The sequence below is a fragment of the Achroia grisella genome, unplaced genomic scaffold (assembly GCF_030625045.1).
Source record: "Achroia grisella isolate CSIRO2021 unplaced genomic scaffold, CSIRO_AGI_Agris_v1 utg474, whole genome shotgun sequence".
In the NCBI taxonomy this organism is placed as follows: Eukaryota; Metazoa; Arthropoda; class Insecta; order Lepidoptera; family Pyralidae; genus Achroia; species Achroia grisella.
In genome coordinates this window covers 3,137,345-3,209,433 of record NW_026712878.1, presented here as the reverse complement: position 1 = coordinate 3,209,433, position 72,089 = coordinate 3,137,345, and the positions used below count along the sequence as shown (strand labels likewise).

Genomic DNA, 72,089 nt, shown 5'->3' with positions numbered 1-72,089 from the left:
CTATCTTTCTGCTCAATATGTGCAATGTATAAAGATATAATATAGGTAAATAAATATTTTTATTAAAAGTATAAAGGAGTGTAGATAAATGAAGACTAATTATTATAGAAATAAGAATTAAACAATATAAATTTGTTTTAACTGTTAAACACACTGCATAATACTATAAGAATGAATATGTATTAAAGTATTTAATAAATAATCAAGGTCAACTAATACAGAGTCTACTTCCAAATTAATCAGAGCTTGTGCAGTGAGAACTAGGCAACTGATAGAAGTACTTACAAAGATATTTTTTTGTAAATAAATGTGCAAATAAATCATGAATGCAAATATTTGTATATTATCATCTAAAGTAAGACGGTGTTAAATCACTAAAATTTATCCAATTTCCTTGTTACATTTATACAAAACATATGTAATTGTGTATCTACTTTTGTTTTATTATAGCTGTTCCCGCGACTTTGTCTGTCTGTGTGGAATTTAATTGTATTTTCTAAAATAAAAGTAACCTAAGTTACTCCTCATTACATCAGCTACCTGCCAACAAAAGTCCCGCCAAAAGCGGTCCAGCCATTTCAGAGATTAGCTGGAACAGACAAACACAAAAATTGTAAAAATATTATTTGGGTGTACTGTATTTATATTCATATGCATGTAGTAAAAAACGGTTATTTCAATATTACAAACAGACACTCCAATTTTATTTATATGTATAGATAACTGTGCCTTATTGTGCCCTTAATGCAAATATAATTTTTTTATCTATCTATCTAAATATATATATATATATATACTAGCTGTCCCGGCAAACATTGTTTTGCCTTAAAATAAAATAAAAAAATTTAGGGGTGGACTACCCCTAACATTTAGGGGGATGAAAAATAGATGTTGGCCGATTCTCAGACCTACTCAATACACTCACAAAATTTCATGAGAATGGGTCAACCTGTTATGGAGGAGTATGGGAATGAAAACTGTGACACAAGAATTTTATATATAAAATATATGGAGTCTGTATTAACACAATAAAATAATAGTAAAAATTTCTAGAACAAAGTAATTCCTCATGTTATTAATGTAATATTACTAATAATATATTTTATAATGACTAATAAGCCAACAGCCCACCAGATGGTAAGTGGTAAACAGTACCACATCCACCAAATTGTCGTGACACCCATCATACTCCTGCATTGCTATTCTGGAGGGCTAACATGATCCCTTTTTACCCTGTAATGTCACTGACTTTACTCATCCTACAAGTGGAACATTGAAGTAGATGAGACTGAGATATCCACATTAGATGTCTTTTAACAAAATCTACATAAGTATATTATTTAAATTACATTGATGTACAGTCATGTCTAGTATAACTCTCTTTGCCGCCTACTTTATTTTAATTCCTAAGGCTGTGTGGAAAATATTGCTTTAGCGGTAAGACCTAGACCTAGTACCTTCTTTCTTTAATTATATTTTTTCAACTGTCTTTGGCAGCAGTGGTAAGAGATCCACCAACAAGAGTGTAACTCTTAAATGATAAATTAATGAATGATCTTCTTTTAATGTTGGTGCAATATAGGAATATATAAAAAAAATATATGTATATATGACAAATTATTTCACACTAACCTTGACAAATCTAAACATTACTATGTTTACCTACTTTTATTTTTGTATCAATGTGTTTTTATTGGATATCATTGGCATGTTGCCCAGACTGTTATTATGAGATAGTAAACATTAGGAATGTTTGTACTTAAAAAAAGTATAAAAAAACTACAGATTAGCTTTTTGTGTCACCTATAACATGTTCAATATCATTCAAGTTTATATTCTAATCTTAAGGTGCATCCATATTGACATGATGTAACTAACATCAATGATTAAAAAAAGTTCAAAGCTAAAGTAAAACATATTTCATATTAGGACATTTATCTCACACTTATAGTTTATTTTTTTAATATTAAATTCCAGGCTTGTTACCTTTATTAACACATATGTGTGCAATTTTGTTAACAATTCAGTTGAGAAGAACTGGCAAGAAACACAGTTATTTTTTTATCAGTCTTTTAATGTACTCAAAAGGTTTAATTTAAAAAATGTATATTGAAATGTTATTATTTTATATATATATTAGTTAATTAATAGGATTTTTATATAAACTGCAAGAATACACATGTTTATTGGTCCTTATTAGCATAATGTAAACATTTTTAATATTTATCTTTATGGTGATAGAATATCACCACATTCAAAATGTACACACAACCCAGATGAATAGTATAAAGTATACACTTCAGAATAGTTATCTTTATCATTTTACCTTAACCACACTCAAAATACATATGTTAACTGAAATATTAAGAAAATATACAGTGTCTGATTACATATATTAGTTGGTTATAAATATGTTAATCTCCTTAATATTAAGTATGTGGAGATAATGACTGCATAAAATTTATTTATATTATCAGGTATATAACATATATATATATACTGGTAACCTAACACTCGTAACCAACTGATTCGTTTTAAATAATATTTTTTTACATTTTATCTGCCTATTCTCACTATAAAAACAAACAATAAATTGAACTTAAGTTCAATAGTTATTAAAAATGATTAAACGCGTCTGCGTCGTTCTGTTTTAGTGTGGTAGTACCTTTAGAGTTTGAACTTGGTGTAATATTCAATAATTTTTATGGGTGTAATTAAATAATGATTATTAGTGATAAAATAGAGTTATTATTAGATTCATTGATGAATGTAGTGTATGTATAATGGCATAATTATATTTATGTTATTCAGTAAAAAACGGGGTTAAAAAATAGTACCTACTATAATAAGGGGAAAAAATGTGTACTATTTCTATTATAATATTGTTAACGTTTTTATGGGAAAAGTGAAGTCTATAAAGATTGCTACGATTAGAAAAATTCTTTTACTGTTTTTTTTAATGTATGGATAAAGCGCACTCATCTGCGCTTACTGTGGACGCTGGCGGAGTACCAGTGGAGGATTATAATAGGATGAACATGAAGTCAGGTCGATTAGCGCATTACGTTGAATTCATCAGGAATAAGTATGATGGTTTCCAGGGCACCACTTGGAGGTCCAACTGGCCTGTGGAAACCTGGTTATTATTTACTTCTTATAGCATTCTGATAGTGGAAGACTTGTCAAAACCGGTCCAGTTGTTTCGATGATTAGCAAGAACAAATTGACAGACAATTTTTATTAAGTTACGCATACCATTGCCTTATGCAACGGTATGCGTAAAAAATTGTTTAGTACAAACAGGCACTTCATATTTATTTATTTGTATAGATTTACGCGTACATATTATAAATTATTTAGATAAGAGTATTTGTGTAAGCTTTTTTAATGAATGTTATAATAAATATGTCATATCAGCGGGTTTGTTTATTACGATATTGGTTAGAAAATATTATTTTTTTATACTGACGGTAATCTTAATATGACCTTTGCACTAAATAAACTCGCTAGTTGCTACACAAACAGTACACACAATATACAAGTTGTAGAGATCAGCATCTGCTTCTTCCTTATCCCATTTATTTGCGGTCGACGTAATATATTAGAGTAGCAAAGAAAATGATTAAAAAGTTAAAAGGATTTGCTTAATTTTTTTTGCAATTAGGCGTTGGACGTCTGTGTATTCGTTTGTTTGTGGCATCGTTTCCTAAACGAATTGATCGATTATTATGCGTTTGATGGCTGACATGATCGGGATAGTTCTTAATGGCAATTTATTAGTTTTTTTTTATTCTGAATCTATTTCAGGTGTTACTTAATAATTGAAATAACACAAGTTTCTTGCTTCCGTGCTGAAATGATGATAATGATTAATAAAGATTATTTCTTGAGGGCTTCGGTGGTCTAGCACTTTAGCACACCACTTTACTTCTGGTGGTTGCGAGTTCCATTCCTCGCATGATGCAAACATTTGTATTCATGAGTATGATTGTTTGTATCGGTCTGGGTGTTTTCTATGTATTTACAAAAAAATATAAGTATTTATATCAGTTGTCTAGTACCCATAACACAAGTTCTGCTTACCATGAGACTAGATGGCGCTGTGTTAATTGTCCAGGGTTATTATTTATGACTATTTATATTTATACTTGTTTACTTTGTTTTAGAGTATTTTGCGATGTACCTACAATCTAAATCTACAGTTAAATCGCATGAAAATTTACAAGGAAAACGTATTGAAATACACAATGTATACAAATTACATCATTATGTAAATATGTCACAAATGCAACCAGGTCGAGTACGACCAGTTATATTTTAGAAGCTTATCTTTACATTTTTAAATACAACCATAGTTTTATTTAATACCCGTTGATATCCGCGACTTTGTCTATGCATGCCTGATCTAAATGTATATATATACATTTAGATCAGGCATAGACAAAGTCATAGATATATATATGTGCCTACACTTGTATGAAAAAGAGCGAGCACAATAGATCTATGAGGTTACAATGTTACAGGTAAGCACCTGACAACAGGCCAAACAACCTAATAAAAAAAAATACACTTTTAATATTTGTATTAACACTTAAGACTTTTCCATTATTACGTCTCCAGATAACAGATTTAAGTTCAGTGTAAAGTCAGTCCATGTTACGACTCCGCGTCGAATGTACGCGTTACTAATATGCCATGTACACATTATCCAATAAACTTACTGATGTACAATTATTACACTTCATCACAACATACACAACTTTACAGCGGTGTATATATAAATATAATTGTACTGTATTTAAATAATAATTTGAATAAAAAGTTAATTTGCATTTCACATTTAATTTGGCCGTTCCCGCCATTTTACAATACAGACTCTATCAACTGCACAGAGTACGTTACAATCATCATAGTTTATATTTATACTATGTATATGATTATATCTTATACAAAGATTATACCAAAGACTATATATATTACTATAATATATATATATTCTGTATATGTATTCATTTATATATGTATAGGTATATAGATAATGGATTGTTTTTATATTTTTCATTAATAGTTCAAATTCTTTATTTTTTCTACACATAGTCACCACACATTTTGACGACTATTTATAACAATATTATCAGTTTACAATGCAAATGTTCATTATTAAAGTCCATATTACATAAACATTAGATAGCCTTCAGTGATTGTAAGGTCGGGGTTAATATTCTTTACTCACATCGTTGCCAATGTTAGATAGAGAACCGTACATGAATCAAGATTGCTTTCTTTCAACCAACTTTAATAATATAATATCAGAAATAACGCCAAGTAGTCTCAAGCTAAAGCGTTTATAATATTAATAAGATAAAACCTGATATTTATAAGCGGCTAAAATGTCCTACATAAATGACTTTTCATTTATTTTGTAATTACATAGAATACATAGAAAACACCCAGACAGATACAAACTCATGAATAAAAATGTCTGTATAGTCCGAGCATCGAACCCTCGGTCATTGAAAGTAAAGTTGTCTGTATGTTTTCTATATATATTATGTATTTATAAAAAACATGTATTTAAGTATTTAATGTATGTATTTATATCAGTTGTCTAGTACCGATAACAAAATGTGAATTGTCTAGGTGTATTATTAATCAAATCAATGAAAAATCATTCCTTCATGTCACGTCAAGGTTTACCTTATTGTAATATTATAAACGCAAAAGTTTATGAGTATGGATGGATGTTTGTTACTCTTTCTCGCAAAAACTACTGAACGGATTTTTATGAAACTTTATAGCTTATTTTAATTATAAATTTCATGGAGGTAAAACCGCGGGCACAGCTAGTGTATTAATATTTTTCCCTACCGACCAATTCAATATACAAATTCAATTAAGAACTGGCAAGAAACTGACTCAATGTCTTTTTTATATGACAGTATGTATATTCACAGTGTATACATATATAGGTATTTATGTCTAATATTAAATGAAAATCATTGTGTACTATTATTTCTACGATTCCTCGTTGGTCTAGCGGTATAGCACACCGCTTTACTTCCACTGGTCGCGGGTTCGATCCCTGGCACGGTGCAAACATGTGTATTCAAGAGTATGCATGTTTGTATCGGTCCAGGTGTTTTTATGTATATTACGGATACATTTACAAAAAAAAATCTTAGTATTTGTATCAATTGTCTAGTACCCATAACACAAGCTATGCTTACCGTGGGACTTAATGACGCTATGTTAATTGCCAGCAGGGTTATTTATTATTATTTGTTTACAGCTCAGACGGTGTTCGTCCAAGGTGCTGCAGCGACTCCAAGCTCGCTCCTCACAGCGATGACGGAAGTGGGCAAAAGCAGCAGTCTCCAAGGCATCAAAGTGGTCCACATGCACACCGAGAACGAGGCGCCCTACGTTGCGCCGGAATGCAAAGATATATTTAGGTTAGTAGCAAATCGTTAATAAGTGGTTTAAAAGCAACAGAAATATGCAAATCTTAAAAGCACTGGTTATAAGGCCTCCATATTACATGTTTCTAGCTCATTATTAGATCCTGAATTAATAACAACGGGAGCAATTGAATCAAAGTCCACAGTGGAGAAGATACCTATGAATACATAATGCTACACTTCCCTGCCCACTCGGGTTGAGTGTAGTGCCACGTTTACACTCGGCCCGAGTGGGTAGGGAAGTTAGCAGGAAGTGAGCAGCGCGACAGTGTAAAGACGATACTTCCCATGCCATTGGCGCTGTCACACGCGCAGCTCGGCGCTGCCTCGATTGTCGGTTTCTCGTGCGCGGAAAGGACTGGCAGCGTGTGTTTACATTCAGCCCTCTCGCTCGTCGCCCGGCAATATTTCCGGCAGCGGGAGTGGCAGAGGAAGCGGCTGATTGTAAACGTAGCATAAAACTACATAGGTATTTTTTTAACATTAATAATTAATATTACAAATGCTAAAGTAACTCTGTTTGTCTCACCGATCTAAATTAAATTTGGTACACTGGAAATCTATTAGTCTAGTCACCTGAGAATGGACATAGGCTTTCTTTTCTTTTTAATGCAAAAAAGCGTTATAAGGGGTTGAAAGGGTAGATGAGAGTTTGTATTGAAGTATCGTCATTTTTAAAGGTAGAAGTTAAATTATTTTTTAGGCTGTTGATTTAATACAAATAAATAAATATGACATTCAAAGTTTGTAATACATTTACCCTTAAAATAAAATAGGAGTGGAAGTTTGTATGGAAATTCGTCATTCGTTGACTACTCAACGCGGACGAAGTCGCGGATACAGCTAGTGTTTATATAAATGGATTATTTCCTATTTTTCGTCGTCGATCTCATATTGTATTATTTTACTGATAAAGGCTATAACAGAATAGCAGAGAGGGTGGACTCACTGCCCTCACTGAGTTATAGACCGTTTTGTCTCATTCATTAGTTTTAAATTACATTATTGTATGGGCAATGTTGTATTGTGTGAAAAGTTTTTGTTTGCGACAAATAAAGATTATTATTATTGTTTTTATTTCGTCACTACAAACAATACGTAAATATATTATAATAAACAATGATTGTTTGCAGGCAATCATCAGGGTCATATATTTAGCTGACTTTTTGTATGTTATGTTATAAAAAAGAAGATGTTTGTAGCTATTAGCAACCGGACTATATGTATTGCTATTAATAAGAATGTAAACGAGATAGCAGAGTTTGAACTTTGAATCAATAGACTTTGGTAGACGAAATCAGCATAGTATGTAGGTATAGTACGAGTATGTATGTATATACTTAAACTAAAGTCCGTATCGTAACTAATAATACTATAAAATAATATAACAATTTTTTTACTATATTTAATGCTAGACATATGTTTTCTGTTTATTATTGCGTTTCCACAAAAAAACGAGTAGACTTTTTTTATGATATATAGGTGTATTTTATTTATAGATTATTTTAATTTCTTGTAGAATCTTAGACAGTATGTACAAAAAAAATTTCGCTGCTGCTATTTGATAGCTTATATCTTTTAAATTACGTAACGATTTTAATGTAATTTTCAGCAATAGATAGAGTGCTTCTAAAGGTAAGTTTATTTGTATATTACATGTGTGTTATAGTATAGACAAGTCGTGAAATTCAAAGTTTTGTAATGCATCCGTCCGAAGCCGGGACGGGTCGTTAGTAAACTATAAAGTCTGTATCGTAACTAGTAATCAGGCATGTTATGGATATGAAATTTCGGATACGGATAGGTTTCGGATATAGGAATTGATTATTATACCGGACACGGATACGGATGTGGATATTATGTCGAAATTATTTCGGATTATCCGTTAGTTTCGGATAATTTCGGTTACGGATATGAATTTTTTAAGGAATTTCAAAAGTAAAATACAAAAACTAATAAAATGGTTACATAAGGCGTCTCAATTAGATATTAACCGAAACTTTTATTTCGGATTCAGTTACGGTTACGAATATTTTTTTATATCGGATATCCGATAGTTTCGGTTTCGGTTACGGAGCTCCCTGGTTTTCAGCAATAAATAGAGTGCTTCTATTTATTGTGTTAGGTATAGGTTTATTTGTATGTTACATGCGTGTATAGAACAAGTCGAGAAATTCAAAGGTTTCTAATCCATCCGTGCGAAAACGGGACGGATCGTTAGTAAACTATAAAGTCTGTATCATTACTAGTAATATATAAAATAATACGCCCAGAGAGCAACAGCGACTTTGTAAACTAGCTATCCGCCCTGGCTTCGCACGGGTGTACATGTATTATACATATCTATTACTGAAAATACAGGCAGTCCTCGTACTTACGGCATGTTAGGTTCTCGAAATACGCGACGTAAATCGAAACGACGTAAGTCGAGACATATTTTTTCATATGTTTACATGTAAAACTCAAGGGTTAGGTTCCACACGGACTCGAAATAATAAAAAAAACTGCATTTATAACAAAGGACGTACTTTATTATTAAAAGTAAGTTCTTAAAATAATTATATATTATGCACTTATGAAATTGCTAGTTATTTTTGGTATTTGTGTGTTATTAATTTTAATAATAAGTAAAGCTTTATAAGCCAAATTATTGTTTGAACAGTACTGTTTCACTTCAGGTATAAAATGCTTAGTAAACCATTCTTCAAAAAGTATTGATGTAACCCATGCCTTTGGATTAGCCTTCCATATAACTGGAAGAGTGACGTAATTTTTGAGAGCTCGAGGATTTTCAGACCTATAAACTAAAAGGGGTTTCAATTTAAGATCACCTTCAACATTCGAACCCAATAACAACGTCAAACGATCTTTAGCCGCTTTAAATCCAGGCATGACTTTTTTTGTACGAGAGGGCATTTTTTTCCAAAACAAACCAGTTTCGTCCACGTTAAAAATTTGTTTAGGCATAGTCTCCACTTTCGAAATTTCCTTTAATATTCCAGGAAAACTCTGAGCAGCCACATGATCGGCACTATATATTCTCCTTGCACTCGAATGTTAAACGAATATCTCGTTTTAAAGCGCATGAACCATCCGCGACTGGAGAAAAACATTTTGTTTCGTCACTATTATTCTCGCCACGTTTATTTTGCAGTGTGTTGATGATACTTATTTTGTATAATAGCCAAACTTAGAGGAACCCGTCGCTGAGATCGAATCCAATTGTACAACAGTTTTTCCATTTCATAAATTAAAGCATTCCTTTTGCGTATAATAGTGCTGTTTGAAGAGACGGAAGGAAGAGCTGTTAAGAGTTTTTCTTTATCTTTCAATATTGTTTGTACCGTCGTGCGTGATAAATTAAGTTCTCGTCCAATAGATGAAGTCGAATAACCGCGATCTTTGAGTTTTAAAATCTTGATTTATCCATTGTAATTGACTTTCTTACTCTCTTCTTCACTTTATTATTACTGTCTTGTTTAGGTGGCATTGTTTAAAATTCACTTAAATATGTATGTAAACACAAAAACTGTCAAAGATGCAAAAAAACTAATTTATTACGTCTTGATTGTCCGTTGTCCCTGAATGTACTAAACAAAATCAGCGACATCAAGACGACACCGCGCCCCTAACATTGACCTTGCGACAAGTGTATATGCCGGAAATCGAAACAAATGACGTATGCTTGAGGAATAGTGTCAAAATATTGTTTGACGTAACTTGAAACGACGTAAATCGAAACGACGTAAGTCGAGGACCGCCTGTACATTAAAATCCATTACTTAGTTTAAAAAATTAGCGAGCAGACAGCAGAAGTTACTTCATTTTATACTATTTAAAGATAAAGATTCAAGACTTTGACTTAACAATGACGGTAATTTAAAAGATATAAGGGAACAGACAGAAGCGGTGACTTTGTTTTGTACAATGTAAAGATACAATACAATACAATGTAAAAATAAATCATATTATTATTATTATTACTGTAACATGTCCTACGAAGCAAGGTGGTTGGCGGATAAATGCAGACAGACTACTTTGTACAAGCGGTAAGCGAATATGTGCAAATACTAGGCATGTCGGAATATCAACTGTTATTTAACATTCAGTTAGTCGCTTGTTATCTGACGTACTTCTGAACGTATCAATGTAAACACCACGTCAATAATATCGCCCCTGTATTTCATTAGAAACTCAAAATGCGACGACGTATCGTTATTGGAAAGGTAAATTTGCATTTACTGACTTTCTCCCCTCCGATCGATCCCCCATGCAATTCAAGCGGGGATCGAAATTACGACGGACTGAGCCGAGGTTGGAACCCCTAGCGATCCTCAGGCTAAAGTCGTATCCGTCAGGCGGGAGTTGACCTTCAGTCTCTCCATAAGTCCTTCCGCAGATTTGGAGTGCCATCTGCATCCTATCACCATCCCCTCCACCACCACGGAATTAAGGTTGAATTTTAGTGTCCCAAATTTAGACACGGGGCATAGAAACCTTATTATTCATTAATTTGTTGTCGTGCACTGGCCGTGACGTCACACGGGCGTGGCGCCTGCGCAAAGGTTCAAAGATATTCCCACTCAGTTATAAATAGAAAGCGAATGTGTAATCAAACGCATCCTTGCACTGTATATTTCTGTCACTTAAACAATCGCATATATTGTACTAAATATTTGCTGTGACATAATAATAATTACCTCTTTCTTCAGAAACCTTAATATATCCTTCTTAAAAAATCGAGTGCATAGCGCACTCCAAACCTCATACAGTAGTCAAACATAGACCCATCTGAGAAATGGTTACCTCGGCAGGTATTCATTCCGGCATATATCCTTCTTAAAAAACCTCATACAGTAGTCTAGTGAGAAAACCTCGGCAGGTATTCATTCCGGCATAAAAGTGTACGCGGGAGGAAGCTCCTCTGAAACCGCACCGTCCGAGATATCATGTTACGTTTACATTCAGCCGCTTCCCCTGCCACTCGCGCTGCCGGAAATAATACCGGGTGACAACTGAGCGAGAGGGCTGAATGTAAACACACGCTGCCACTCGCGCTGCCAATCCTTTGACTCGCGCACGAAAAACCGTGCAGCGCGAGTGGCAGCGCCAATGGTATGGAAAGTATCGTGTTTATACTCTAGCGCTGCTCACTTCCCTGCCCACTCGGACTGAGTGTAAATGGGGCGTTAGGTTGTAGTTGAGGGGATGAATTCCTGTCGATCTGAGTCCAAAATAGCAGAGGGCAAACCTACCATCTCTCGGATTAGTTTTTAGTATGATAACGGTGTTTGTTTGATTATTCAACTTTTGTATTGTATAATACAGTTGAGTGTGATAAATGATAAGAATATATGCGTACGTATGTGATACGAGTCGGTACTGTATCTTGACGACTATGAAGTTATCATTTTTACTGTCTTAGATAATATTACTTTGTACTTATTATTTTCCGGTGATATTGCTTATCAGTGATCAAAGATTTTTACTGACCTCAGTTCGATTTTGATTTCCATATGAAGAAATTTATTAGTATACTAGCTGTCACGGCAAACGTTGTTTTGCCATATAAATTAGTAACGCTATAAAAAAATAAGGGGTTGGTGGTAGAAGGGTGAATATTTAGGGTTGTATGTATTTTTTAATGACACATACTAAAAATATATATATAAGTGTATAATATGAATGTGGATGGATGTAAAGGGAGGGGACAAAAAAATGGATTGTGTGAAAGTTGATATGAAAAAAAAATGTTCAGATATGGACTGATAGAGAGATAAAGAGAATGACATACTACGCCGACCCCAAATAATGGAATAAAGGCAAGGCAATGATAATGATGATACTAAAAAAATATAACTAAAAAAAATTTGCCCAAAACATAAAAAAAATAATGTTAGGGTTGGATAACCCTTATCACTTAGGGGTATGAAAAATAGATTGTAGCCGATTCTCAGACCTATTGAATATGCATATAAAATTTCATAAAAATCGATCAAGACGTTTGGGAGAAGTATAGTAACTAACATTGTGACACGAGAATTTTGTATATAAGATTTACACGTCTAGACTGTTTGTGTACCAAATTTAATTTAAATCGGTTCAGTAGTTTAGGCGTGAAAGCGCGACAGACAGAGTTACTTTTTCATTTATACATTTTAGTAAGGCTAACACTCATTCAGTTTTAATGATATTTGTTTAATTTAACAATTTTGTTCGTGTATGTTATCTATTACATACTTATCTGGTTATTTGTACAGCTGTATTTCCAAATATTACAGCTTGGTCCTGAATTATTAACTATCTGATCCCGCGATTTTTTATCGGTTGTTATCGGATTAACGATAGGTTATTTTATGTATGTATGAATGACAGGTGGTGAGAGGGATATTCTTATATAATGGCTAGCTGTTTCCGCGACTTCGTCCGCGTGGAATTTAACTTGGTTTTTCTAAAATAAAAGATTTTTTATAAAAGTAGCCTAAGTTACTCCTGATTACATCAGCTACTTGCTAAAAAAAGTCACGTCAAAATTGGTCCAGCCATTTTAGAGATTAGTCGGAACAAACAGACAGACTGAGAAAATTGTAAAAAAATAGTTTTGTGTATGTACTGTATTTGTATTCATATGCATGTAGTAAAATACGGTTATTTCAATATTACAAACAGACACTCCAATTTTATTTATATCTATAGATAATGGAACTGTCTTATAATGTAATTTTAATTGTTGTTGTATTATAAAAAACACAAGTCCTACATTTTTTTTATTGGGTTGTTTAGGCTAGTGCTACAGGTGCCAGATGTTTTTTTTTAAGGGATGATAATGGATTGGTGCTTCCGCCTGCACTAATGGTTTACGCTGGCGGGGCACCAGTGGAGGATGATAAGATGAACATGAGGTCAGGTCAGTTAGCTCATCGTGACAAATTTACCAGGAATTTATCACAATGGTTTCCCGGGGGAACCGCGTGGAGGTCAACCTAACATGGTACATTGCTAGCAATAAGATCATCAGTCCACATTACTAACAATTCGCTTCCCCTGTAGCCCCTGTAGCAGCTGTAGCACTGCGACCTACATAGATCTATTACGCTCGTCCTTTTTCAGAGTTCGCTACCTAGACCCGTCAGGGACAAGAATTGTAGGATATAAAAATAGAGCGATGGTTTATATCTCCTCGGGAAAGAGTGTAAACTTTCCAAAGGAGATATTTCGTTTATGTGTGGGCTACAGCCACATAGGATGTGTAGTGGCGTTTCCTCTTAAGTTTGGCAGTTATTATTTTTTAATTAAAATTTGAGCGCGTATGACCGCAATCTCACTTGATGTTAAGTGATGATGTGGTCTAAGTTATGCTTAGCCTGAGCAAATGGCTTGTGTGAACTGTCCAGGATTATTATTATTAGGATTCTACACAATATTACTGATATATATGATATATATGAATACAATTTTCAGGTCTGTCTCTCTGTTCATGGCAGCCAATGTACGCAAGTCGGTAGCTGAAGGCCGATCGGACGCCATCCCTATATTTCTCCAGGATATCCCCAAGTTGTTCCACAGGAAAATCATCCAACCCGACATTGCTCTTATTACGGTAAGCAACCATTATTTATAACTAACTGAACGCGCGTGGAATTTTGCACCATTACTTTATTTTTCTAAAATAAAATATTTTTTCTAAAATAAAAGCAGCCTAAGTTACTCTTTATTACATCAGCTACATGCCAAAAAAAGTCCCGTCAAAATCGGTCCATCCATTTCAGAGATTAGCCGGAACAAACAGATAGACAGACAAAATTTGTAAAAAATGTTATTTTGTATTATGTATGTACCATATTTATATTCCTATGAATGTAGTAAAAAGCGGTTATTTCAATATTACAAACAGACACTCCAATCTTATTTATATGTATAGATTTAAATCAAATTACCGAAAGAGGTAAAATCAATCGGAAAAAAATCACGGTTAAGACTATTGAAAAGTGCATAAATTGTAGTTTATTTGAATGAAGGATTTTGTATTTTGTGTATATTTGTGATTTCAGGTATCGCCACCGGATAATCACGGGTACTGCAGTCTCGGTACCTCTGTCGACTGTGTGCGGGCGGCGCTAGTAAACTCCAAGATTATTGTCGGTGAGTGTACCAAAAACTTTATAATTGTTCTCTATGCCAGTGTTTTCAATTTCTGATTTCGCGACCCCTTTACAGGTTAAAATATTCTGGCGACACCCTTGTATCATAGAAAACCAAAGATATTTATGTTAATTAAAACTTATTGCTGTCGCTGTCTGTCCCTATGTATGCTTAAATCTTTAAAACTACACAACGGATTTTGAAGCTGTATTTTGTAATAGAGTGATTCTAGAGGAAGGTTTATCTATATAATACTTGTACACCAGTGCGAAGCCGGTGCGGGGGGTAGCTAGTAAATAAATAAATTATAAAGTAATAATTTGTCTACCCTTCATTTATATTATAAGCCTTTGTGAATAAGTTAATAATAAGCAACCATTATTTATAACTAACTGAACGCGTGAACATCAAATGATGTGAATATATTGTATAAGCATTGTTAGCTATATAAATAGAATAAAATATAATAATAAATAACTAAATAAAATAAAATAATATATATATATTTTTTTCAGCACAAATAAATACACACATGCCTCGTACCTTCGGCGATGCTATCATCCACGTCTCCCATATAGACTATGCGGTACAAGACAACGTACCGTTACCTGAACACGGTGCTGACAAGACGGCGAGCCCTGAAGAGCAGAAGATCGGAGAGCTGATAGGCAAGAATCTGGTTGTGGATGGAGCTACGCTACAAATGGGTGAGTGGGAAAGAAATAGATATTCTCTGAGTGGTACATTACCAATAATCCTCTCGTAACCCATGCTTTCTAAACATAAATCTTAATCTTAAATATAAATAAACCTTTTAAAATAAATACGTAGACTAAATACGGAGGAATATGAAATTTCGCACTCTTATAATTTATACGGAGAAATAGTGTAGAATGGTTTTTTTTAATTATGCATAAAAAGTACATTAAATCATTAAAAAAAAATTACACACACTACTATTAATTTACACGGCTGATAACTAAACGTCACTGTCAAATAATGTCAAGTCTTATATAAGAGAACCTTACTACTTGGATGTATGGGCGCAGTTTCCTTTGCCTTTCCTTTAAATGATAAATAGAACCAAAAAAAAAATTAATTGCGTTGAAACTTATAATTTAAATTAATTATTTCGAATTTCGATTATTGGGCGCCTACTTATACTTTTCCGGCGCCCCCGTGCGCCCCTCCGATCGATCCCCCGTCCAATTCAAATAGGGATCAATATTACGATGACCTGAGCCGAGGTTCGAACCCCTAGTGGTGCCCTCAGGTTAAAGTCGTATCCGTCAGACAGGAGTTGGCCTTCAGCCGCTCCATAAGTCCTTCCGCGGGTTTGGAGTGCCATCTGCACTCGCCCCCTAACTGGCCCTCTATATATATCACCAGGTATCGGCAGCATCCCTGACGCTGTACTGTCGGCACTGAAGGACCACAAGGACCTTGGGATCCACTCGGAGATGTTCAGCGTGGGTGTCATCGACCTCGTCAAGCGTGGATGTATCACTAATAACAAGTATGTTGTTCTTTCATTGTATTTTAAGTTGAATATTCCTTTGCAAAAAAGCTTATTATAAAATTTAAGAATTTGTTAACGATTTATAGAAAACTTAAAATCCATAGCGCTGACAATATTATCTGATTACACTAATAATGAGTGTGTATGTTGATTATCGCATCCCTCTTACTAGTTATACTGTAATTATTTATATATATAAAACAAATCTATTCAAAAGAGCAACACAAGTTTCACGCTCATTCATCTTGTGATGAATCTGCATTCCGAATGAGTGGTAGAATCAAAATATGACTATTCAAAAGTGCTTGTAATGAGTTTATTTGAATAAAGATTACTTCTATTTCTACTTATAATACTAGCAAATTACTAATACCAGTAATGCTATCCCATCTCGAATTATAGTCGTGAACTCGTAAACATATTAATATACATCTAATATATAAAATTCTCGTGCCGCGATATTTGTTACCAAACTCCTCCGAAACAACTTTAATGAGTTTTTTTTAATTTAACGTGCAAAAACTACTACGGAACGGATTTTAATGAAACTTTACAGTACTATAGCTGATACATAAGGATAACATATAAGGCAAAAAAATTCACGCGGGCACAGTTAGTATAAATATGACTATTGTCACGGCACAGACGACATCATCTTCGGCCAGTAATTCTCCTTCATGAAGCATACAGCAGCTTCATATGCAAACAGGGAAAAAAAACCTAAATAACATGTTAAGCGTTGCGACCTCGGCAACTGACAGTGTAAGAGACACTGCTCCATCTGGGATAACGGTCGTGACGTAATTTTTTATTTGTTTTCTGCTATTTATTACAGGAAGACGAAGCATAAGGGACGCATTGTCGGCAGTTTCTTGGTGGGCAACCGGCAGTTGTATGACTTTGTTGACAACAATCCCTTCATTGGTAATATTCTACACAATTATATCTAGTTGCCTTTACACGACACGTCCTTTCATGCGCCATCAGTATCACGCTAATATTAGCGCGGGAAAGCCAGCGCGCGCAATCGTGAGTGACTGCAGTTAACATTTTAGTTCAGTTCAATTAAAAAATATATCAAAATTCTGATGCTTGTACTTTTTTCAAAATTCTTTATATATTTTTTAAATTGCGGTATGTTTTTAATGGGTATACTTTTTTTTTTTAACTGATCAGAAATCTAATAATAAAAGACATTAAAATCCGTTCACTATAATTGGGTTCCGCCGTTTTTCATTTACATATAATGCCTAATTCTTCTTCTTCTTCTTTATTTTAAATGGCCGCCACCAATTTTGATCGGTGATTTAGCCAATGTCATGGTTTGAGAGACACAGTGTAATTTGTTAGCTATATTATTTTAGTTTAAAATATATATTTCGTTCGGGTTCGGTATATTATAATTAAGGACAGCACAACACTTGAGGGACAACAATCAATTATTAGTAAGGTTTTCATTATTAGGTAGAGAATACTAGTTAGTAGGACAATACAAACAGACACTTAATATTAAATTAAGGGGAGCCGGTTGGGAGTTTAATGCCTAATTGCACTGGACTATTCGCTCTATCGCGTCAATCGAAATTTCATGTCATTTCACATTCTTGATTATGATTGTTTGTGAAAAATGTATCCATGTATTTATATCAGTTGTAAGCTAAGCTAAGCTCTGCTTAGCTTGGGACTAGATGGCGCTGTGTGAATTGTCCTGAGATATTATTATTATATATATTATAATATATATATTAATAATTTTTAATTGTATTCCATAGATTTTACTTCTCCAAAGACACATTTAAAATTTATAAATTATTAATAACTCTATACCATCATATTGCATAATACTTAATTATCATAAAAAGGTAATAAAGCACGCACTATTGAAGGACGTAGGAACGCGCGTGCGATCTCTTGTCCTCTTTGATGAAGTGTGATAAAGCTAATCCTAATCTATTCTCCAAATGTAGGGTGTAAGGTTGGTAAGGTTTAAGCCCCACACCACTCTCTTAAACCTAGACATACAGTCATAAATCCCGGCACCCGTGAGATGAATACATGGAATACTAAAAATTATGTCTCGCTCGTAAAGTTCTCGTTTATGTAACGTGTACAATTTCACAGAAATGTTGGAGATTGACTACGTGAATAACACTCACATCGTGTCCTTACAACCGAACATGACGGCCATCAATTCCTGCATCGAGGTAGATCTAACTGGTCAAGTCTGCTCCGACTCCATCGGTGAGATCATACACTAGTTTTTAGTATTATATACCTATATATATATAGTTATCGTTTTAATGTTTATTCGTTACTAGCTTTTGCCCGCGGCTTCGCTCGCTTAAATTTATCCGCTTGGGGCTAGAATTTATCAACATACTTTCTTAGGGGATGCCTACGTCATAGTAGCTTTATGCATGCAAAGTCTCAGCCGGATCGGTTTAAAATTGACAAAATTTCATACAAACTTTCATCCACTATTTTATCCCTTTGGGGGTAGAATTAATCAAAATCTTAGCGGATGCCTACGTCATAAGATCTACCTGCATGCCAAATTTCAGCCCGATCCGTTCAGTGGTTTGGGCTGTGCGTTGATAGATCACTACGTCAGTCACCTTTGAGTTATATATATTTATAGTTAATTAGTTTATAGCATTTCTTTAGTCACTAAAGTTAATAGTTATTAGAATACATAGTAAGCATAGAGTACACACTATTTATATTGTATAAATCTATGTAGTAATACATTACGAGTTTGGGACAAGACTTTTGAAGAAACACAAAGAAGAAGTTCAGGATCTTTTCAAGAAACTTCTGTATGCTAACTTTTTGGGACTATCAAAATTATTTAATGTATACCGTTTTTTTATTAATGATAATGAGATGCTGCACCCGCCTGCGCTAATGGCTTTCGCTGGCGGTGGAAGTTATCACCAGTGGAGGATGATAAGATGAGCATGAGGTCAAATCGGTTATTCCATAGTGACAATTTCACCAGGAGTTTATCATGATGGTTTCCAAGAGGAACCAGATGGCAACCTGACATGTTACATTGCTAGCTATGGGTTTATTTGTCCCTTCCCTTCTCCCCTATGTATAACGTTAGAGAAATAAACTTTAACGCCTGCACCATAGAAATCAAAACTGCAGTCACTATTTAACTAATTGTTATATAATTGATTGATTTAACTACATAGTTGTTAATTTGTTTTTTGGTAAGGAAGAGTGTTTTTAAATAAAATTTAAGAATTTATTGCAACGATTTATAGAAAACTTTTTATTGGTGCTCATAGTGTCGCTGAGCAATATGATTGACTGATTCATCGACGCTAGATAATGACGTCGACCAGTGGTGGTTGATTATGGCGCCTGTGACTTTTAGCATTATACTTCAACAGATTTGCTACTACTGTTTAAAAAAAAACCTATTCCAACAGTTCTTCTTCTTCGTTCCAACACACATATTTTAGAGAATGCCCGCCTAACGATCTTCCGTCCTTATGTCGGCGAATCTGCTTTGCCCGAATGAGTGGTGATGAATCAAAATATGACTATTCAAAAAGTGTTTGGCTTGTAATTGGCGAGTTTTCCATTTGTTCCATAATCTCAGATATATATTCTTTGGACCACCTTGTCCAAAAATGTTGGCGTATTTGTTCTACCCGTTGATATCGTGTCAAGTTTGATGGCGTGAAGTCTTGAACATCAGAGCACGCTACTCAGCCGATCGACCAAGAAATGAGCTGGAAATATAGTCATGAGGATCTGTGGAACATGTTAATGGACGGGAGTTCAAAACAGCTACGACCTGTGTTAATACCGTATTCTTCATATGTTAAATGCTCGTTACCGACTACGCGTCGCAATACATTCTTGCATGAGCGTACACCACTTTCCCACAGACCACCCCAATGAGGAAATAACTTAAATGGAATTTAATTTTTTGACTAATAGCGTAGCAAATAATATCTTGTGAACAATTAGAGAGAAAATTTTGAAATTCATTCATGAGTCCTACAAAGTTAACATATGCCGTTGTCTGAAAACATGTCAGATGGTTTACCACGGCGAGAAATAAATCGTTTGAGACAATAAATACGCGTCTGTTGACAAATCACCTACCAATTCTAAATTAACTGCGCGAGTAGTAAAACAAATGAAAATTGCAACATATGCCTTTATAACGCTTCGATTTAAAATATAAACCGGACCCATGTAATCGACTCCAGAACACATGAATGGACAATCCAGTTACCCGTTGCACAGGAAGATTACCCATAAGGGTGTTAGCGGTTTAGCACGAAAGCGAGCGCATCTAGCACAATTATGTACGGCTGGCAATCATTTACCAATCGGCCAGCCGCTCTTATCGCATACAAGAGAGCCTGTCCCCAGTAGACGTTTGTGTTCCGCATAAAAAATGGTAAATTGATGTTTGCCTGATAATAATATGGGATGTTTTTTGTCGTAAGTAAATGACGAATTACTAAGCCGACCACCTACTCTAATTAAATTATTTTTATCTAGAAATAAATTTAAATTTGATAAATTGTGCGAATTATTTAAATTATTTTTTATTAATGTAGTGTAAATGTCAAAGTAGGATTCCAATTGAACAAAATGTATTAACCTTTGTTGTGATTCATAACTCATCGACACGTACATTTTTATTATTTTTAATTTGTGTGTTATTTATTACAGGAAAATATACGCACAGGTGCGTATCATGCGATTGAGTTGTGAGAATCTATGAAAAGGAAACCAACTCAAATCTTGTGTTATGACTAAGTATGAACTGAATTTGATTTAACCTCGGGTTCAGACAACAGACGACCTGAACTGTCCTCATTCTCACTACAACAAATGGTTGATGAGTTATACTTTGAATCAATTAAAATAGGCGACACGTCCTTTCCCACCATAAATTATTAGTGTGTAGTGTATCTAAGTAGGCACCGCGGGATACTATGTCCGCTGGATTTTGGTTAAAGTGTGCCGCCATGAATGATCGCGTGTTAACTCCTGCAGCGTGTGAGTGCATGAAGTTGATGACGATTCTTTGTGATTGAATATCCACTTGCGCAATGGAAAGCAACCTATATCAAAATCCGATGATCTTGTTATATTTTTCGCGCGATTTTTTATATATTTTTCAAATACAACCTGTAGTTTTTTTAAACTATGAGCGAAAAACACCATGATTTTATGTAGTGTGGAGTATTTTTTTGTATTCGTGACATATGCCCCACCTCAATGTATTCCCGCATAAAAAAAAATTGTTTGTAATTATGTGCGTTCAATCGTTTCTCAAGTGCATAAAATCGATTCAGTGCCTGAGGTTGATTCACCCGTAATTTTCATCCTTAAATATGCGCACACAAAACCTGCCTTCCTTGTGCGCGTTGTGACTATTCGCTCTATCGCGTCAATCGAACATTAGTGACCCTCGTCAATTCCTCAAGTTCATTCTTGAGTCTAATGTGTGAGTAAAATTGCATGAAACTTGTGAATTTTGTGCATATATAGGTTATATCAATTTTGTGTTTTGTATAAATGGACCATTTTCAAGACGAATCTTTCCTTCATCAAGGAGATCCCAGATGGCGGCTGTGTCGACCGATTGTGACCGAGATATTTTATTATATATATTAGAATATATATATATTTATTGATGTTGATTAACTTTGTTGTTATATGTTGTAGCACTAAACATTGAATATTTATATAATTATTAATATTGATGTTACAACTCTATAATCAGATTTCCATCATATTGTTATAATGGACTTAATTGTCATTTATTTTATTGCATAATGATTGTAATGAACGACCGCTGACTACCGCTATCGAGAAGCGCGCGGACGCTGATATAGTTTTTACTTTTGTCCCGTACGCCAAGAACGCGCAGATAGCAAGACCGGTTCACTTGTCCTCTTTGATGCGATTTGTTATCTAATGTGAATAACGTTAAAGCGTTATTTTGCGTGCCTCCATCTATTCTTCAAGTGTGTGTCATCTCGATGTAATAGTGTATTATGTTTACACGAACAGTGCCGACATGCTCTCTTAAACCTAGACAAACAGTCTCGCATAATTTATTTTGTGTGACTATTTTACATCTATCTAAAACTGATAGATATATATATACATTTATAATGGATGTTTGGAATGACACATAGGGCAGGATTTGTAGTGTGTAATTGTATTTTGTTGTGGTTTATTTGACATGGAAGAAACGTTACAGTGTATCACATGCGACTGATTAATGTGTTGTTTTTTAATATTATTGTGCATCAATTGTTTGACATCGATTAACGTTTCTAACATGTCCGCCCTACGACCAACGAAATCAAGCAAATTTTGAGTTTCATACATTGAGAATCACTTGTTAATTATATAATATATATATATAGTTATCGTTCTTGAATGTTTATTCGATTATATAAATAATTAGTGTGTCCCAATGTTCAGTAGGCTCACCGAGAATTTTTAATGCCGTATATTCTTAAGTACAGTGTCGATAGAATTTCTCAATAACTCTCTTAGGTGATTCCTTTGTCAATGGTTGGATTGAAAATAATGCTTTAACGTGGTTATGAATAAGTAATCTATTATTATCATACCTATTTACGAAAACTCCCATGACAAAGGAATAGTTAGCTGCAGAAAACTCTAGTGAGTCTATAACTAATTCAGCGCTACCCTTCAATGATGATTTTAAATAATGAAATTTTTGTATTGCGCTTATTTCTTTGATGTATTAGTGATAGGTAACAATCCCTATACTGCATGCCAAATTTCAAAGGAACCGTCATAGGAAGGTAAAGATAAGGTCGGCAATTTCATTAAATTAAGTGATGGAGAATCTTCGTGCGATTGTCACCAGATAGCAACTCATCAGCCCTAGCAATCACACCGAGTTTATAAATTCTTCCCTATGCTCTAATTGTTCATCGATATCATCAGAATACTCTAAAATTTAACACTTAACTTCATTAAAATCGGTTAATGTAGTAATGCGCCTTGTATTACGTAATTTGAATTCAAGACTTTTTTGAAGAAACACAAAGAAAAGTGATTCTAGTATTTATGCAATTTTGTTAACCTACCTTTAATGAAACTCTTTTGCGTATATATAGTAATTCTAACTTTTATTAGGAGATCTATCAAAATTATTTAATGTAAATACCGATTTCATTTTGTTAATGATAATTTGCGAAATTTGAAGCGTTGACCGTTGACTGTAACTAGGATCGTAATTTGCGTGAAGTATTAACACACGACACTAGAAACGTTGAAAAAACAGTATTAACACAGGTGAAGGATGATTGAGATATCTTGGCTGGTACGTCTTACCGAACTGGTTATTGATGATGTTCGATATCACCATGTGAGTTTATCATAATTGTCCTCCTCTGGTTGCTGGTTGATGAAGAGGACGAAGGTCCAGATGGTTAATTTGTTTTTTGTGTTTTTAAATAAAACTGTGACCTCTCCTCATGAAGGTTTATTTGCAACAACTTAACGTTTTTGAAATTCATCCACCCTTTTTATTGTATCATATGTGTCGCGTGATGAGCTGCTTCTCACTGGTCGATTGACTGATGCCGTCATCGACGCTAGATTTGACGTCGACCATTTAACTAATTGTTATATAATTGATTGATTTAACAATAGTATAAAATATAATCGCCGTCGAAGTCTGTTCGTTTATATCTTTTAAATTACGCAACGGATTTTTATACAGTTTTCAGCAATATATAGAGTGATTCTAGGAAGGTTTATATGTATAATACATGTGTGTTATAAAAGAACAAGCTTTTTAAAAATTTAAAGATTTGTACAGCATCCATGAGAAGCCGGGATTGGTCGCTAGTAATTGATTAATTGATGTACATATTTAGGTACACGCTTCTACTCCGGTTTCGGTGGACAAGTGGACTTCATCCGGGGTGCTGCTGAAGCTGTAGATGGAAAGGGCAAGCCGATCATCGCCCTGGTCTCCACCACCAAAAAAGGAGAGAGCAAGATTGTGCCTACACTCAAAGTTGGTAAGTATTGACACGCAGACTGACGTAAACGGTATTGAGACACTTGTTTTTAAATTTTCGAATAGTACACGTTATTAATACTGCAATTATCTTTAGTAATATTATAAAGAATATGGATGGATGTTTGTTACTCTTTCACGCAAAAACTACTGAACGGATGTTGATGAAAGTTTACAGTAATATAGCTTATACATCAGAATAACATATAGGCTATAAAGTTGTGCCCGGGGGTACAACTAGTACTTACATATATTCAGTACACGATATCACTCAGACCAATTCGGAAAGGAACTTCAACTGCTATATGGAAAGAAAAGTTATACAGCACTTTGATGACAGGTGCCGGCGTTGTAACAACTCGCGCGCACGTGCACTACGTGGTGACGGAGCAAGGCATCGCCCATCTCTTCGGGAAGACCCTCCGACAACGCGCCTACGAGCTGATCAACGTCGCCCATCCCAACCATAGGGAAGCACTAGAAAAAGCAGCATTCGAACGCCTCAAATGTATGCCGTCGCCTTAAAAAAAGACTTCAATTATTATATTTAAAAAAAAAAACGCAAATTTTAGTGACTGACCTGTCAACGAAAGAATATTACTGTTTTATTAAGTTTTTTACCACATAAACAGGCTTTATATGTAGACATGTTATAGTGACTGAATTTTTAATATTAATCCTACTATTTTAGTAGTTTTAGATTTGCACTTTATGAATTGTGACCGGCGATTCGTCAGCTACAAGAGCTTGTTGAATAGATATATAGCAATTTGACGGAAAGGGTACGAGCCGAAATCTAACTGTGTGTGTTTTCTGTGTGTTATATGCATTTATATTAAAATGTACAGTACATTAAGTACTGAATCATTCTTAAGTCATCCCGTACAAGCTTTGCTTACTTTTGGTAGTTTTGGTCTAGATGACGCAAGGTGGAAACAGGTTTATTTATTTTGGTTAGTCAAGTGACTATTCTGTTCAAATTTTATAAAAAGAGAGGTATAAAATTATTCTTATATATCATTTGTACTGCTCAGAGTTGAAAGAAAGAAAACGTTTATTGCCAACATTATAATAACCCCAATTACAAAAACAATTTATTGTTCTTAATTTAAAATATACATGATGACGTAATTTTCTTTTAAATATTAACTACAGATGTTCTATGGAAGAGAATCGATACAAGCTTTTGTATCGATTCTCTAGCAGTGGAAATTAAAAAAAAGAAATATGGCCTATATAAACCACCACTTAAGACTATTACGTAGTAGGGCTGTGCAAGTAATAACAAATGGTATACCTGTATATGTTAGTTACTAAACTTATTAGTACTCATTGCAACTGTATTGTTACATCACTATTTTTTCTAAGATATATCAACCGAGTCTCGGAGCGTGTAGTGACACTAGGTAGTAGTCACTAGTAACAACAGTAATAATTCTGAGGTTACGATACGATATTATGTCTGGCAACGGCAATCATTTACAGTATATTTAACTTGTCTTAAATATACTGTAAATGATTGCCGTTGCCAGAAATATAAAAGTATAAAATTGAATATAAAAACATAGTTCAAAATAAGAAAAGAAATATAAAAGGTCTGTCGCCAACTACTACGTTACGGCTTAAGTACTAGTTACTCTGTACGGTATATATAATTTGTAATTTATATTTTATAGTTCTGCTCTCCTGACGCTGTAAGGGAATTTATAAGCAAGTTGTATAACAACATGTAAAACATAGACTAACGATAATATTTTTATATGGGTAATGTTTGTGCATATATAACGAATGCATATACTACCGATTATAATTTGAGTGTTGTAATGTAATATATGTACCACAAATAATTAAAGTATTTACTATTACTAGTTGGACTCCATTTTCTGCAATCAGCCTCCCATCTGAGCCGTAGTGCGTGTAGAGCTGAGACTACTATAGTAGCCAGCCAATCACCTCCCAAAAGCGCAGAAGTCTCCTGATGTCTTCACAGGCTTCACGGAGCGACCTCACCGTTTCGAGGATTTTTTTTCATTATGTAGCCAATGCTACGCTCCATTACATACATAGATTACGTGAGCAACTGTTTCTTCGACTTCAAAGCAGCCCCGACAAAGGGGACTGACTGACAGTAGCACCTATTGTGTATAGGTATTTGTTTAAGGGACAGTGACCCGTTATCCTTATTTTGAGGTCTATCTAGATTCAGTAGGGGTGTTGTCAATCAAAGTTTTATTTTTGGAATTGCCACTTTTGATTGTTTGCAATCAGTGGTTTGTTTCCCTCTTTGATTTGGTTGGCTATACTAGTGGTATTGCTATACCAATTTGTATAATAAACTGAGCATAATTACACAAAAGAAATTCAAGTGTTTGGTTTCGGAATGATACCCTTTCTATTATATATATAAACCCCACTGCCGTTAGTGCATTTGGCATTGTATTTTTTCAAATTTATTTGTCAATTTCCAGGGAATTTGCATTTTAAAATTTTTGTATTGGCTGATTGTTATATTAGATTTTTAAGACGTTTAGCATTGTGCTAGTCTATTCCTCATTGGTATGCCTTGAATATGTAAAAGGACTGTATTAATATGTATCCAGAGATAGTTTAAGCTAAAATCTATTTTGTTATGTTCTTCATTAGGTCAATATGAATGGGAGTTATTTTACAGTATATTATTCAATGTACACTAATATTTTTTTAAATTTTCTAATCTTTTAATTACACAAAGTGACAAAGGAAATGGCCTAAAAATTGGATAGTGTTACCAGTTATTGTTTATTTTACCCTTTCCCCATTCATATTGTCTTAAATATTTAAAACTATAATTTTAAGCTTCTTATCGAATTTATTTACTAAAAGAAAACAGGTTTTGTTTTGAATATTTTATTACTTCTATGAAATTTTATTTTACCTACAATTTTACCATTGTATTTTGCATGAAAATATTATGTTATATTAAAATGTAAAAATTGTATGTTGTTTTTATAGTATATATATTGAAATCCTTACTGATATTATGAATGCGAACTGTGTAACTGTGTCTGTCTATCTGACTGTCTCGCTTTCACGCCAAAACTACTGAACCGATTTTATGATTCAGTAGTTTTGGCGTGATTTCATGAAGTTTGGTAGGTACACATACAGTCTAGACACTAAGCAAAGACATTGGGCACTTTTTATTGCGATAAAAGGGTTGAAAGGGGAGATGAAAGACTACGGAACTGTAGTGATTTTTAAATCTAGAAGCTTTGAAACTTATTTCTCTATTTGGTCAAGATTCCACGCGAAGTCGCGGGCACAACTAGTCGTATATATTTTGTCGTTATTCGTCAACTTAAGGTGGGTACCTATATGATTCACGCAACTACCTAACGCATAACAGAAGAGTATTCCTAAGGGGTAGGCTTGTAGCGCGGTGGTATCCTCATCACTGTACATATACGTTACATATGTTGTGATGAGGTGGCGCTACATAATATATTATTTATTGTAGTATGATGAGTATACCGGTAAAATGATTGTATTATTTATTAGACATTATTAAGTTTATTGGCAGTGTGCTACATGGTTTATTAGTAACGTGTCCAGTCGACGCGGAGTCGGGACGTAGACTGATTTTACACTTAACTTAAATCTATGTTAGTGTAGACGTAAACTAATTGGAAGGGTCTCAAGTGTCGACAGAAATATTACAAGTGTAGGCACAGGCTGAACAGTATAATTAATATTAATTGTTACTACAAACCATTTCCAGATAGAACACAAAATAAGTTTGACAGCTGAAGTAAAAATAAACTTATATTAATAAGTTTTTTCGGACTACTCTAACGCTGTTGGCCGCAGCTGGCCAGATGGCCTGCATATGGCACTCCAAATCCGCGGAAGGACTTATGAGGAGCGGCTGAAGGCCAACTCCTGCCTGACGGATATGACTTTAGTCTGAGGGCACCACTAGGGGTTCGAACCTTGGCTCAAGCCGTCGTAATTTCGATCCCCGTTTGAATTGGACGGAAGATCGATCAGAGGGGATTAATAATAGTATACAAATAATATTCAGTAGTGATTATTTAATATAAAATATTCAAAAAAAACAGAAAGCTATTGAAAAAAACATACATTGAACTATATTTGAACAAAGAATTTTCTATTCTATTCTAATAAGGATATATTATTTTTAATATTAATACTTTATTTATCATCATTACTACATAGTATAAAACAAAGTCGCTGTCGCTGTCTGTCAATATGTATGCTTAAATCTTTAACGGACTTTGAAGCGTTTTTTTTAAATAGATAGAGTGAATCAAGAGGAAGGTTTCTATATAATACATGTATACCCTTGCGAAACTGGGGAGAGTAGCTAATCTTCAAATATAAAAACATCTTGTGTCACAGGTTTCGTGTTTATAGTCCTTCGAAACGGCTTGACCGATTTTGATAGACTTTTTAATGTAGTGTTTATAACTAATTAACAAAATGAAACAAATGAAAAAATAATAAAATGTTAAGGGTGGCTCACAACAATTTTTTTTTTCTATTGTGAAAAAATATTTTTATTCTTTTTATGTAGCAATAAAAAATACATACAACCCTAAATTTTCACATTTCAATCACCAACCTCTATTTTTATGGCAACTAGTAATTCGATAAATATCCATACACCCATACATAACATTTTTATCAACATAATTATAGTATTTTATAATTGTCACCGTCCTGTCGTCGTCAATGTCTTGGCGGTTATTTATTATAGAAAGTGTGTACGTAAGTTAATGAAATCAAAATAAATAATTATGTAACAATGTACAGTTTATTACAAATTTAAAATCATGTAAGACTGGAAACTGGGACTTGAACTGCGTGATTTAATATAAAGTCTTTAAGAATATCTTTCTCCATTTTCCAATTTTTTTAATGGGTGATTATAGAATGTTGCCACGGTTTACGCGTGCGGGGCAGTAATGTTGATAAATATCCATACACCCTATCATTTTTTATCACGATAGTTTCATGAACCGCGTTATGACATGTATTTTATAATGGGATTATTAATACACATTACTGTTGTAACTGGCTAATCTAAATCTAAGATATGTTCTAAATTATGTATTCTAAAATTGTATTTGAATTTATAGTTATTTTATATTACATTCTTGTTTTTGATACTTCAATTCATTCTTTCTGTTCCTAATTGTCAGTTCTCTATTATATTAATATATTTTCTCCGTTTACCTAGTCTTCTTTCTTATTACTACAACAATTACAAACACTCCTCTCTTCAATTTTTTTTTACGATGTTAATGGAATGGTATTTGCGCTATTTACGCTAAAAAGTGTGTGAGCATGAAGTCAAGTTAATGAAAATGCAAAATAAATAATTTTCCATGTAACACATGTACAATTTACTACAAATTTAAAATCACACTAAGATTGAATTGGGTTGGGAAGCGAGAAATAACAACGAAAGATATTTATTTATTCAGCATCAGTATCAGTAGGGTTTACATCATTTGTATAATTTAGTCTTTAAAACCTATATTTAAATAAGTCTCATACATTTTTACCAATCTTTTTTTCAGTGAGGCCACCAGAAACGAAAGAGAGCAACGTTCAACGTATAAAAAAATGTCACTAAAAAGACCATTTTATAAATAGATGTATTAATTAATGTATAAATTTATTAAGATTATTTATTATTATTTATTATTTACTTATTGATTATTATTTATTGAAGTATCTATGTGTAACGTTAAATTAAAATTAACTACACCAGACTGTATTCAAAATTACCTGTATCCAGAACCGTAAAACATAAATAAAAAGCCATGTCAGTGAATGTCAATAGTGTTAAGTATAATAGTTCGCGATTCTGAGCGTCTCATTTAGTTCGCAGCTCGGTGCGACTAGTTCGCTTACTTATTTTCGTTAGCTTACTCGAAATTCGAGTTATACATATAATTATGGCGAGTTGGATGGTTCAATTTAGATCTCATTCTTTTATAAACTAGTTGGCCCGAAAAATGAGTCAGAGAAAAAGCAAAAGGCTGGTCAACGACAAGGCTTATGTGTTTTTTTCCTACAAATGTATATATATTTTGTATTTTTTTAGCATAAAGTTTTGCTTTTTATCAAACTAAAGAGCGACAGTACTACAAACTAGTTCATTTCGGAGCTCTCTTCTGAACTACACATACCTACTTCCTCAGATTTCCTGTCACTAAGAAATAATATGATATTACAGCGTGTCACAATTTTGTTTTTGTTTACTATTTAGTTAGGTTTATTTTTTCCAAAATTTTGTTAAGTCAGTTAAATACACGAACATATTTTTGTTATGGCCACGTTTCAGCGTATGTGGTTTTTGAACAATGATCTGCTACTAGCAAATAAATACAGAATCGTTAGGAAAATTGGTGGTGGTTCATTTGGCGATATTTATTTAGGAATAAATGCTGTAGATGGGGAGGTAAGTTCATTTTAATATTTTTAATAATGTATTCAATAAGAGCTCTGTTTATCAAATATGATCTCTATTTACCACGTCAGTCATTGAAAAATGTCGAACGATTGTGAAACACGTCTTAATGTTAACCTAGTTGTTTAAATTGACAGATTAGCCAGTTGTACCTTCGATTACAGTTACTACTGTCCTGGAAATTAATCTGTGCCGAATATCTATTCTATTTTTAAAAGTTATAGCTCGTTATAGACAAATGTAGTTATACATAAAATTTCCTTCCATCTGCATATAAGTAATAATGAATAGAGCTGTAAAAGTAAAAATAATTTATGTAGTGTTATCTATTGACAATCAGTACAATATATGCGATGCTACCGAATTGCCATTAGATTCCTACCTATGTTCTTCTAATGCTCCACCACCATATTTAGCAAATGAGTTCATATTAACATCCACAAAACAAATTGTCTTGTAATAGGGTTAGCTGTACAAAATCTTTTATAGATGTATAATCTAACTGATCAGTGTTGTAATGGAGGATACATGAAAAAACTATTATTGTAATAGACCTAAAACAATGATAATAAAGACATTTATTCAGCATTACATAAGTATTATTATTTACAATAATATTTACCATATTTTAAAAGTTAATGCATACTGGTAATGCTGACTGTGTGTGAATGTGACTCCCACTCAACATTATAAATAGTGTAGTGTATAAGTGTACCTAAGTTATACCACAGTGCTGATTTTCTGTGGGGCCACAGTATACATATAGATAATAAAGAAAAATTAGAATTTTCAATTTCTATTTGTGTGTGTTTGTGCATGATAATCATAGGAATACCTTAATCAATTTACGTGAGGTGCTTAAGTAATATATCTCAACATTTAATTTTGTCTAAGCAGTATACAGAAAAAAGGTATAAGTAAGCTACACTGTTACAGTACAATCGATTATTCAGATTCATTCATCTTGGCTCTACTTATCAATTTAGATATTTGAACAGCAACAAGAGAGAAGATGAAGCAAAGAATGAAACTGGGGTATGCTCAGGATATTGCTTTTAAGTGGTTTGAAAGACTAGACGAAAAGGATCCCATACAGTTGTTACAACTGGAGCGCATCAGGGACTTGGCTGCAATGAAAAGATGTGATTAATTATGTCAAAGATCAATAACAAGTTATTTCCAAACAAAATTTTAAATTACATAGGTATTATGTAATCAAATATCTATCCTTATAGCTTAATTTTTATATATCATATTATGAAAGTAAAACCAATTACATAATGAAAGATTATTAGAATTTAAATATTGTTTGATTTGCTTTGAAATCGGTTATCCAGATTTTGGATTATACGGACTACCCCTGGTTGTATTTTATCCAGATAATCAAGTTTCTACTGTATTTATATTTTAAGAGCCACAAGTCTTTTGTGGTTTCATGTTCATCATGCACAGATATGAATAATACTACTAACAACCTTGGACAATTCACATAGTGCCATCTAGTCCTAAGTTAAACAGAGCTTGTGTTATAGATACTAGAAATACTTAAATGTATTTTATTTTTGTAAATACATAATGTAGAAAACACCTAGATCAATAGAACAATCCATGCCCATGTATACAAATGTTTATAACATGAGAGGTAACAACCCACAACCATTGAATTAGGGTGGGGTGCTAATCACGGTGTACCACCAAACCAGTAGGATGCTATCAATCATCTTTGTTCAATAAACTTAATATATAAGTAGTGAATAGTATTTTTTATGATACTGTGATTACTGTAATTATCATAGACAAATATAATCATATCATGCAAAAAATATGTGCTACATTACTTGTATTGGTCTAAAAAAACTTTCTCAAATAAATACTTCCAGTTGTTTTACCATTGTCAATAAAATAAACAAGTAGTGTTTTCATATATAAATATTATATGTAATATAAACATCAAAATTAAATGGTTTAATAATAGAGAGTGTTTAATTTTTTAATCTAGTGATTTCACCTAAATTATATGATTACTCAAAAACTGTGATTTTTAGAAACATCAATCTATTTTTCATGTAATCTTTGCATATCCGTTTATCAATACTAATTAGTGATTAATATTGTTATCATTATTTTTGCTTCATTGGGTTTGAGATAAGGAGGAGAGAATCTGTTTTTTTTTTTTCAATTTACGTAGCAAGTAGAAACTGTAAGAGAAATAAAATTGGCTATTTGAAATGTACAAATGATTTTTTTAATATATTTGCTGAAATCCTTGTAAATATTTAAACACTTTACATTTACGATGGAAAGTAAAAAATAATTAACATTATTTTTACCACACACGCCACTGTAATATTCTACCAAATAGTATAAAAATTTTTATTACTGGCAACATTGAAAAAATATATTTATCGTCTAGAAATCTATGTAATCCCTCACTGATATGATTGTACCAAATGTAGTACAATATATGATTCATACTATTTTCAATTTAACATAAGAGTTGAAATTAAAATAAATATAGAATTTACACATTTAAATAAAGTTGTTCATACAATTTTTTTAAAACGAGTATGCAAATGTTTTCGTGTTACATATTGATTCCTAATGTTACAGCATCTTTTGTTCTACATTTTTATTTTTCTGAACGTAGTACGTCCATTCAATGTTCATTCACATTCAGTCAGTTTCCTAAAATGTAGCAAATAATTTATTATTGTTTTCATTTCAACTGTGAATTCGAGGACGACTATTATTATACAGAACATTATAATTGTCGCAATAATATAGAAATAAAATACTAAGAAAATGGCGAATTCGTCGAATCTCAAGAAGGAAACGATTTTTACGGGAAAATATAAATTATTGAAAAAAATTGGTGGTGGATCATTTGGAGATATTTATTTGGCAATCAACATTGTTAACGGAGAGGTAATTATATATATTGTTGTTCATTTCTTACCATAATTCAGTATTTATATCCTTCAGTTTGTCGGCACAGGGTTACGGCATTGATATCGTATTTCGCGTATCTATTCTAGCCTAGGCCCTCGCTAGCGAGTGAGGGGTGGGGGATACTCGTTTGAGTGGATTAGTTCAGTGACGTATTTGGATGAAATTGAGGAGATTGTGTTATGGTTACAGTATTATCGTTTATATTAACATGATGTATTAATATCAATAATGTTGAACCAGTTGGTATTATTTTTAATTCCTATATTTCCGTATTGTTTTCGGTTGACTTCCGGTATTCAATGGCGCAAGGCCTTTATGGCTTTGTTTTAGAACATAGGTAATCAAAAATGATTTGTTTTATGTAATCATTAACATTAATATGTATGTGGATAGCCGAAAATTTGTTACCTTATGTCTCGATGATGTATAATAATTTTTACAATATAACGTAATTAAATTTTACATTATTTTAACTAAAAGATTATCTAGACGGATATATTTTATAAATGCATATTAGGTTGATTTGTTATATACGTATGTATTATATAGCATTTCCAGGGTGTTTATATCCAAATATATTCAGATGTTGGGATTAAATACCTACTTATTAAATACATTTTTCTATTTATCTGATAAGTAAACTTCTAAACTTAACATTGCTGTGGGTAGTGGAGAGGAACTTGCCAAAATACTTGTTAGATCAATAAGTTATTTTCACGCACGTAACTACAAGTTACAAATCAAATAATTTATTCATATAGGACAGTTTATGATCGTTAAGTATTTTTTTTTATTATTTTACATTAAGAAGAACTGGCAATAAACAGAACTGTTTTTTTAACCAGTTTATTTACATATATAATGTAAATAAACTGGTTAAAAAAATAGTTTAGCTTATATAAGTGTCTATGTGTAATATTAAATGACAATCCTGTGAACCATGCCACTATTGCCATGAACGTCATTAAGTAATCGTTAGTGAGTAATAGGCTTTGCTCAATGAATATCGTTTGATGTTTTTGCTGATGTTTTAAATTTATTTAAAAGTAACTTTATGTTAATAAAAGAAAATTAATAATAAAGTCTTAGATGTATGTTGTTGCGTAAGAATAATTCATCTCGTACGTCTTGATAACAATATATCGTTATTTATCTTGAAAGATAAAACAATGATAACAAAGGTGAAATTACCTACTACCTATTATGACTTGTACTGTGTGCGCTGTATGGTGCGGGTGAGAGTTGCCTGTATTTGTATACTAGAATTATCTGGCTGAGTTAAATTTAAGTTATTACATTTAACAAATTACGAATATGGTACAGTTGAAATACTAAGTCATAATTTGTAAAACGCGGTAACTAAAGAGTGAAACGGAAGGGTACTGAAACTGTCACCGCACCATGCTATATCTCACATGGTAGGTATAGAGATAAAAAAAGGAAGTAGAATATACAAATCTTATCACGCGGTATTGTTAATGAAGTGTTTTGATAATTGATATTAATGATATATTTGGTACTAGCTGTACCCGCGACTTCGTCCGCGTGGCATTTTGCAACATTAGATACTTTATTTTTTTTTAATTAAAGTAGCCTAAGTTACTCCTTATTACATGAGTTACATCAGCTGCCATTAAGTCCCAAAATCGGTCCAGCCATTTCAGAGATTATACGGAACAAACATTATTTGAGTGTACCGTATTTATATTCATAGCATGTAGTAAAAAACGGTTATTTCAATATTACAAACAGACACTCCAATTTTATTTATATGTATAGATTAAACAGACTATATTGGTTGATAAGCTAACAATTTTGTTACGACTGTAAGTTTAGTCGTATTGAGACATGTCTTCTTTTCTTATCCGAATTTTACCAACATATATTCTACACCAGTATTTTTTTTTTTATATGTATATATTAAACAGAGCTTTTATTATTATTAAACAGTTGATAAGATAATACATTATTTTAAATGGATACCAACTGACTCCGCAACTTTGGTGAAAATTTGGGATTGTATATAACGCAAAATTTACACCCCTATTTTTTTAACAGCGGTTTTAATTTATATGTCAAAATAAATTAAAATCCAACATATATTCTACACCCAAATATTTTTTAAAAAAAATAATGAAAAAAAAAAATATTTGGGTTTACGACCCTTATCAATTAGGGGTATGAAAAATAATTAGTAGTCGATCCTCAGACCTACTAAATATGCATATAAAATTTCATAAAAATCCCTCAGTCCGTTTCGGAGGAGTATGGTAACTAACATTGTGATATGATAATTTTATATATAACTAGCTACTCACCGCGGCTTCGTACGGGTTACATTTATTTTGAAAACCCTCATATAATCATTAAAAAAAAAAACCGCATCAAAATCCGTTGCGTAGTTTTAAGAATACATAGGGACAGACAGCGACAGCGACTTTGTTTTGTACTATGTAACGATAATGATTTTAATCTATACATATAAATAAAATAGGAGTTTGAAAATTGAAATAACAGTTTTTTACTATATGCACATGGATGTAAATATGGTACATACACCAAAATAATATTTATTACAATTTTTGTATGTCTGTCTCTCGGTTTGATCCGGCTAATCTCTGAAATGGCTGGACCGATTTTGACGGGACTTTTTTGACAGATAGCTTGTGTAATAAGGAGTAACTTAGGCTATTTTTATTTTAGAAATGAAAAAAAATTCCACGCGCACCAAGTCGCGGGAATTTTTTTTCATTTCACAGCTAGTATTTTATAGATATAGAGACAAATAAAGATGATTATTATTATTTTTAGGGCCGTCAAGGCACAAGGTGACATCCCTTGTATTTCAGACATCCGGCAACCGTTTACCATCTGATGGTAAACAGTTACGCTATAAATATTATTCAATTTAGTTGATCTGAAAAGCAGTTTAGCTCTTGGCTTGATTAAATTTGATTAGACTTTTTGCTTTTGCAATAGCATATGAATTTAAATGAATCTATTATTTGAAACATGTACAACATTTATTTCAAAAGAATACGAGATGAGATTTCACATATCATAAGAGCCTGTAATAGACCTACATGAATAAAAATATTTTGAATTTGGAATTTGGCTTATTTTCGCAAAAACATTTTCTTAGGAAAAAATACGAAAGTATTTTAAACATATTTACTATACAACAACAACGAGTAAGAGTAATAACTTATAATGTAACAATAAATAGTCTATAAGTAATAAGCCATTGTAAAAAACTACCTAAACAAATTAGGTGTTCAATGTTACGTAATATTAAGCTCTTTGATACTTTCCTTCGCGATGGTAGGTTCTACGACTATGCAAATTAAAAAAAAAACTAATTATAGTTGCCATATTTTCAAACGTGTTATGAGCACACATAGGTATCTATTACGCAAATGTCCGTGTATTTTTTATGGATGATAATGGAATGGTGCAGCCGTCTGTGCTAACGGTTTATGCCGGCGGGGCACCAGTGGAGGACGATAAGATGAGCATGTGGTCAGGTCAGTTAGCCCATCATGACAAGTCCACATTACTAATAATCCCCCGTTTATCCCCCCACTGTTCGTGTATTTCATTTTGAATACCACCATTTCACTCGTGTGTCGTTAGAAAAAACTAATTTGAAATGGCTATAAAAAGTAAACCAAATAAATCGATAACGATGACCGCATAAAAATGAAATTAGAAAAAAAGTAAATAAAGTAATTAATAGTAAAATGTGTACTGTAAATTTACTAAGTTAGACTTTTTCTCTATTGCATGATACTGGTATGGTTTTTTTCTTTTTTTTTCGGACTACTCTAATGCTATTTTTGACGATAGGGAGCGAGTGCAGATGGCATTTCCAACCCGCGGAAGGACTTATGGAGCGGCTGAAGGCCAACTCCCACCTGACGGATACGACTTTAGTCTGAGGGCACTGTTAGGGTATCGAACCTCGGCTCAGGCCGTCGTAATTTCGGTCCCCGTTTCAATTGGACGGGGGATCAATCGAAGGGGAGAAGGTATGGTGCACCTGTCTGCGCTAACGGTTTACGCTGGCGAGGCACCAATGGAGGATGAAAGGATATGGATATTTGACGTTAATGCTCAGGAATAGCAAAGCACTAGTAGTAACACAGTCGTCATAGACCACGTGATGTCAGTAGAGTTGTACTACATGTATATTAAAAGTAATAATAATCTCAGGACAATTCACAGCGCTATCTAGTTCCAAGTTAAGCTAGCTAAAGTTTGTTTATAGATGACTGATACAAATACATAGATATATGTATTTTTCGTAACTACATATTATACATAGAACACATCAAAACCGATACCAATAATCATACTTATGAATATAAATGTTTGTACTGTGTGAGAATCGAACCCGCGACCATCGGAAGTAAGGCGGGTTGCGGAGGCCATCAAACCATTTCCCATCAGGTAGACCGTTAACTTGTTTACCAATCCAATTGTATAAAAACATATCTATTTACATAAATATAACGAGGAAAGAAGATAATATCAAATCCTTGCCAAATGTTGTTTTGATAAAAAATATTATTTGTGTCGCAAAATATTCCTAGTGATTGTGTAGCGTATATATACAATGGAATATAGTTTATTAGAAAAAACATTTTATTGTTATTGCATGTATTATTGTTATCTTTATAGTGACACTTTTATAGTCAATTTTACGCGTACATTGACAAAATTGTATAAACAAGTGCTAAAAAAAACTATGTCAGAATCGCGAACATATGTATAGACAGAGTAACATGTAAACATATACCAAAAGTGTATGGTCTATGTTTGCAAAGACCGCAAGTAATTATTCAGTATATGTGGGAGAATATTCACTGTATTGCTTTCTCCCTCAAACTACAATAGAATTACATGCTACGACGCAAACATGTATGCACAAATATGCCGTTTTTTTTATGAACGTTAATGGAATGATGCACCAGCCAGTTACCGTTAATGCAAACGAGTGGATCATTTCATTATCATGATTTAAAAAAAAACACGTGCCAGTGGAGAATATACAGCATGAGTATGAAGTCACTAGTACCCATTTCTAACAATTTCCTCTTCCTTTGCTTGGCATGCATACATTTAGCACAATTATAATCGTAAAACCTTCGGCACTATATTCTTTCTATTTTACATTTTATTCGTACATATTTTTTTATACCTAAATTTATTATTTAATTACTATTCTTTCTGGTTAATACCGAGATTAATATATCATATTATATTTTAGAATTAGAAAGAAAATAATGTGATAATACAAAATATCTCTGATACTTTAAATATTTTACATGGTAACATTTTTTATGTAATCTGTGGTAGGTTTGCTTGGTAGATTTTTAGTTTTTCATAGCTGTCATCACTGCCACTGTGACGTCACTTGTAATCGACTTACGACATCTTTTTAGACTTTGCATTAAAATGGTATTCGCCAGGATTTCATAGTGTTTCTACGTTTTATAGTGTTTTTGAACATTCATAGACTTTAAATTATATCAGTGTTGTATAAATTTCCGTCAGTGCGATGGACAGTTTTTAACTTTTGTGAAGGCAAGTGATGAAGGATAAAGAAAATGGCTACCTTCGAACGCATGTTGTTAACCAGGAAACATCTTAAGATTGCTGACAGATACAACGTTATTCGTAAAATTGGCGGTGGAAGCTTCGGAGATATATTTTTAGCGATAAATATCTGTGATGGAGAGGTAATTGCCATTCATAATCATATATTATTTGAGCCATACTATATGGCGATTCCTGTGTCAGGGAGCCATGTATTTCAAGAATTTTGTTGTTAAAATGGCGGTCTGGGCGTATTCTTGTATGAATTATGGTGTTAATTTATGAAATGTACAAAGTCAGAACTGTATGTAGGTTTTGTAGGTTTAATTTTCTTAATTTTACGTAATGATTACCTGCGAAAAAAATATGGCTACAAATGCTACCGTGAAAGGATTTCTTTGTCATAGAAATGAGCTACACTATTCTATTGTCCATGTCGAACTAGAAATTGTAACGTTGTAGACACGTAACACGTCAATGCCTGTGATTTCTTTCATTATTTATGGAACTGGACAAATAATACCAAATTGAAATATTTAGGTCATACAGAAATATTTATTATGCTTATACATTGCGTGACACGATTGTATTGGGGTTGATTACTACATTTGGGCTCACTTTGTTCATTTAAATGTTAATTTGTGTGTGTTGACAGATTTGTACTCTATCAACACAAAAAACTATCATATGTTCAATCTGTTGTTCCCAAAATTTTGTCAAACAATACCATATGCCATGATTATGCAATTTAGCATAGTCAGCAGATCTTACTATACACCTACATTATTTACAATTTTACCACAGAAACTCTAATTAAATTTTATACAACAAACTTTACTTAGTAATAACTTTTGTACTATTTTAAATGTGACTATACACTTCCATTATTTTTATTTTTACCGCAGTAAGTTCAATAAATTATACAATGAAGTACTTAGTAATAACTGTTTTACTACTATATATCCATGATCAGCCCTTCTCAAATGGCAAGGCTATGATTTCTGAAATTGAGCATATTGACCTAAAAAGCTTGCATGGCTGTATTGAAGTTGCACTAAGTTGTTAGCTACTTTCTATATGTGGGTGATAGAATGAATGGACTGTATGTGTGAGATTAAAGAAACAACAGATAAAAAATGGTAAGTACTTATAATGTATGTAGTAACAGTAACAGTGAAAAAGTAGTAAGTGTAAAACTAAAAAAGACATTCATTATTAATATAAAAATAATTATTTAAAAATGTTCAAACACTACACCATAAATACCAAAAAGCAACTTGACTAACTTGTATGGAATTGTAATAACATACAATCATAATTATAATAGATAATCCATCATTTAAACCATCAATTTCTCAGCTCTGCAATAGCTCTGAAACCATAACTTTAATTGAGTGTTTCCAAATTTATTACAATGCTTTAAGTTAGCTTAGACTAATATAAACAATGATGATAAAATTGTTAACTTAGACTGACTTAGAAAATTTTTACTTTGTGACAAGCATATATTGCTACTGATGTGTGCATATTTTTGTTTGGTATGATGCTGCATATAAAGCATAAATGCCAGAGGTATTACATGCTATTGATAGGGTGCTAAATATAGCTACATAAAGGAAAAGTACTATAATATAAAATTGTTTACCGGGTACACTAGCCAGACCTACTATTATATATATTTTTATTAAAGGTACTAGCTGTGTTTTGTTGGAATTTTTTTCACCTGTATCTTTCCATCAGGTTGAATATAAGCTTATTTGCTTATTCCAATTTCAAATAAGCAAAATAATAACATAACATTGCAGTTCTGTGTTCCATTTTCAAAGTAATTATTATTTAAAATATTTAATTTTTAAGAATATTTAAAGGCTGTTTGTGATCTAAAACAAGTGGGATACAGCCAGTCGAAAATTTTAGTGTGGTCAACCACTAACCACCGACTGATTTATTGTGATTTTGTTGCAGGAGGTAGCAGTGAAGGTAGAATCTATCAAGGCGCGGCACCCGCAGCTTCTCTATGAAAGCAGAGTGTATAAGATGCTCCAAGGGGGCATCGGAATACCCCACATAAGGTTAATATCTCTCATCTTATTCATGGTGATTTTTGAAGGCTTTATTGCATTATTCAAATAGTTTTGTATGTAGAATATAAATGGAAACTCAGTAATTATTTTTATGCTGTACAGAGTAGTATTAAATTTTATAATGATAACAAAAAATGTATTGATGACTTCAGAAATGTATAAATTTATGTATTTTATAATGCAATATATCTCTTAGACCAGATTTTCAATATTTTAACATATGACAACTAAAACAATGTTAGATTTCACAAAGTCCTTGTTGTCATTTAATTTTCAAGTTGTAATGTAAACTTCCAAAACATAAAGTTGTACTTAACTGTTTACTTCAAATATTATTATTCAGACAGTAATAGCGATAGGCAATATAGAATAATTTTTATTTATATTAAATAATATCTTTATTATATAAAAAAATACAAATATTTCTAAATTCTAAATATAATTTTTATGGTTATTTATATAATAGAATAGCATAGAAAGTTCGTTATTCAAATAAACTTAAATTTAAGGACTTTGAATAGTCATATTTTTTGTTGTCAATCTACCGCTCGTTTGGAAAGATGTGTCATCACAAGAAGAACGAGCAAGAAAGTGTTGCTCTTTTAAATAGTACAACTATTTAAAACACTTTACATTTTTTGCTTTTACATTTTTAAGTTGAAATGCGTTGATAGAAACCACCAACTAGCACTAATATATCTATACATATAAATAAAATTGGAGTGCCTGTTTGTAATATTGAAATAACCGTTTTTACGTGTCGTATTTATAAATAGATAAATACACCAAAAAAACACTTTTTAAACATTTTATGTTATTGTAGATAAATAAAGTTAAATTCCACATGGCTTCGTCCGCGTTTGCCTCTCAGTTGCGGCTAGTAAATACTATAAATTTGATAACCCAAGGAACTTAGTAACAAGGAGATTCATTGTGTATGCCAAGTACTTAATTGATTGGCGTGCCACGATTCCAATGCATTGTTTATATATCGTTAGCTATCATTACTTTAGATAAATTTAACACGTTCGTAATAAGGAAGGCGGATAACTATTACAAGGCTGAAAAGTTATAAGCGACATCCAACTGTGACATACAATATGCAACTCAAATGATGTTGTTATAATATATATTATCTACTATTATAAAAGGATTTTTTTATATTAGACTAGCGATTCGTCCCGGCCTTGCACGGATGTATTACAAATGTTTGAATTTCTCGGCTTGTTCTATACAATAACACGCATGTATTATTCATATAAACCTCCCTCTAGAATCACTCGTGATTTATTAAAAGATATAAGCACACAGACACCGGCGGTGACTTTGTTTTGTACGATAGTACAAATATACCGCCTATATTTCAATATAAAAGATAGGCTGAAAATATATATGGCAATTTTCCTTCTCCTTAACCTATCTAAAATGTGTCTGTCCCCCCTCCCCACATGTAACATACATAATTTGGAATATTAACAAATTAAATTGTTCACTTAACTTAAAATTATAGGTTTTAGGAAGATATCACTAAGAAAATGTTAATTAAACACACTTAAGTAAATTTACAAAACATAATAAAAACAAAAGTCTGTTTTTATTTTACAGTTTTGATGTTTTCTCTATTTTGTATTTTGCAATAAACAGTTACGATAACTAAAACGGTCTACGTAGTTCTATTACTTTTATATACGTAATTAGTAGATAACGTTAATATATATTTTTTATCAATATTAGTCATATGTAAGACATGACACTAATAGATAAATATACAAATAATAAACAATCAATATTAAAATTATGTTATTTCAGCTACACGTACGTTTATACGGTAAATTGATAAAAAAACAATGTTCTTCTACGTAATATGTATTTGTGTAACTGGAATGACAAGCTCACGGCCCGCCTGATACATGAACAGCACCACGGATGTCATGTCACCATGTGACGAACTTGTAAACCCCTCCTTGCATTTCCGGACTGTTAACATGTTATGTTACCGTGTCTTGCCATATCATGCCTTCAACGGAAACAAAACGCTGCGCTTTGACCACTGGTGATACCAGTAGTCGTGGGGAAAGGGGACTGGTGTTGAAGATCTTATTGCTAGCAATGTACCCTGTCACTGTTAGGTTAACCATCGTGATAAATTCTTGGTGAATTTGTTATCCTCCACTGGTGCTCGCCAGCGGGGACCGTTAGCGCAGGCGGGTGCGCTATTCGATTATGAATAAAAAAATACCAGTAGTCAGCTCGGTTTGCAAATCTGCTATCTGGTTTGTCTGTAAATCTGGTTTGTATTGGCCTATATGCATTATGTATTTACAAAAAAATGTATTTAAGTATTTGTATTAGTCGTCAAGCACCTATAACACACTTGCTTAGCTTGGGACTAGATGTCGCTGTGTTAAGTGTCCAGGGTCATTATTATTATATTTAAACCAAGATAACTAAATCATAAACGTACAAGTTGAGTGTTATATAGACTATCTGCAGAATCTTTCCTTTATTAGTTTAGATAGATTGACCTTATAGGTCTGTATTTGTACCTGGTTCGTAGGTAGAGCGCGTGGGTCGTATTAGACAGCTTGTCTGTCTGTTGCCCAACAGTAAACAGTAGCACAGTAAGTCAGATTAGGCGCAGTGGTGTCAAGGTTGGTTGGAGTGGAACAGACTATTACAGTTTGTTTTATGACGATTTCTCATGAATTGAAACTCAGATTTTTACAGTAATATTTGCGTTAACTGACTACAAACCGCGACGCTACTCACGTTGAGTCTATGATGTTCGTTGTTAAATAATGTAATGATAAATTTTTAATGCTTTGTATGATGGATTTTTTTAAATTGTTTAATACTCTTTAGCTTTTTCTAATACAAATATTCATACTGATCTTTTAATTAAAAGAGACTAATTAAAGTTTCTCGCTAATATTTATGATGGAAAGAGTTTAAAGCTTTGTATGGGTGATTTTTTAATTTGTTAATATTTAGTATCTCCATATTCAATACAAATATTCTTGCAGTATTTTTTTTCTAACAGCAAAGAACTAGTCGCGCTTTCTTCTTATGAGTCTGCTGTCTGAACGAGTAGTAGAATAAAGAAAGAGTATTCAATACTAAGCAGTATAGTTAGGTTTTATATAGTTATATATAGTTAAGTTTATTTGTAGAAATAATTTTTCTATTCTATTCTACTCTATTCAAATAAACATACAAAGAAATCGATTATTACATCTTTATAATATTAGTATCTATGTATTGGTTTTTTCGGAATAACCTATGGTATCATTTGTTTTTGTGTCGAAAATTATTGTATACAAATCCTTTGTGACTCATACGTGCCCATCCAGTTATGAGTCATAACACAATTGACATGTACCAACACGTCAGTAGCCTTGACAGGTTAGATACACTGGTAGAATCATAGGACGTGTTCTGACGTGTCAATTTATGTCTGCCAATGACCTCTTTGGATCCGTTTCAGCAGTACTAATTTCTTGTTAGTAACTATTGATTCCAATTGAAAATTTCTTTTTGTATTCGATGCCCCATTTATCGAGGAAGGCAACAGGCTGAATAACATTACGTTACCAGCAACAGAATTGGAGCATTAATGAAAATGTTACAAAAAAAAGGATAATTTATTCCTTTTGACGGTTTCCGTTGCGTGCGCTTCGTAAACAGTTATCTTTTATGCGACACCGACGAAGTTGCTCATGTCATAGTTTTTTTAAATAGTTTGATGTAGTAAATTATTTATATACTACAAAAACGGATTTCACTCATTAACAAATCGCTTCGTGTTTTACTGAATATAATATTGCACCATAATTCGTTAAGTTACGTTCTTGATACATTTATTTATCGGTCGGTTTACCGACTGAGAGATGCATCTAGAAGCTCGACGTTCCATATTCAAAATCTTGCATTTTTATTTACGTACCTCATGGCTTTTGCTATCAACAATATAATATGTATATATTATAAACTATATCTATATGCATATATTATTACAATAACAGTTGGCTGACCGTGAGTTTAGCCTTTTAGAGTTTTTGCGAAGCAGTTATGACTATGGGACTGTTACGTATAATGTGCACAAAGATTACGACGTCGAAAGTTGTGCCCGTTGTTATGAAATCGAAATGGAGATTATGGCACCACGCTGTATTTAACATGCACACTTAATTTGCATGAAATATTTCATTTTATAGTATCATAAACAAAATATATGGCTCTTTGGCAGATAAACGCAGAGAAACAAAGAAACGGCAGAATCAATTTGCTTACGCTTTTTGTTTAATGTATATACATCTATATATATAAATAAAATTGTCTGTTTGTAATATTGAAATAACCAAAACGCTTATTTCAATATTACAAACAGTTATACACGCATATATACTACATGCATATGAATATACATACGGTACATACACCAAATTTTTTTTTTGTTTGTTTGTTCCGGCTAATTTCTGAAATGGTTGGACCGCTTTAGTCTGATTTTTTATTAGCAGGTAGCTGATGTAATGAGGAGTAACTTAGGCTATTTTTATTTTAGAAAATTATCTAATTAACTTTTTTGTTAAATTCCTCGCGGACGGAGTCGCGAGTACAGCTAGTGTTCAATAAAATTTACCAAATTTTGACTTGTTTAACATATTAATTGGTTTATAAACACCAGTAGGAACAAATTAATTGGATATTTTTTTTGTATAAACCTATATTAATATACATATTTTGTGTTTATATTTTTTCAAAGCTAACATTGTGATTTTATCAGTGAGTTCTGAACTCTGAAGACTTGAAGCAACCATTGTTGTACCAGCAGGTTGTCTGTATGCTGGCTTGTCACCTTCGTATAAACAAAGTCAATCTGATTAAACCTAAAAAACGCGTTTTAAAGCATTATCTCCAGGTTGCTCCACCGAAATGTGGATTCGACCTTAATTCGCCATCAAACTGTTACAAGGTTCCGAATTGAACAAATATTTTTTCTCTTCAATACGTACTAACTACTTAGTAATTAATTGTTATTATTTTTATACATTTGTCTATGTCACGGCACTAGCGGCTTAATAAAAAAAAAATATCGTGAAGTATAAAATAAAATAGCTGTCGCTGTCTGTCCCTATGTATGCTATCTTTAAACTACGCAACGGACTTTGAAGGCGTTTTTTTTAATAGATGGAGTGATCTAGATGAAGGTTTATATGTATCATACATGTATACCCGTGCGCAGTCGGGGCAAGTAGATAGTTGTTTATATATTACTAGCTTTTGCCCGCGGCTTCACTAACGTTAATTTATCCCCTTAGGGATGGAATTTATCAAAATCCTTTCTTAGGAGATGCCTACGTCATAGTAGCTTTATGCATGCAAAGTCTCAGCCGGATCGGTTTAAAATTGACAAAGTTTCATATAAACTTTCATCCCCTATTTTATCCCTTTGGGGGTAGAATTAATCAAAATCCTTTCTTAGCGGATGCCTACGTCATAACATCTACCTGCATGCCAGTGCGTTGATACCGTACCGTACCGTTTGATGCGTACCATGCCTGCGTCCAGTGGTTTGGGCTGTGCGTTGATAGATCACTACGTCAGTCACCTTTGAGTTATATATATTTAGATTGAAACAAACAAATTTTTACACATCTTTACAAATAATTAAAATTAATGTGTTCTTCGTAATTTCAAATAGACGGCTCTTCATTAAATGTATATGAAAATATATACGGTACTTACATGAAGAGAAGATGAAGACTTCATGGAAATGTTTGTCTGTCTGTCTGTCTGTCTGTCTGTTATTGTTAATCTCTGAAAGGGCTAGACCTTTTTTAACGGGCCTTTCACTACCGTTAGGTAATGTTATAAAGAGTAACTCTTTATTTTACATAATTTTTATATCAGTGGTCTAGTACCAATAACAAGCCTTCCTTAGACTGCAAATAGATGGCGCTGTGTGAATTGTCCAGGGTTATTATTGTGAATGTTTTCTTGGCATGTACTTTAGTGTACAATCAATATACAGTGACAATCGCATCTATTTCTGACACATTTTTCACGTGTGGCCTTGTTTTCAGGGTTCTATTCTCTTTTCATAACATACAAGCATAAATTATATGGTCCGGTTACAATTGAAGTAATTTCGCTCTTGAACAGAGATTATATGTGACGGAAAAGTTACTTATTTTATTTTTACATACATACGTATGATATTTTTTACTATTCAAAGATGTCCTCTCCGATTGATCCCCCGACCAATTCAAACGGGGATCGAAATTACGACGGCCTGAGACGAGGTTCGATCCTCTAGCTGTACTCTCAGACTAAAGTAGTATCCGTCAAGCGGGAGTTGGCCTTCAGCCGCTCCAGACTCCAGATTCTTTTATGAATGATAGTGGAATGGTGCATCCGTATGCGCTAACGGTTTACGTTCGCGGGGCACCAGCGCAGTACAAAATAATAATGTAACTGGCTGCTATTAAAACATTTTTAACAATGTTTTTTAGTTTAGCGGTTTGGCACACCGCTTTACTTTCGATGGCCGCGGGTTCTGTTCCTCACACGGTGTAAATATTTGTATTCATGAGTATGATTGTTTGTATCGGTCTGGGTGTTTACATGAGCATTTATATCAGTTGTCTAGTACCTATAACACAAGCTCTGCTTACCGTGGGATTAGATGGCGCTGTGTTAATTGTCCAGGATAAAAAAAATAAATATTTTTTTATCAAGTATAAAATAGATATAATATGTATGTAGGTATAGTCATATTATGTTCATCACAATATAAATGTTTGTTACAGATGGTACGGCTACGAGAAAGATCACAACATCCTCGTAATGGACCTACTGGGTCCATCCCTCGAGGATCTGTTCAACTTCTGTTCGAGACAGTTCACCATCAAGACTGTCCTCATGCTCGCAGGTATGGCACCATTGTATTGACATTAGGTCGACAGGAGAGATTAGAGATGGATATATATTAGGATTATTTAGGATACATTTAGGATAGGTTAACGTTAACTATGTGCTATATTATTCTAAACCTAACATGCATCGTCACAGATTATATTTAAGTATTGGAATATGTGAGTCTTATATATTAAGGTACTTTACTTGAAATTCCAGTCAAAAAGGCTATGCTATATATATATATGAGGCATAATTCTAGTTATGAGAGTGTTACAGTATGTAATAGTAAAATTAGTAATTTAGTCAAATTGAGAATAGATTAATATTATTTGTTTATAGCCTTACTGAATGTTGAATTACTTTTGATTAAATTTCGACTATTGGGCGACCACTAGAACGACTAAATAAATATCTATATAGAGTATTTATATCAGTTGTACCCATAATACAAGTTCTGCTTAGGACTATATGTCGCCGTGTGAATTGGCTTGGGTTATCATGAAATATTTGCTATTAATAAAGTAATAAATAAGAGTGGCGAACGAAATCCACACCGTAAAAATCGCTCTGTAACAAACGGGCTGTTTTTTGTTTCAAGTTGAACGCACGACCGTTTATAAACAGTGTCGATTGTTAAGCGTAGCCTGAGTCACGATCGTGATCAACAAGATCTCGTTTCCCTCTCTCTCTAACAGTAAGGTCTGGTCGCTCAGAGTTTGTGATGCCGACCCGATGCAAACTCTGAGCGACGGCATGTAACTTTGAACTGACGTACAACATACGGCATTTTTTTTAATATCCGTTGGTTGCCTTATTAACTAATGATAACATTTAATAATTATTCCAACTTACAATAACAATTTTGGTCTAAAATTATGAACTACTTAACAAATATAAATACAATAGTTTTTAAAAGCAAACCACATCAAACTGTTTCAATGTTATGCCAACTGTTTGTTTTTGATCACTACAATTCGATCCCGACCTACCAGAAATGCAAACTCTGAGCGACCGGACTTTAGTAGTGATGCAATTGTAACTGTATCTCTCTGTGGGACTTGCATTTGACATAACGATTTGTTAGGATTAAAAGTAATACAGTTTTTTTGTATTAGCTTGCATCTCGCTGGCTGCTTAATCTCACCACTTCTTGAATGGCATATAAAATAATGCTAACCCACCTGAGATTATAAGCAAGAACCGTCGCCTATATTGAATTAAAATTAGATAAAAATTATTCTAAATTAAAGTAAGTGTACTAACTTATTCGAAGGACTTTTATGACTTATATTAAAATTAGATAAATATTATCGCAAATCAAAAGTATACTAAGATCAGGCCCCTTAAGACCTAGAGAGAGAGACCTAAGAGATAAATAAAAATAAAATAACTCTTAGTTTCACTCGCGGATAAATAAAGATGTAAATATATTACAATGAGGAATCGCGATCGACTAATTACTTTCAAACATTTCTACATTACGTTTATGATATAAGTAGTATTTATATGAATATTATAGAGAATGCAAATATTTAAGTGTATATGTATGCATATGTTTCGGTTCAAGGGTTAGGCAAGGCAGTTGCAGGATAAGGCAACGTTTGAGTCTGGACGTTTTAGTCCTCTAAAATAGCAATGCATGAGCTATATCAGGTTAATAAGTTACAGTTTACCATCAGATGGGCAGTAGGTGGTCAGGTTATTTGCAATTACAATTACCTAAAAATCTGGTATAAGCTTCATGCAAGAACCTAAATATCTTTTTTTGTTATTATTACGTTGAAACATACAAATATTACTCAGTTTATTATACACTAGGCTAACCTGTATCGCGGCAGTACCACAAAAGAATTCCTTGATGTTAGTAACTATTACAGGTTGAGAGTAGAGTACATTTGTCATATAAATCTGTAATGGGTCAATTACGCACGAATAAAGACATAAGTTTGATTTAACCCTATATCGCACTAGGTTAACCTGTATCGCAGGAATCCACAAAATAATTGCCACATGTTATTAACTTACAGATCAAAGGTACTTGGACTTGACATATGTGAGTCCGCAATAGACCCACACAAATGTATTTTAATTTAATTTGATCCTTTTGTAATCTACACCTATAAGTTAAAACTCGTGTTGTGAATCAAATGTTTATATCATTGTTGTTTCAGATCAAATGCTCGGCCGAGTGGAGTTCGTCCACTGCAAATGCTTCATCCATCGTGACATCAAGCCTGATAACTTTTTGATGGGCATCGGCCGCCACTGCAACAAGCTGTACATGATCGATTTCGGACTCGCAAAGAAGTTCAGGGATCTACGCTCGCGCGCCCACATATCCTACCGCGAGGATAAGAACCTCACTGGTATGTGTCGAATGTTATTTTTAAGTCAAAATATTAATCTGTATCTTTACACTTCAAAATATTAAACAGTATAAAATGAAATCGTTTCCGCTGTCTATTCGCTTAGATCTCTTAAACTACGCAACGGATTTTAATACAGTTTGCAGCAGTAGATAGTGTGATTCAAGAGGAAGGTATGTTATTATATGTATAATACATACGTGTTATATTGAATACGATGAAAAATTTTAATTTTTTTCAAGACGGTCTATAGTAAAGCACACCGCTCGACTCTAATCCTCATTACTTGGAGACTATGTGGTTTCCGACAGTGCAGATTCAGAGAGGCAAACATCCGCGTATATTTTTGTCTACAGGCATTGCGGTCATGACGCCCAGTAATATATTATTTTAGGACACTATAGATTATTTTAATAATTATGTTAAGAAAAATTGATTTATGTCACGATTTTATATAGATTAGTATTTTAACAAAATTATCGATTTAATTATAAACGATACTCTTGTTCAGAATGTTACTTGAATTGAATCTAACAATTGGATGTGGGGTATATCCAATTGTTCTTCTTACTTCCACCTTCAGAGTTTATACAATACAATGTTTTGTATAATTTTGCCTTGTGATTACTGAGACTAATATGATTATTCGCTTGCAGGCACAGCGCGTTACGCGTCGATCAACGCGCACCTGGGCATCGAGCAATCGCGACGAGACGATATGGAGTCGCTCGGATACGTACTTATGTATTTCAATAGGTGAGTCACATGACGTCACAGACAATGCTCCTACGACGAGCAACGAAGAATAGATCTTAAAGTGTTATGCATAGGGATGAACCCAAGATTGTGCCTTAGAAAACATTTGATGTGACACTCAGGTGTATATAGCCTCATGGATATGGTACGGTGTTTTGGTAAGATATTAAAATTAAAGTTATAAAATATAATTCAATTATAAATAAAGAAAATCAGTAATGTCACTTAGTTTGTACAAAGGCAATGAAGTGTCGTCTTTATAAATAGTATTTTTATCTTTTATCTACTTCTTTATAAATAAAATTGTAGTGTTTGTAATATTGAAATAACCGTTTTTTGTTACACGCATATGAATATACGATACATACACCAAAATAACATTTTTTACAATTTTTGTCTGTCTGTTTGTTCCGGCTAATCTCTGAAATGGCTGGACCGATTTTGACGGAACTTTTTTTGACAGGTACCTGATGTAATAAGGAGTAATTTAGGCTACTTTTATTTTAGAAAAATAAGTTAAATTCCACGCGGACGAAGTCGCGGGTACAGCTAGTTAGGATATAAAGATAATATTTGTTGTTTTCCTTATTTCGTTTTTGTGTTTGTCTTGTATTTATCATTGAGGCAGTGGTGAGGTGACTGTTAGTATTGCATTAATCCTCGTACTAACATCTGTCGCTTGTTTTGCTAGCACATTATATTCCATATCATTTTATCAACATTTATTAATTTTGTTATTGTCTATTAAAACTGTCATATGTACATCTGAATAATAAGCTTACGTTTTCCTTATAACGTTGTATACATTTATACCGTTAGACAGATTTGAATTTATTATGATTATAGATTGTAGAGAATCATTAGATGTTGGAAGGAACTGTTTTTCGTCATGACACATCAATGCAATATTATCTTACTAATATTATAAACGCGAGAGTTTGTGAGTATGGACGGATGTTTGTTACTGTTTCACGCAAAAACTACTGACCGATTATGATGACTATAGTTAATATACCTCATACATCAGAATAATACATCCCTATAATATATATAATAATATTATAAATGTGAAAGTAGGGATGTTTGTTACGCTTTTATGCAAACACTTCTGAAATGATCATCATGAAATTTTGTACACGTGTTCTTGGAGGTATTAGAATGAATATAGGGATATAATGAACATACTTTTTATTAAATGCGAGCGAAGCCGCGGGTAAAAGCTAGTAGACTATAAATATCACGCGGTCGAACCGCGGGTAGGTACAGCTAGTTTTACATAAATATGTATGTCTGTCAAATGCAAACTCACGTATGCAATGTGTCCTATAAAGTAGAGTTTATTTGATGATAGTAACAGAGGTGCCATGCCAAATTATCGGTACTTTAAAGGACTTTGTTAAAGTCTGCGAAGGTACCCTCGTCTCAACCACTTTAGCAAGTCACAGAACAGCATCTCTGTAAGCAGTGTTAAGATTGGATGGAGAAGAGATTTGGCAGTGAAACTACAGCGTACAGAGGCATAACTTGAGTTGTACTACGGGTAATTCACGATAAATATTGGAAATGTTCGTGATCCTATATATGTATCAAGCGATGGTTGCCAGCTACAACCAAATGTTCCGTTACATTATTTAACTTTCCAGTTACAGAAATAAAACCTTTGTTTATACGTACGCTCTTTCACGAGATATTCGGTGTTCACCCAGGAATAAATGAGTATGTATAACCCTTTTAAAACTGGCGTGCACAATCGTAGACATAAAAAATCATTTAAAACTATTTTATAATTTCCGATTGAAAACGATTATATTAATTTGTTCACTTATAAATATTCAATTTAGTACTACTAATTTGTTTTAAAAAATTTAAGGCAATTTTTTTTATCTTTATTATACTTTAGACGCACGGCATTTACCAAATCTATCGGATGTAAAAAAATAATTCAGGTCTGAAAGGGATATCACAAAGAGAACTAGATCGTCCGCGCGCGTCGCCAGCACCTTGCGTCTTTCAATCGTGCGTGCTCATTCATTGACGTAACTTGACTATGGAGCAAAGACTATAGAGTTACTAGCTGTGCCGGCGGTTTCACCCGCGTGGACCTTATGGCTTGTGTTGTTCTGATGTATAATCTTTATATTTTTGTAACATTTTATTAAAATATAGTCTAATCAGTGTTCAAACCAGTCTCCACAAGCAGCACCCGTTCACGAGTATGACGAGTGTATTCTATGCAGAGATTACTCAGTAATTCCTGCAGTGATATTACCGAGCGTTTTGTTATCTAAAATATACTAATATAAAAAATTTTGTACAATTCCAGGCATTAGAGTCATTGTATATTATGTGTAAATATGTACATAATATACGTTTAAAAATCATATTGCGTATATCGTTGTGCAAACGCTTTTTTTTTGTTTTTCATTTTCTGTAGGTATGTTTTCTCTCAATAACTCGCTTGGTCCTAGGTATTTTAGTCTATATATGTTATATGTTAATCGCATTTATTTTTACCTTCTACGTGCTACTTTGTCTAAGTCCTCACATGTATTGTAATAAAACATGTCCACGTATTTCGTTCTCCCTAATGCTTCGAATAGGTATTTCATGTAATTGGTTAAGCCTTATGATAATTTGTTAAGCCTTAAAGGTAACGGATACACAAACTTAGTTTTTGCATTGCATTTGTGTTATATTAGTTACTAGCGACCGCTCCGGGTTCGCCCGGGTGCAATGCTGGTACTAAATATTTCTACCAACTACAGAATGTCCTTATAAACAACGTTTACAGCTTTTTTGTCATTGGACAGTACAGATGTTTTGTTTAGCGCCGCCGGCCGGGCCGGTACCGACGCACCGCTATGTCCCGTCATTTTAAATCTGTAATATCTTCGGAAATATTCATTTTAATTACATGCTGTAAAGGGCCATATTAATCTATATTAAATGGATAATGTATTTATTAAATTTACTGAATTAGATAAAAATTGATTCTGTGTTGGTTAAAATCTCTTCGTAAATATGCCATTTTTTTCTCGTAAAATGTAAAGGATAAATAGTGGTTTTAAAAAATTGTGGGTTCTCCTTAAGAGATAGGCTTTTTTTTTGTTGACATTTTTAAGGTGTACAATACTGTAGTACATGACTTTGAGCCTGTGTTTGCAATGTGTGCGCCAAAAATGTGTTTATTTACGATGTCAAATTAGAAACCTCTAAATTTATCAGTGTTTACCTACAATATTATGCATGTATTATTAATATAAACCTTCCTCTTGAATCACTCTATTTATTAATAGAAACCGCTTCAAAATAATTAGCGTAGTTTTAAAGATTTATGCAAACATAGGGACAGACAGCGACATTGACTTTGTTTTGTACTATATAGTGATGATAACTTTCTATACAAATCTTTTAAATTTGTAATGTGACCTCAATTCAAGACTAAATATCGATGATATAGCCATGGTACAAAACTAGAGCCAAGAACTAATATAGAGAACTAATTACCTGTGTCCCTCATATCATATAAGGTAGACCATCACAATATCCCTCCTCGTTTATTCCTGGTGAATAACGCTAACTGACTTCTTTCTCATCCTGACGTCATCCACTGATGCCCCGCCATCTTAAAATCGCCAATCATGTACCCCTAGTGGTGGGTTCTCTGTAACTGTATCATTAAAAAATATCATTAACACATTTAATAAGGAAGTGTCGATAATTTGTTACAGGGGATCACTGCCATGGCAGGGATTGAAGGCTATCACTAAGAAGCAGAAGTATGAGCGAATCAGCGAGAAAAAGATGTCCACACCCGTCGAGGTGTTGTGCAAGGTGAGGGTAATTTGATAACATGATTGTTTGTATTCTGGGTGTTTTCTATGTAGATGTGCTTATACTTATAAAAAAATATCTAATCAAATCAAAATATCTTGATTCCTGTAGCCGTGTACAGACTTATGATAAGTTAAATCAAATGTGCTAAGTTTCGTAATGTCATATTTAAAAATCTAATATATCTAAGTATTAAATAAAAAAATTAAAGAACGAATAACTAAACATATTTTTATCTGTAGAAACATAAGGTATAAGGTGTTTTGTTGAGTTTTATTATGCAATAATATGACATATGTGAAGTCACACCAGGAAAGAAGGAGTTTCAAAAATGTAACCGGTAAAAATGGGGGGCGGGGTAAAAAAACATGTTATTCTTGTGACGTAATGTATATATGGCCAATGTAAATGTACCCAATTCATAAGGATGAATTGGGTACATTTACATTTACATTAGACTTGTTAATAAATAAATGTAACTTTGTTCTAGTTTAAAAGTCTTGCGTCACTCAGAACAAAATAACGTTTGTATTTTACCATGCAACCAATTATCACGGCACATTTGCAAGCAAAGTGTACTTAGAATGATTTTGAAGGAACATTTGCGATGAAATTGTGTGAACTTTTCAAGCCAATGAAAGTGTTCGCATAGGTTAAATTTTCATTTGCTTTCTCATAATAGCTATGTTCTAGAAATTTGTAGTAAAACTATTTATAAAGGTATAAATGTTGTAATAGTAATGGTAGACAGTGAAGTGACATACAATTTGATTTATTTGTATTTGATTAAAGAAAAAATAAACTTTGAATATATTATCAAAAGAGTTTCTCAACACTGTCAAATAAAAAGGTATAAAAAAGTCGTGAAGAATGATCAAGCATGAAAGACAAAGCACTTCAAAACATTAATGTTTTCCTATAGGTTTAATTTTGACTTTCTTTAGCATTATATCAACTAAAACACTTAAAAAAGGGCAGTTAAATTATGAGGTCAAAGCCTTGACATTTTAGTCGAATGACAAAATAGAAGACCTAAACACTTCAAGCTATTAAGTGTTCCAATAGGTTCAATTTTCAGTTTCTGTACCATAATGTGAACTAAGTCTTAAAAAGAGCTGTAAAATTATGGGGTACGACGGCATAACATTTTAGTCCTTAAAAACTAACTAACTAACTAACTACTGATTGAGAAGTAGGCCGTCACATGCTGACGTGATCTGTGATGATATTGATGTTATAGCTGATAGTACCACTTTGTGCCTAGTTCCTATGGTTTTATATTTAGTGGGCTAGTTCGCCTTTCCAGTTACATCAAAAATAACTGTCTCTTTAGTGATATAAATTTTACTTTTCTTACCTGTTCAAGACATAATTTCCTATGTAAAAATTAGTATGAATAAACTATTTGATATATTGTATTTACAGGTATAATAAATAATATTTTTTATTACAGGGTTTCCCAGCGGAGTTTGCGATGTATTTAAATTATTGCCGCGGTCTGACGTTCGACGAGTCTCCCGATTATATGTATTTGAGACAGGTATGAATTATATTTTAATTTATGTATCAATGTTCACTGTCTAAGTTTTATAATTCCGACTAATTCTAGAGACGGTTCGCAGCAGTTCTATTAATAAATTCGTGTATAATGTCATGCAAGAAAAGGAACAGATTTTGCTCATTCTTATGAGTGGTAGAATCAAAAGAATATGACTTTAATGAGTGCTATAAAGTGTATTAAGTTTATTTAAATAAAGAATATTCGTGAGTTAGGTGTGACCGAGGTAACAACGTAGACGTATTTACAAGGTGTACCTGGGTTAAGTTAATTAAGATACATAGGTGTGCAGCATCAGATTTGCGTAATACATCTGCGCGCTAACTGATAGCACAACGCGAGCTCGCTCGCTTATATTTATAATCTTGTGTAAGCGGGAGCGCGTTTATATTGCTGTCTCACTCACTGCATTCCACCAGCTGATTAGATAGTATCACATCATATAATTTTCCGTTACATACAACTTACATAGCTGTAATATCCACAAATACAACTAAATTAGTGGTTTCATTACTACATACACTGAGCTACAGGTGTAATCAGATCGTTGAACTCGTGTGTTCAGTTGTTCCGGATCCTGTTCCGCACGATGAACTACCAGTACGACTACACGTTCGACTGGACGATCCTGCGGCAGCGCAAGCAGCACATGGAGGCCGGCGCCGCGCCCGCCGACCGCCGCTCGCCCTCCGTGCAGCGCCGCGCGCAGCAGCAGCCGCCGCAGCCGCCGCCCAACAACGAGGTACTACTACCACTACTACCACTACTACCACTACTACAAACACCAGCACCAATACTACTACTGCTATTACTACTACTACCACTACTACTACTACTGTTATTACTACTACTAGCAGCACTACCTACTGTTATCACTACTACTAGCCGTACTACTACTACTAGCACTACTACTACTAACAGTACTACTGCTACTATTACCCTTACTAGCAGTACCACTACTACTACTACTACTACTACTACTACTACTACTACTACTACTACTACTACTACTAATTACCCCAACGTCCTACTGCTCACGTGTCGTTCAAACTATATATTATATTTATGATTAGCTGCCTTATACGTACGGTCTTTCAAGCAGGAAAGATGCTCACATTGATAATTGACAATGCAGAACCCCCTTCGTCAATTAGTTTTTCACATTAGAGCTGTCTCTTAGCTCTAATGAGAAATCCTTATTATATTTCTTTCCTGTCACCACCACTCTCCGTTTTTAGGTCAAATCAGTGCATGCAACGAACGAGTCGAGCGCTAAACAGCCCGTGAAAGCCCACCAATCCATTAGCCAACTGAAGAAAAAACTCACTACTACCTAACTAAGTCAATCTATACGGCCACTATATTATTAGTTTTCGGTTTACGTTCGTAGCGACCAGAGAAATGCACCAATTGTTCGATATATGAGGAAATTACAAGGTTGATTGTCCTGGATACTTGTTCGTATACATTGGCTTTGATGTTATTAAGTATTTGTACATTGATAGATATTCAAATTACTTCATAATTAAGAGACGATAAGTGCGAACGTCAGCTCAATATCCACTGGGTCTTTATAAAGGTTTTCGATCTAGCAAATAAATATTATATTACTTCATATACTCTTTGAGGTTTTGTTTAGTACGAGCACGCTAAGAGTATTTCACGAAATTTCGTTCGCGTTCATTATAAAATCACTAGAATATATTTAGTTGGCTTTATTATATGCCTTTTTTACTTACGATTCACGGCGTGAAATTAGCGTAAAATTCACAGGTGGATGTACCTGTGAATTTTACGTACGTAGATTTGATTAAATTGATTTGCGAGAAACTTTTCGTTATAGTCAGTGATATTGTGTTATAGAGAGGAATTTCTGTTTATTGTAGTATTGAACTGTTGCATGGTGCATTTCTCTACATAAATTATTGCGCATTCGCAAACAGGAATATAGAAATTATAAATGTTAGTGTCAACTATGAATATAAAGTGAATATTAGTAAATTGTTCAATTTGGTCGATTCGAATAGGTCCAAAGTATGTAGCGTATATAATGGTAGTTTAGAAGTACTGTAAAATTTTATATTATAAGGTTTAAATAGCGATTGAGCGCAGAATGGCATATGATTCAACGTGATTTTGCAATTTAAAGTAATTATATATTTTGTATAACATATTATTAAAAATTGTATAAATTTGAAAATGTATTTCTCGATAAAAAATACAAGAATAAGTTACTATGAGGGAGGTGTTGTTATGTGAATTTTGTGTAAATTAAATTACTTTAATTACTAAAGTTGTTTGACTGAATAGGACGATAAAGGCAGAATTGCCACGGACACCGGAAAATATATAATTATCTGTAGTTATAAAAACAAATTGAAACAACTCTCAATTTGTGAGATATTCAAAGCTACTTTAATAGTACAATTTTGAAGGTATTGATGAATTTTTGATATTATTTGTTAGTTTTACTATAATGTTTAATATTATTTGTTTTTTTTTTATACTACGCAGGTGGCAAACAAGCACACGGCCCATCTTATATTATTATTTGATAGTTTTAATATGATTTTTTATATTATTTGAAAATTTTATATTAGCTCTATTGCGCAAACATTTGGCATTATCTAAATCTCTGATTATTAATACTCTGATGCCTCGATGTAAGGAACAACTCGCATTGCAATAGAATTGTAGCGCGGTGGCTATCCTCATCACTGTAGCGTTATATATGTTGTGATGAGGTGGCGCTACATAATATATTATTTATTGTAGTATGTAGGTAGCGAGTATATCGGTAAAATGATGTACTATTTATTAGACATTATTAACTTTATTGGTAATGTGCTAAATGGCTTATTAATAACGCGTACAGTCGACGCGGAGTCGGGACGTAGACTGATTTTATACTTAACTTAAATCTATGTTAGTGGAGACGTAAACTAATGGACGGGTCTCAAGTGTCGACAGAAATATTACAAGTGTAGGCACAGAATAATAACCGTAAAGAAGATATATTGACCTAGATTAATGCAAATGGGGGATAACGCTGTAAACTCACATACATGTAACAAATATGCAACGTATTTTAATACGACTAATAAAAGGTACTCGTACGCGTTGTATGAAATTGGTGTTATCTATTTACCCCAATTGGAGATCGGCGTGACGATATATATGTATCACATGAACAAGAATCTGTATTTATTCAGATATTTTAGGTGTTTATTGAACTCTTTCATAATATTACGTATTAAATATAATTTGTAATAGTCTTTTAGATTTAAAAATGATTATTTGCATCTCTAGAACACAAAAGAATATGACATAGTATAAAATGCAGAATAAAAATAAATGGCATATGCTGTAAGTAATAAATTAGATTTTGATTATATAATTAGATATCATTATATAGTAAGTTTTTAATATTTACTATTAATTCACCAAGTTTTCTCTTCATTACATAGTATAAAACAAAGTCTGACTGTCCCTATGTATGCTTAAATCTTTAAAACTACACAACGGAATTTGAAGCGGTTATTTTTAATGGATAGTGATTCAAGAGGAAGGTTTATATATATAATACATGTACACCCGTGCGAAGCCAAGGCGAGTAGGCTAGTTCTTTATAAAGTTAAAAGTGATGATTATGTAAGAACCATGCCGAATAAGACAGTATTGCGTTTTCTCTTTTATTATATGAAAATAGTGCCGGATTGATCTATTTATTCAATCTTTATTGAATTTTGTACAATAGGCGGTCTGCTTAGAGTGCAATATACTCGAAAGGCAGATGAATCATTTCACATCGTATGGTAACAAAATTTCTGTAATTAGTTCGTACTCTCATATGTTAGAAGTATTATAAAGAAAACAATTTTTAGTGTAATGGTTATAAATAGGTAATGTAATGGTAATTATTGTCAATTTTCCACAATCCATTGTTTGAAGCAGTAAGTTTTCTAAAAAGATTTATTGATTTATTCATATTATCCCTTATTCATAAAATCTGTAGCATAATTATAACTGTTCCGGGGCCTTTTTTACTATTATTTTAAAAAAATGAGTGAAATTATAAATTTAAAAGTATATTGTTACCTTTTCACAACTAGACAGTTGGACGGATCTTGATGAAATTTTGTACGAAGATTAATTGTTATCACGACATTTATATGGCTTTTATATGTGCAATTGTACATATAAATAAAATTAGAGTGTCTGTTTGTAATATTTATACAAACCGATTTTTACTACATGCATATGAATATAAATATGGTACATACACCAAAATAACATTTTTGACTATTTTTGTCTGTCTATTTTTTTCGGCTAATCTCTGAAATGGCTTGACTGATTTTGACGGTAAATTTATTGGCAGGTAGCTGGTGTAATCTTAGGCTACATTTATTTTAGAAAAAATAAATTTTATTTAAGATAATTATATTTATGTTCGACGAAGTCACGCGTACAACTAGTCTCAAATAAAACTTGACAACGATCCAGCAAATAGCTACTTACTCGTAAGAAATGAACAACAGGTGAATAAATAAAATGGTTTGTAGATATTTGGCGTTTTTATGAATAAGAGTTAGTTTATGTTATTAACACGAACTAATTTTAAGGCAAATAAAAGTATTTACCTCTCTCGACATTTCGACTAGGTTGCATTAGCCCTGGTCACGAGCTGACAAATTTTACCATAAATTAGTTCGTTTTTAAGACCCGGTTAATAGTATAAATAATGTATATTAAACATGAAAGTTTAAAAATAACTAAGGCAGTTAGTTTTGTATACCTGTACTCTTACATAGAGTTCTGTAGATACGTAATATGAATTTTCTTGTTAATATAACTATAACTAACGTTAACATTTTGTTTACAGTGAAAGAGATTACGACGTTCGGCAGCTGCAGGTGGTCCGGCCAAGAAGAGGGCGCGATAGCATATGTTTAGTGAGTGTGCGAGTGTGGTGTGTTGTGCGGGAGTGCGGGTTCGGTGCGTGTCGGCCTTCGAGCGTCGTGTGCGTCCAAATCGCGTCGGATTGTCGTCGAACGGGCGTCTGTAGCCACCAGCGTGCGTCGAACACGGTGTGGACAGCTTTCTTTCGTACTGAGGCCTTTTAATTTACGTCGATAGTGAACTAGAGGCGACAACACTGTCGCCATTATTATTATAAAGAGAATATTGTAAACTTCGGTAATTTAACTTTCTTAACTAATGTCTAAAGATGTATGTAATATAATGTTTAGTTTGTAACGATGAATGTTATTAGGGTCCATGAATTGATGAGCGTTCTCGATAGATAAGTGTAATACGACATTATTAATCCAACGTAACTGTCGAAGCTTTTGTTTGTAGTTGTTAAGGTACCTACATACATATGATTATTGTTAGCGTGTACGTGTGAAAGTGACGACTCTATTGTACAAGGTCTAAAACTAAAATATGAAATTGATAAAACAGTTGAATAGAATTTATTATTTAGGAGTACTAATAGTATCAACTAAATTTAAAACGGGTTAAAATTACTCTATTTTGTTTATAGTGCTCGAATAAGGATAACAGTACTTTTGCTGAGCTAGAATTATAATTTTTGTTTTAGATATAGGTATCTAATCACACGTCAAACTGGTGTTAAAGTAACAGTTTTTAATGGCAATGGGATGCTGCTCTCACATGCGCTAACGGTATACACTGACAGGGCACCAGGGGAGTAGGATAGGATGAATATGAATGAAGTTAAGTGAGGTTGCCCATTGCATGAACAATTCATCAGACAATGACCACGATCGTTTCCAAGGAAACTACCTGGAAGTTGACCTAACATGGTACATTGCTGGCAACACTATCCTACCGATACACTAATGTATCATTTATTTAATCATTATGTATATTACTGTTTCGTATATTTTTATATCACTTATTTTAAAACCAATTATAACTACAAATTTATATTTTTTGATCTAAGATAGGTTATCTTGGATCAATAAATTTAATTTCATTTATGCATTTCCAAATCGGGCAATATGTAGTTAAAATTGAGATAAACCATGACAATTAAGCAAAGGCTGTCGTTAGTTTAACCTACAATACTACTTAATTCGTTCATAACAACAAGATAATTTCAACATATAGACAATGTTTTAACTAAACTATATAGTTTACAGTCCATATGATCAAGATTGGTTTGCTCCAATAAATTTACTGTTAATTTATCGTCTGTCGAGCCGTTTCTTTGGTCATTTAAAGATATTGTATTAATTTAACTAATTTTTTTTGTGTTGTGGCCTTTTGGCATTTAATCAGCAATATGTCAAACAATGATTGCTTTGATATAGTATTCACTTAATGTTCTCCTGAATTATTATAATTAAAGTTACAAGTACTAATGATTAGTTTCTCGTCTATTAAGCAAAGTCTGTTTTGATCATTTACTAAAGTTACTCTGTTGGTTTTTTTTATATCGTTTCTTTACGGTACTGAGTTACTCTTCAATAATCTCTTTAAGTGTATTAACCTTATTGTATTAATTTATAACATGTAAGACAGTGTTCATTTTGGTACAGTACTCAAAGTTAGCATACTAAGGACTCAATTTATATAAATTATTATTTGAATTCGACGCTGTAATGTTATACGTCACATACAATGTTTAAAATGTGATTGTGCTCTGCACGTATCAAATGTATTCACGCATATTCATTGACCATACATTAAACATGTGTGTATGTACCCTAATATTTAGTTTTATATTAGATATTATATTCAATTTATTGTAACAAATACTTGGGTGTCTCAACAGATACACTGTAAATACGAATTGAACGTTGGAGCGCCCGCGTGTATATCTCCACATTATTGTAACTCAATACTGGTTGAAGATGTTCATTAAAATTTAATGATAAAACTAATGTAGGTTTCAAAAAACATAGAAAACGCGAAAAAAAATGTGGAATAAATATGTTTAGTTAAGTCAGTCTGCTATTTCCGTTTCTTAAGAGAGCGGTGATTGTGTCGACCCAATTAACTATAAGTTTTTTTTTAAAATTCTGATAAATTCGTTTTTTATTTTGGAAAGTATAATAATTGAATTGTAAATAAAAGTAATTAACGCTAACACCGCTTTCCTAAGAGATCCGGTACGTATGGTATCGCATATTTTAAATTGTAAATAGATAACAGTGTTCTATACATATTTTATTTTTAGAGCAAAGATTTTGTTTTTTGGAAGGTGACGATGCCAATGCTTCTCACGGAATGACGAACAGCGTTTCACCCCACGAGGGTGGTATTTTTATATGAACAATAGAAACAATGTGAAGCTGGTCATTGATACGGCTATGTGGCGAAACGGACGCCGTACATGTGTATAAATATGGATACATGTATCGTTTTGTACAGTAACTGCTTTAACTTGGACAAGGCATCAATGGAAGATGACATACCGACCCAAAACAATAGGATAAAGGCAACGCAATGATGATAGTAATGATAGAAACCTACTCCAAGCGTAGGTTTCATATGAATTTAAAAAATATTATAGTTGCAGCTAATGGTGTAAAAAATGGAGAATTAATTGTATTTATTCTTATATTTTGTACGTTATATATTTTTTAATATGAAATCTATTTTGAAGTGCTTTCTATTCTGTTTAATAATAATAATAAATATGGATTACTGTGTATATTGTTGTACATACGTATCCATACTGTTTATCTGCACGGCGTCCGTTCGTACGCATCGAGACTCTAAGACGTTGACAACAGCTGATTAAGGGATAAAATTATAATTATTATCAATAATTATATGTCTACTAATATCATTCAACTCTTATACTAGATGTGATTAACTAACAAGAAGTCTATACACTCTATACACCTGCTATATTAGTAATATTAACCCCATTTATACATAAATTTAGCTATTAAACTGTTTTAGACCATGTCTATTTTATTGTGATACTTTTTTTAATTGACAGAAAATAACAAATAGCAGGAATCTTAACAGATTGATACTATATTTTATCAAATCGGATGTTATTTTGTGGAAGTCAATTCCATTAATGGATTTATATTATATTAAATTGATTTATATAGGCGACCAAACTACGTCTCATAGTTTAGTATATATAAATAAATTAACATTAGGCTTCCTAGCTACATCCAAGCCCTCTCGTTTGGTGGCAACACTCGTCGCAATATGCGTGTAAACTCGGTTATGGTCGGAATTTGTTAAATATTACCAAAAGAGGATCGTAACGCTTCCAGTAGCGGTGGCTAGATTTCAGCACTAAATATGTGAAATCAGGCGCGCTATAATGGTTGAGGAATTAAACAAAACAATATAAATCCATTAAGTGAATTAGTACTACTAGCCAAAATACCAGCACTGATACAAAAATATATAAAAAATTATAGCAAACATACATAACAATAATTTGTAAGTGTATATCAACATATAATGTACCTCATGAATTGTTAACACTTACTGCTGAGATATGTAGTAGAAATGCCGGCTGTTTTAAATAGTACCAGTTATATGGACTTTATAGAAATTGAACAGATTTGTCGATCTCAGAACTCGGTTTACTCGAGGTGGAGTCAGCAATTAGTGTTACAATTAACATTTATAATACGAAAATTTCCTTGAGAAATAGTACTGATTCTGTTATTAATATTATACAAATTTTCTACTTATTTGTGTGATTTTTCTTTGTCATGTAAATATTATTTTTAATAAAAACTAAAATTATATTTTTGCGCTAGTATTTTATAACTGTGTACGAGAATTTTATGAACTTTTTATGTTTTCGTCTATTGCGACACAGTAATTTCCCGTACGTAGTTATATTTTATTGTATACTTTAAATTTAGTTATTGTGTATTTGTTTGCCAACGTTGGGGCATAGTCAAAAATGGTTTTTAGCTCTGAATTGTCTGTATACTCTGTTTTCATTGTTCATTTTATAATTATCAATGAAAGCGTTATTTGTTAATCACCTAGTTTCGTTTTATAATGAATTACCGGTTATCGATTATTAACTCGCGATCACTCGTGCGGTTTGGTGGTGCTGGTTTTGAATACCTATATTACCTACTCATGCTACAATATAAAATTTATGATTGATACGAGTGTAACGATGCAAGTGTATTATTAGTCTAATGAATGTAAATAGAACAGTAAATATAAAATTATTTATTTTTAATTTCGGAATTCGCTTTGACAGCGTAACGCGCGAGTGATCTTAGGGTTAACAGCCGGTACATTCGTTTATTACATTTTGTCTACCTACACATTTTTTTTATATTCAATAATGTAAGTATTTGTGCAAAATGAAGAATTTTTGTCATATTTACGGCGAAAAAGTTTATTTTTTGTCAACAAATAATTGATTTTGAATGAGAATAACGTCATCGGGTATTGTCAACGTATTAAAGTGAGCTTATATTATCTGAAAATTTGTGATGCCCTCAGAAAGCATATGTACAACATACTCTCAGTACTAGACGCTTGATAATGTATTGCAATTACAATTGTTATTTGAAACAGATTGAAATTCATAGAATCCGATGTTCGACAGTTACAAACTGGAAAACGTGTGTAAACACAGTGAACTTTATGGTCTCTATGGTATCGGCAACTCTCAAATTCTCATGTAGAATTGTGAATTGATTAGTTTTAATATTATACAAATAAAGTAATTGTTACTGTGTTACATTATCATGTCTTACATATCTACACACTGTACGAAATGTTGAGTCTAGTACAAAAAATGTATACACAAGTCCTTCTGGCGGCATTTCTTCCATGACAAAAAGCAAGATGTCGATTTCAGACTATATAATTTAAGTAATATGTGATCTTGTTTGATTGCGGGAGTTATCAAATGGGGGCAAAATAACGTATGTAGTTACGTCAGTAGTGACTGAAATTGGGGACCGTTTCATGTGATAATATGGATCTCGGTATTCCTTTATTGTTGGTGGACTTATAACGTGCGAAATATAAATATCGTTATTATACCAATCGTCGCTATTTTGTCTCCATGTGAAATGTACTCTTTTAAACTAATAAATTAATAAAGAATTACAGTTGTTTTCTTTCTACATATAGTCCAGACAATTTATTTAATATAGAGTTTTGGATCGGCATGTTTCGGTAGATATTCTTTTACCAAGCTCATACAACAAACATGCTCAATCGAGTCATTTATAATCCATAAATGTCCCTAAATTTTTAGTTCTTTTTAATATAAAGAGCCTTTTTTGTCCTATCATAAGAGGCCATTGAGGCTCTGGGTAAGCTTTAGATCTGGAAGTTATTATAATGGGTACTACACCTGGACGTCTAAAGAAATACGATTATTGTTGGCACGTCCTGACTGGTTAAGATCAGCCTTAAGCAGGTTAAGATCAGATTAAGAGACTTCCGTAAGCGGCGAGTCGATCAGCACTCCCTTTTGAAACGGAATATGGTGTCTCCTCTATAACAGAAGATGAGATCGTAAGTTATTTCAAGAAAACTAACTAATGAAATAGGATTGAAGGTATAAAGACAATTGAACAGGTATTCTGTACCTTGCTTCAATCAAAAATGAAATAAAAGACATTATAATTTTTATACTTTATTTAACATCATCCTCATATAACTTACAGTATTAACAATATATTTTCACATAATGTTTATTAACTCGCTATCGAGCATTGAACACCTAGATCTAACCGTAATATACGAAATACACCGAGCGCCAACAAATTGGATACATAGATAATACTGTATAGGGAGTTAACACATTCTTATGTTACTAACGAGTAAGTATAAAATATAACCAACAATAAAATTGTGATTTCCATCCGACAGTGACACACATGCACGAATAAATATCTGAAATGGGATTCAACAGGTAACGCTAAATATCTACGAAGATTACAATATGGAATTACACTTGTAATTAATTTACAATAATTGTTTTACAAGGTACTATTATAGCTATAAACCTACAATTGCCAGACGCTGTGTACCTACCTATATGACGTGAATTTGTTATATTTAATAAGCGGACTAATCAATATTTTCATAATTATTTACACTAACAAGAATTCTGATTTCATTTATTTTAAAAATTAATAATGAGTGATATATTTCATATTGATTGGTACTTTTTTATTTACCTACCGTTTTTTCTGATACATTTAGAAAGCTAAAGATTACGATATGATTTCCATGCTATAAAATAGTTTTTGTATCATTGCCGAGGAAAGCAAGTATTTGATGTTTTTTTTTTGCCATATTGCATGGCAAAGGTACCTGTACCATACAGCTTGTTTTTCGGTGGGCAAGTACTCGATTGATCTGCCGTTCCGTGACAATATTAATGTAATAATTTATTTAATTAAATTATCTGTATGCTTAATATTGGCCATACAAACAAAACCCTATATCGATCAATCATTACAGGGATCTCATAAAAAGATTAGTCTTAAATGTAAAATAATCTGTTACTAAATAAGATATTTGCTAGTCGCTTTAATATGCTAACTAGACTTTGTTTTGACAAAGTGTATTCTATATTACAAGTGTAACCCTAAAATAATGTATAAAATGACTAGCAACAGTTACCTATAGGTACTAGAGAGACCTATAGCTACTAGAGAGCAAGCACTATATATGAGTAAAAATACGAGTTTTACGTATTGTACAAAATGTCATTCATTTATATATGATTAATTCTATTTTTACATTGATAGTGTTGTCAACCAATAAATAAACGTGCAATTATTGTAACATTAGAAAAGAGACATTGATCTGGTATATTTTTTTATAGAAGCTCAATGTTTCTTTTACGTAGGTTCTAATACTAATAACAGTAAAGTTTTAGAACATTGCAATAATTAAGACTGCATTAACATGTCATGAAGCATATAGCCCATTAAAAATACCTAACGTGTTTATTTAATATTTTGGTCTGTGTTAATAACGATAATACATTTTATAGGTATCTATTGGTGGAAATAGAGATGCATCTACATAAGCAAAACCAAGTTTTACATTTGTATGACATGTAATTATGTAATAATACAAATATTAGTGGGAAACACACTACATACATGAATTTTACATGTATAATTACATTACAAGTTAGTGGAAACACTGTATAAGAATAAAAGCATACAGACATGATTTTAGAATATTATTAGATATAAATGACAAATATCTCAGATATTTTTGCTAATAAAGTCGTAATACGCGGTTTTAAGCATTCAAATATAATGCTACTGGTCCACTACTATATACAAAATATATCTACAATAAATTTTCTTTAATAATTTTTTATGCATGTTTATATTGTAGGTTACTTATATTAGTAATTGATATATAAGTATGCAAGTAAATATTAATATTAGTAGTTTATTAATGTCTACAAACTATGTTATAGGTAATGGGTAATAGGTACAAACAGTAAATTAGTGACCCATATGAAGATATTGTATATGTTACCGTCTGCTAGATATAAGCATAGGAAAAAGATCAATGAAAAATATTTCAAATATTAAACAAATAACTAATCGTATAAAGAGGTCAACATTTGCGTTGTAAGTAGGTTTATTAGTTCATTTAGGAAATGCACTTTGTAGGAACCTAAGTTCTCTTTATAAGTTAACCGCTTTAATGTATTTTATACAGTTCACCTGGTTATATAGCAGTGTTTTTAAGTTCTAATAATTATATTTATGTCCTGTTTAATGGACGATTCGAGGCTGTATAATGGACGATTCACAATATCGGCGGTTGGACAAATAGGTAGTTGATAATCAACAAAGGACTTTTACAAAGGAAGTTAACACTGAACACGTAACCACTTCGTTTTTTGTTTGATGTATACGTACATAGAGTGGACATGCAAAAACAACGATCTTGGGATTTTTTATCATACATTTTACATAGCAAATTGATGTACGTTAGACAAATAACTGACTGTCTTAGGTATCAAGTCATAACCAAAAATTCGTATTCGTCTATGCAGATAATTAGGAAGATATTTTGGAAATTCACCTTTAACGGTGATATATATATGTATGTAGATTTATGTACATTTCCATATATATGTAGGTACCTATGTTCCCATAGGTACCTACATAGGTATAAATGGAAATGAGAAATATCTTACATTAAACATAAGAATAGTATCAAATTAGAGTTTTATATTAAAAATAATCACATTAAACTTAAGGATTATCTAAACATTAAAAAAATTAGCTCTCTATAGAAATTAAATATAATGAAGTATGTTTCTACAAGTACCTAAGAGTATAATACAAAAGAGATTCCTAATTGGAGTAGAGACAGGACATATCTTAGCTATCTTTAGTGTACCATAAATAAACAAAATAAACAAGTTACAAAGAGGGATAGAGCCAGATAGACAGAGAAAGAGATAGGTTATACCGAAATTTAGTATAACCGAAGTGAATTAATATAGCAACTTTATTACGAATTTTCGTACAGACGCAATGTCACCCAATGTTTACCAAGTGGAGCTTGGAGTCCAATTTCTACAGCCAAGTTATGCGAAATTTTGTAAATGATTCTCATAAAGTTGCTATTTCAACTCTTTAGAGCAAGTCTAGAAAAGTTCAAGCTTTCCTAGATGGTATTACGGATTTTATTTATACCATTTAACATTTAGATTATTTTTATATATATTACACATGGGTATATTTAATATAAGTACTAAATTTTTTGACACTAGATGGCAATCCTGTGCCAACAGTACTCTACTATCCTCATCTACATACTTAATTGAATTAAACATCAAATTGACATTAATAATTGATACGTATTCATCATATATTACGAAGAACTGTGATTTTGGTCGTTTAATATTATTTTTTAAGACAAAGTTTGATCACTATTGCTTATTAAATTTTCACATTTCATCAATTGCGTTTCCATAATTTTAATTACAATTTTTTGTATTCGTTATACCTAATATTATATAAAAAAAATATAAATATGTAAGTAATTACAATGAAATGAAAAATATTAAAATATACATATTAACTCATAGAACAATCTATTATGAAAATATATATTGTTTATTATCATTAAAAATAATAATGAATACAGTAAGGTTTACAAAACAATAAATACATTATAAACATATACTGTTTTGTTTCTTAAATTTGGTCTAATGTTAGCAGTCCGGAACGAATTTTTTACCACTATTTAGTACACGAAAAGAAAATTTTTTAATCAAGTAAATAATATCAAAAAGTATTTTCTTTTTACTTTAAAATATACCAGTTAAATTTAATTGACTGTACATATCTATGTATGTAAATAATTTAAAAAATGTGTTTATATTCATACAAAATATTGTAGTTAAGTTAAATACTTAACTATTGTATCATTTCCCATTTTTTAAATACAAAATTGTATTTATTTAAGTACAATATACCTATTAATTATATATATACGTATTGTTAACACTTAATCAGCTCCAAAAGTAGTCGCTTCCACATGGAATGCAAGTAGATACTTCGGTAATGTTAATACATTTTTTTTTGTAATTGACAGCAACTTTAGACACGTCTGTGAAAATTATGTATTACTACATTATATTACAATCCCAACCCAACTAATTATTCTTTTTATATATTGTACCAACATATGTAGATTGTAAAAAAGAGCATTTCAGTCTGCTCTTTTTTACTATCTACATATGTTGGTACAATATATAAAATGAACTTGTGAAAATTAAAGGTTTGGTTCGTAACGAGTAACATTTTTTATAATATAATTTATCTATTCTTCAAAATAACACATTCTATAAGACATTGATAATATATAAATATATATTTTAAATAAATTAACTTATAATTTGAGATAACAAAAAAAGTCTATGAATTCTAGTTAGTTAAGTTTTCCAAAATATAAAATAATATTTATTGAAAAATAAAATAATTGCACTAAAAAAAGATTGCTTTGCGTTAAAATCTTATTTTTAATATTCTGGTCTTTTCTTTTTTTCAACTCCACATATTTGTACAACTCGTGTCGTTCTTTACGCATAAGCTTCCTTATTGTGTATTTTAACTTGTTTGTTTAATAATAAATAAGTAATTCAGTAATATTACGTAAGTGGGTAGTTATTTATTTCATATATTACTCAAATAAATGTGACCACAGAGCTATGTTACAGCTCTACTTGGTCGGCTAGCTGAAGCTTTGGATGAAATCGCACATCCCGTGTAAAAAGGCCGCAACTACACTTGCGTCAAAAATTTTTTATTACATAAATAAAGCGAGCTTCACGGTTTACACCTTCTGTCAAAATCTCATGAAGCTATCGACAAAAATGAAGGAATAAATGCAAAAA

The 72,089-nt window shown here is 32.6% G+C and overlaps 2 protein-coding genes across 4 annotated transcripts in view; both read left to right on the top strand.

The window, feature by feature from the left end:
* LOC131845580 (4-hydroxybutyrate coenzyme A transferase) overlaps positions 1 to 25,160 on the top strand; it is a 26,592-nt gene extending 1,432 nt beyond the window's left edge. Inside the window, exons 2-10 of the mRNA XM_059194663.1 lie at positions 6,290 to 6,452; positions 13,920 to 14,058; positions 14,510 to 14,600; positions 15,116 to 15,307; positions 15,990 to 16,116; positions 16,955 to 17,043; positions 18,241 to 18,360; positions 24,024 to 24,170; positions 24,510 to 25,160. Coding sequence (XP_059050646.1) covers positions 6,290 to 6,452; positions 13,920 to 14,058; positions 14,510 to 14,600; positions 15,116 to 15,307; positions 15,990 to 16,116; positions 16,955 to 17,043; positions 18,241 to 18,360; positions 24,024 to 24,170; positions 24,510 to 24,694 — 1,253 coding nt within the window. The 3' untranslated portion in view covers positions 24,695 to 25,160. The remainder of the gene's footprint in view (positions 1 to 6,289; positions 6,453 to 13,919; positions 14,059 to 14,509; positions 14,601 to 15,115; positions 15,308 to 15,989; positions 16,117 to 16,954; positions 17,044 to 18,240; positions 18,361 to 24,023; positions 24,171 to 24,509) is intronic.
* Positions 25,161 to 33,288: 8,128 nt separating this feature from the next.
* On the top strand, positions 33,289 to 64,514 carry LOC131845577 (casein kinase I-like). Of its 3 annotated transcripts, none has more exons than XM_059194659.1 (9): positions 33,289 to 33,572; positions 41,160 to 41,266; positions 48,088 to 48,209; positions 50,368 to 50,562; positions 51,219 to 51,318; positions 55,050 to 55,152; positions 56,606 to 56,692; positions 57,276 to 57,452; positions 57,949 to 58,962. In XM_059194659.1, the coding sequence occupies exons 1-9, from the start codon at positions 33,450 to 33,452 to the stop codon at positions 58,045 to 58,047; spliced, it is 1,113 nt and encodes a 370-aa protein (XP_059050642.1). In that variant the 5' UTR covers positions 33,289 to 33,449; the 3' UTR covers positions 58,048 to 58,962. The 3 variants fall into 3 exon arrangements, with proteins under 3 accessions (XP_059050642.1, XP_059050643.1, XP_059050640.1); XM_059194660.1 differs by lacking the exons at positions 33,289 to 33,572; positions 57,949 to 58,962 and adding exons at positions 38,996 to 39,337; positions 61,593 to 64,514; XM_059194657.1 differs by lacking the exon at positions 33,289 to 33,572 and adding an exon at positions 38,996 to 39,337.
* Positions 64,515 to 72,089: the final 7,575 nt, after the last annotated feature.

Coding starts and splice junctions, on each gene's coding strand:
- LOC131845577 (XM_059194657.1), top strand. CDS start 39,206: ATGGCTACCTTCGAACGCATGTTGTTAACCAGGAAACATCTTAAGATT. Junction 39,338..41,159: donor TAAATATCTGTGATGGAGAG/GTAATTGCCATT, acceptor ATTTTGTTGCAG/GAGGTAGCAGTGAAGGTAGA. Junction 57,453..57,948: donor AGCCGCCGCCCAACAACGAG/GTACTACTACCA, acceptor CTCCGTTTTTAG/GTCAAATCAGTGCATGCAAC.